This window comes from Microcaecilia unicolor, chromosome 1, assembly GCF_901765095.1.
Source record: "Microcaecilia unicolor chromosome 1, aMicUni1.1, whole genome shotgun sequence".
Lineage (NCBI taxonomy): Eukaryota > Metazoa > Chordata > Amphibia > Gymnophiona > Siphonopidae > Microcaecilia > Microcaecilia unicolor.
In genome coordinates, this window is record NC_044031.1 from 192,851,001 (window position 1) to 192,923,089 (window position 72,089).

At 42.7% G+C, this 72,089-nt stretch overlaps 2 protein-coding genes across 10 annotated transcripts in view; both read right to left on the reverse strand.

Annotated features, from left to right (window-relative positions):
- Positions 1 to 1,635: 1,635 nt before the first annotated feature.
- CRTAP (cartilage associated protein) lies at positions 1,636 to 42,968 on the reverse strand. The gene is made up of 7 exons (XM_030203374.1): positions 42,462 to 42,968; positions 37,198 to 37,347; positions 30,888 to 31,059; positions 25,766 to 25,894; positions 24,433 to 24,578; positions 16,766 to 16,849; positions 1,636 to 2,396 (listed from the first exon to the last, which is right to left on the reverse strand). Exons 1-7 carry the CDS (start codon positions 42,894 to 42,896, stop codon positions 2,343 to 2,345), a joined length of 1,170 nt encoding a protein of 389 aa, XP_030059234.1. The 5' UTR covers positions 42,897 to 42,968; the 3' UTR covers positions 1,636 to 2,342.
- Positions 42,969 to 58,443: 15,475 nt separating this feature from the next.
- The window catches only part of UBP1 (upstream binding protein 1), a 330,162-nt gene continuing 316,516 nt past the window's right edge, over positions 58,444 to 72,089 (reverse strand). For 8 of the 9 annotated variants that reach the window (XM_030203410.1, XM_030203389.1, XM_030203427.1 and 5 more), the window contains 2 exons: positions 69,071 to 69,122; positions 58,444 to 60,584 (listed from right to left, as the gene is read on the reverse strand). In XM_030203410.1, coding sequence (XP_030059270.1) covers positions 60,550 to 60,584; positions 69,071 to 69,122 — 87 coding nt within the window. In that variant the 3' untranslated portion in view covers positions 58,444 to 60,549. The remainder of the gene's footprint in view (positions 60,585 to 69,070; positions 69,123 to 72,089) is intronic. The other variant, XR_003942186.1, reaches the window with a different exon arrangement.

Below are 72,089 nucleotides of genomic sequence, written 5' to 3' on the forward strand. Positions count from 1 at the left end.
CAGGTAGGCATCCACACAGGCAGAGTCTGGGCATGGCATGACCCACACACACATAATATGTGAAGGGGCACTTTCAATATGACATCTTAATCCAATTTTAGATGTTTTGCTAAAAACGTACAAAAATCAAGTAGTGAGAATGTCCATTTTCAAACCAGAAAAACGTCTTTTTTCTTGGAAAATGACTTTCCTAGATGTTGTTGGGCTTAGTACGTCCATCTTTCTGGACCAAAAAAAAAAATTTCCAAGTGAAAAACGCTCAAAATCAAGTCATTGGAACATAGGAGGAGCCAGCTTTCCTAGTAGACTGGTCACACAGGCACGCCAACAGAGCAGTGGGGCACCCTATGGGGCACTACAGAGGACTTCACATTAGAGGTCCCAGGTACACATCTCACCGTTACCTCCTTATATTGTATGTTAAACCCTTCCAAACCGATGAAAAACCTACTGTACCCAACTATGGCTGCAGGTGTCACTTATATGTGGGTACAGTAAGTTGGGGGGGGGGGCTGACAGTTTCCACCACAAGTGTAATAGTTAGAGTGGATTATGGGCCTGGGTCACCTTCTCTACAGTGCACTGCAACAACCAGTAAGCTATTCTAGGGACCTGCCTGCTGCTCTAATAAGACTGGCCATAACATCTGAAGCTGTCATAGAGGCTGGTATGTACTGTTTCATTTACATCTTTGCAGAGTGGGAGGGGGTCAGTAACCACTGAAGGAGTAAGGGGGTGTTATTCTTTTATTCCTGCAGTGGTCATCTGGTCACTTATATCCCTGGACATTTTAATTTGGTTCCATTACAGCATAAAAACCTCCAAGTATTAGGAACGCCCAGATCCCGCCCTTAACATACTCCTGACACGTCCCCTTGTGATTTGAATGGACTTCTGACGGACTTCATAGAAAAACGTCTACAAACTGGCTTTGAAAATACTAATTTGGACATTTTTGTAAGCAAAACATCCAAATGCAGAATTATGCCACATTTTGGATGTTTTTTCTCTTTTGAAATTGAGCCCCATGAACTACTACAAGTTATGCGCGTATCTTCAAAATTGGTTAATTTGAAGCACTATGCTGATTGTCAGTGCTCATACCTAGCCATACAGGCAAATAAATACCTGGCTATACTAGCATTCAACACAGGAAAGTGGGCACCTACATTTCTTTATAGAAAAGGTGCCACAAGATTGACCTCTGGGTGCCTACATATAGGCATCCTGTATAGAAGTGCCTTCCACTTGCTGCAGAAACCAAATCTGCATAGGCCTGAGACATGAAAAGAGTTTCTTGTGGGTGTGGAGGAAGAAGGGAGTGCTTGTTTTTATAAAAATTATACCCACTTTTGTGTCTGGACAGAGGGTAAAAGGGAAGGGAACATGGAAATACTTTTAAACCAAATATAAGGAAATATTTTTTTCACTCAAAGAATAGTTAAGCTCTGGAACTCATTGCTGGAGGATAACAATGGTTAGCATATCTGGGTTTAAAAAAAGTGTACAAGTTCCTGGAGGAAAAGTCCATAATCTGTTATTGAGATGGACATGGGGAAGCCACTGCTTGCTCTGGGATTGGTAGCATAGAATGTTGCTACTAATTGGGTTTCTGCCAGGTACTTGTGACCTGAATTAGCTACTGTTAGAAGCAGAATACTGTGCTAGATGGACCACTGGTCTGACCTCTTATGTTCTTATATTGACATATGGTCTGACCAACTACAAGCTGAATTTCTAGAAGGAAGCAGGAAAAAAAAAAGTAAAAATGGGCCTGATTTTAGCAGCAGTGCTTTAATTTATTCAAATATGCAGTGATGTTGGCTGTTAAGCGGTGACCATGTTACAACCTCCACACGTGGCTTAAGCCAGCTACTTTGCAGGCCTAACTTATGGGTAGAAGTTATAAGCAGAGCAGCTCAGTTTTGATGCTCTACATATAACTTTCTTGTTCATCCCTGTCCTACCTCAAACCCCGCCTCCTGATGTATGCCTACAAGTTTTATGCTTAGAATCTATGATGATGTATAGCATGGGGGCAAATCTGAAACATTAACCACTCTTGTAGGTTTTCTTAAATAATTATAAGGCACAACATTATTTATAAGGTTGTTGGTAGAAAGAAGGTGAACCAGAACCAAAGATGGAAGAAGCAGTGTAGTGTGGAAATGGTCTCTTTCACAGAAGACAAACAGCTACTGCTGCAAGAAAAGTACCTGGAGGTGTTGGCAAACCTCCCTCCTCCCTCTTCCTAAGCTGCCACCACACAGTCGGCAATGCAGAAAGTTTTGGAGAGAGCTTCCATATTCTCCTAGTCTTTTTGTTTCCATTTGTTGTCTTGCTTATCTGTGTCCTTCCATCTCCAGAAGATCATCCAGATATTCCACTACTTCCCCCTACAGGGCAGAAAAAGCAAAAACCCTTCTGGTTAACTTACAGCCAGTCAAGCGTGAAAAACGGTTATTGCAGCCAGGCCTTGAATGATAACTGGAAGCTGAGCTGGAGCCTATAGCACTCTGAACATGGTTGCTGCTGGAAAAATTCAGAAATGTGGATTTAAAAAAAATTATTTACCTTTTCTAAATCAGGTAGAGGAGGCATTTCTTGTCAAGAGGGTTTACAATTTAAGGTCCACATTTACTGATGTGTTAAAATGCGCTAATGGAATTTAACACATTAACACTGGGGTTTACTAAGCTCCTAGCGCAGCTGGCTGTGAGCTACTGCCAACAGTTGGCAACGTCACACAGCTTATTAAACAGACCCCCAAGTAATATGAGCCCCATTCTCGGCATGAATTAATGCACATTAAAGTGTATTTTAACACATTATTATATGTTAGTAACTGATTCCCCAAGTTTGTATCAGTCAGAATCCCAGTTGGCAGTAAATGCACCAATTCACCTGGTTGTCAGGGCCGTGGAGTTGGTACACCAAACCTTCATCTATGACGCCGACTCTGACTCCTCTATTTTTCTACTGTCCGACTCCAACTGATATTAGGCTTTAAAATTTTTGCTCTGGATTTAAAGTATTTATATTTAACAGTACTTTAGATCCAAGACAAAGAGAGAGAGAGAGAGAGAGAGGCAGAAAGATCTTTGTTCTGGATCTAAAGTACTGGTAAATATAACTTTTTTTTTTTTTTTTTTAACTAACTTTATTATAATTTCAAATTTATACAACTTATCCAAGAAGTGTACAAAAACATTAAAAAACAAAAACCCAAATTATTATTTTGAGACATTTGTCTCATTTTAGGTAATAAATCATACATTTTCTAACCCCCATATGGGAAATACATAAATGAAACCAAGATATATATTTAATATAGTTACCAATTAAAGTAATTAACAATCAGAACATTACAAACTCGAGTGACATTCTCAGCCTATCTTACAGCGACCGTATGAACACCTAAACTTTCACAATAACATTCTGAACTTCCTTAGAGCAAACAAAATCCTCAAACTGTTTTGGATCAAAGAACTGGTAATTATTCTGTTGGTATACAAACCGACATACACAAGGAAATTTAAGAGTATAAGTTACCCCTATATTTAAAGCTCTTTGACGCAATGCCAAAAAGGCCTTGCGTCTACTTTGGGTCTCTCTTGCGAGATCCGGAAAAATTCTAACTTTAGATCCAAAAAACAATGAGTCTAAATGTTTGAAAAATAATTTTAAAACCACTTCTCTGTCCATCTCAAGTGCAAATGTTACCACTGCTGTTGTCCTTTGGGTAACCACCTCCAAGGAAGACTCCAAAAAGGACGTCAAGTTCATTCCTCCATCCACAACAGCCTGATTACTTCCAGATTTAGGTGTTAAAGTCTGAAGGTAAATTACCCTTGTTATGGGTGGTAGAGACTCACCCGGCATCCCTAGGACTTCCATCAGATACTTTTTAACCATGTCAATAGCCGAAATAATAGGAGATCTGGGGAAGTTGATAAGCCGCAAATTGAGTCGTCGCTGTTGATTCTCTAAATATTCCATTTTCCGTTTGGTGAAATTACTATCCTTAATTGTAGCTTTATTCAATTTCTCCAGTCTCTGAAATTTTTCTTCAAATTCTTGAGTCATAGACAACTGGTGGGCATTTATCTGCTCTTGGACTGACAGAGCTTCAGCTAATAGCTTAATTTCTCCTACATTTTTAACCAAAACAGCTTGTAGTGAAGAATGCATTGAAAAAGTTAGGTCCCATAGTGACTCCATTGTCACAACGGCTGGTTTTGCAACTAATACACTCAAATCAGGAAGGGGAGCATTGGTTATCTGTTTCAAACCATCACTCAGCACAGAAGAGAAATTTTTAAATCTCTGTCCTACCAGACAACCCTCGCTTCCATCGCGTTCGGTTGGGCTCCCTTCCTTGTGGGTCCTCTCCACTTCGGGCATGGGAACCGCCAAGGCACAACCCTCTTGCTCACTTCCTGGTTGAGGAGGCGCCGTACGGACGTCGGGGCTGAGAGAAGCCCCGTCTACGCTGCTGACCGAGTCGATTGAAGCCGGTCTGATAGCGGGAGATGAAGTCATCCGAGGTCCCAGCGTTACTCCGAAATTCTCCAGCTTCGTCTGCCTCGAGAGGGGGATTTCGGCGGGGGTAACAGGAGCTTCCCTCACCTTTCCTCTCCGCTTCCCCATATCTTGGGTATTCGGATACCACTCGGGATTCTCTGCTGGAGCGTTTCCTGGTAAGTCAGGGGTAACGTCTCACGTCAGCGCCATCTTGGTTTCTACACCGTAAATATAACTTTAAATCCAACACAAAGATAGATAGATAGATAGATAGATAGATAGATAGATAGATAGATAGATAGATAGATAGATAGACAGACAGACAGACGGGAAGGGAAATGGATTGGAACTTGATATACCACCTTTCTGTGGTTTTTGCAACTACATTCAAAGCGGTTTACAAAGTATATACAGGTACTTATTTGTACCTAGGGAAATAGAGGGTTAAGTGACTTGCCTAAAGACACAAGGAGCTGCAGTGGGAATTGAAACCAGCTCCCCAGGATCAAAGTCCACTGTACTAACCAATAAGCTACTCCTCCACTGCAATATATCTATATATAGATATGTATAAAATGATAAATTTACCATACATTACAATGTTGTAAGTTTTTATTTTGAAGCTGGAGATGGAGTCGGAGTCAGTACATTTTACCAACTCTGACTTCACCCAAAATTGCTTCCGACTGGCTCCATAGCTCTGCTGGTTATCCTGTACTTTTACTGGAGGCTAGCCCTCAAAATCAGAGATGGCCTAGCTCCGTTCCCACCATTTTTGTTTCAAGGCACATCATCTCTGTTCCTAGACCACTTCATGGCAAGGGCAAGAATCCAAGGGCCTACACTCTGTTTGGCAAGACCAGGAGATATGGCTAACTGTAATTAGCAGAAAAACCTCTGTGAGAAACTGAGCTGAACATCCCTCATCCTCCCTACTAATTCACTCCTAGCTTATACACATGTGTCTCACCTGTTATAAGGAGTGGAGGAGTAGCCTAGCAGTATGTAACTCTGCTTGAGCTATTACTGAAAAAGGAGCGAGCAAAATCCAAATAAATAAATTCTTAAAGGACAATAGACACTTACTTTTCTTCATAGAATAGCCTCCTATCAGGTGCCCATTTATAGAATTACTCTCTATATGGACCAGTTTCTTTAAAATTCAAATAACCATTTATCCTAAATCAACGGTTCCCAAACTGTGCGCCGTGGTCCCTTGATGCGTCACAGCAAACTCCCTGGGGTGCCGCGGCAAATCCCGACCTCCCTCCTGCCAAACAAAAAAACTAAGCGCAGGGCTGCAGCAGCCTTCAAGCATGTGCTGTCAGTTCTGCCGGTCCTCTGCCCCCGGAACTGGAAGTTGACGTCAGCGGGGGCAGAGGACCAGCAGAGTCAACAGCGCACGCCTGAAGGCTGCTGCTGCCCCGCTCTCGCTTTTTTTTTTTGGTCGCGGCCAACGGGGACACGGAGCAGACGGCCTTCGGGACTTGGTTTTGCTGCCAAGGAGGTTGGAAGAAAACAGGAGAAGGGATGAAGTCAAAACGTTGAAGCCAGATCAGTCTGTTTCCCATCCCATTCAAAACAAAGCAAGCAAACCTATGAGATGCTGCATCCACTTTGTCATTCTTATTGTTAGTAGCATTTTTTATTTAATCTCACTTATATTTTCAAACATGCTGCCTAGTGCAGCATATAGATGCACACAGAGGAAATATAACGACGGAATAACTTTTCATAGGTAGAGTGGTAATTTGCTATAAATCATAACCAGTGTCATTTGAAGGGGCTGGTTATAGGGATACCCTAGCACTGTTATATTTGTAGAGAAAAAAGATGGAAACCGGGGAAGTGGAGAAGGAGGCCGCGAAAAATTACTCGGACGCGAAGGGTGCCGTGAACCAGTTTGGGAACCACTGTCCTAAATAAAAGCTTTTGTAGTTTGATAAAAGTCAGAGTGTAGCCCAATCCAAAACCCTGAGCTTTCCTTGCCAAAGGCGCCATGTCAGGCCCACTATGTATCAGGCTGGATCAACCACACTTACTAACTGGACATAACGTGCAATGCCTCGAATCAAACCTAGGGGTCATATCACTGGGACACTTCCACAGGAAAGTATAAAATGGTACTGTGGGTGCCCATAGACACTGGAAGGACCTAGGAAACCAAAGAAATCTGAAGAAGGTAAGTGACAAAGCGGGTGTGGCAGAACCAGATTTTCATTCTCCAATCCCAGAATCCCTTGTAAAACTGCCACTGAATGTTTAGTTTGCTACAGTTCCCATTTTCATTTACTGTACTCAGCAACCAAGGTACTAGTTAAGGTTTGGGCTGTAGGGACTGGGGCTACCTAGCTGTCTGGGGAACTTTCACAATAATTCTATGAAAAGACTGGAAGCTGCTTTTCTATTATTTTTTTGAAATACTACTACTACTACTTAACATTTCTAGAGCGCTACTAGGGTTACGCAGCGCTGTACAGTTTAACAAAGAAGGACAGTCCCTGCTCGAAGGAGCTTACAATCTAAAGGACGAAATGTCAAGTTGGGGCAGTCAAGATTTCCTGAATAGAGGTATGGTGGTTAGGTGCCGAAGGCGACATTGAAGAGGTGGGCTTTGAGCAAGGATTTGAAGATGGGCAGGGAGGGGGCCTGGCGTATGGGCTCAGGGAGTTTGTTCCAAGCATTTTTTGAAATGCAGTGGATCCACACAGATCTGTGCAAAAGGAAGAAACGGAGTTGTGCAAGGGGAACCAAAAGACTCTGAACCAATACCTGGTCACGTCTGAAGAAGGAGACAGTGTCCAAAGCTACTGTATGACAATGCCAGGGCTCCCCAAACTTTTGAAGAGAAGGAGAACATAGGGCTTTTCAAATGACAGAAAGGGTCGGGGGGGGGGGGGGGGGGAGAGGAGGAAACTTTCTTCATGGGCCACATTCCACTACAGGTAAGAAAAGTGTAGCCCTGAAAAATGAACTTTGTTGGCTGCATCTGCTCTCTGGGCCACAATTTGGGGACCCAGGATTAGTACAATAACAGCAGTTGTATCTTAGAATCCAAACCGCCACCTTAAACGTATTCAAACAAGATTGCTGGCGTTCATCTTCCGACTGGCAAAAAGCCACCGTTTGGACAAGAGGGAAAGGAGGCAGCAGTAGATGAATTTTACACTCTAGAAACCACTGAAAACTAAGGGCATTGACTCTGTTAGGGAGCCTGATGAAAGCATGAAAATGGCTGACACGAGTGCCGCCCTGCATGTCCTCTATCAGAAACATTTCAAAGGAATAGCTTAAGGAGCTAAAACTAAGAATAGATGGGATGGCATCTCAGAATAATTTACACACTAGTGTCAGGCTGTCATCCCTTTGTCTGGAATGCGGGATTAAAACAAGAAGAGTCTTCTGTTTCTGAGGTCAGCAAATACTTCTCTGATGATAATGCCAGAGAGCCTTCTTATCGGCACGTCTCTCGGCAATTTCACACAGATCTGCAGACACCAGGAAGTTGGTGTATATTCACTATTGGTATTAGGTTTCCTTGGATTATGCAGGCTGAAGCCTCTTTGCTCCCCTAAAAATTCTGCACAACTGTCTTGACCTCTGTCCCTCCAATCTCTTCCTCTCTAAATTGACAAGAAAGTTTGCTGAGCCTGTAAATCCTGGACCTACTCAGCAGAGGACTCTTGAGGGGGATCTTGAAGGGGAGATCAGTGACCCACTTTTCCCCTCTATGCTGCATTTCATTTAGGAAAATGTCATTTTTTTGTGTTAAAATGAACATTTAAACTTATTAAACTCATGAGGTGTGAGAATGCTACCTTTAATTTCTTTTTAAGCTAATATCTTGTCTTTGCCTTTTAGATCAGATTTACTATATTCACAAACTGCTAAGGTCAAATGTCACTGTGGTGATATCTGTATCTACTGGTGGTTATGTTAGAAGCCCTAGTAGTGATTTATGTGTGTAAATGATGGGATTTATACATCAAATAGTAAAGATACATCGAAAACTCAATTTTAAAATGCCAGGATTTACATATATAAAGCTGCAATATGTGTATATGGTAAGGGGGCGTGGCTGGGGAGGACCAAAAAATACACATGTACTCCTCATTTCAGAAGGGGAGTGCACGTCTATGCCTACGAACATCAACATTGGAATTCACAACTGCTCCCAGAAATGTATAGTTTTGTGAAAGTGCTCATTTTTGGCATTGTTCTGCTGGAGGGATTAGGGCAGATCGTCTCCTTAATCCCCCAGTGTTTTTTCTTCGCCCCATAATCAAATGTGTTGAATGATTTTTACTTCATTGGGAGTATTTAAACGTGTATGTTTCCGAAATGGCACATATACAGGTCTATTTGTTGGTACTTACACATCTAAGTTCTGAAATACCAGCGTATACGTACCAAAATGTAAATGTGTACGTTGCCACATTCCCTGTGTTGATGTTTTAGACACTGACAACTGTAAAACGGCTGCTCCCACCACATCTAGCCAGCACATCCACGTGCATTCCTGCATGTATTTTACAAAAGGCTTTATTTTGGAAGGTCCTTTTCTACCGGAATTTGACACATCCCAACCTGAACATCTCAATTCCGATTTCTACATTCTGTCTAAAATGGGGCTGATTATGTTTCCACCTAAGGATGTTAATTATGAATATTATTTTCTTTGTACTTGATGTTGGTAACATCACAATGTTTTTTTTTCTTAATTTCAAATGTATCTTTGAATTGGCTTATTTAAATTCTATAAATAAATAATTTTTAGAAAAGCAAACTATTGTTTCTGTTTCTCTCTTTCATACAAGGGGCTACAATAATACCATAATCCACATCTGGGAACTGATATGGCACCCTCTTTCTTTTTCATCACCTACAATCACAGATAGAATACATCATGTAAGATTTTCAGTGGTGTGCTAATACACACAGACACCTCTAATTCAGGCCTGGAAAACGTGTAATCAAAAAATGGATGTAAAGGGTGCAATGACTTGGGGGCAAATCTGGGGAGTGGTGAGGAGGAAATTTGTTTTGAAAATAAGCCCCATCATGGCTTTTGCTCATGAAGTCAGCCAGGGTTAAAAGTGCTACAGAAGGCCCATCCAAATGCTTCTGAAGGGAAGGTATCAAAGTCATCACATTTCATTGCCACACTCAGGCTGAGGACTGTCACTGACAGGGGTGGGCTAGAAGGGAGAGGGTTAAAAATGGGTGGGAAAGGCTCAAAGTGCCTCAGCCCCAGTAAAAGCCTGTTCTGAGTGAACCATAAGTTCAAAGGAGGAGGAAGAGAAGGAAAACAACCAGGCCTAACAACAAAAATAGCCAATGTCATGCTGTGGTGCATGTCCATTCGGGCCACCAGGATTCACTGGCGCAGATATGATGATAGGCTTAATGGACCTTGGTATGATCCCGTATGGCTAATCTACTATTCTCACACTACTCACAAAATTATTACATGAAAACAGTCTAGAGTTATTATCTAGAATCTGGTTTGTTCATCTTTTCTTTCTACAAATCTAAGCAGACCAATGAGGTAACTACATGACTTTATTTACGTCTCCTGTGGACTTGTTAAAACATACCTGCCCTTCACCCCCTCCCCTCCCAAAATAAAACCAGTGGAAGCACAAATAAGTCACCTTCCTTTCATAGTACAGTTGTGTTCTCAGCAGTGGCAGTGTGTGTGTGTGGCTCTCTGCTCCCGTCATTTGAAGTGATGACAGCTTTCACTTCACAGTAACCCCAGCACGAGGGAGAAAAAGGGCTTTTAGCCAGGGAGGAAAAGAAGATTCTTCAGCCTGGACTGCAAGCAAACTAAGCTGAAACCCCACCAAGTTCCCAACATTAGAAACCTTAACCCTTCATTATCTCAAACTTACAACTGTGAGCCCTTCGGGGACAGGAAAATGTCTACTGTACCTGAATGTAACACACTTGAGCTACTACTGTACATATCTTGCCAGGTCATAACCCTGGTGAGTTCAACAGACCTGGGCCAGAGACCACTGATATTTCAACTCACTGGGGATCCTCACAAATGCTGCCAAGGTTGGTTCAGGCCTCCTCTTAACTAAGGATGCACAAGCCATTCAGTGGAAACGCAGAGAAGCTTATGAAACAAACAAAAAAAATCAATTCGATTCCCGGCACAGGCAGCTCCTTGTGACTCTGGGCAACTCACTTAACCCTCCATTGCCTGCCGCATTGAGCCTGCCATGAGTGGGAAAGCGCGGGGTACAAATGTAAATTTAAAAAAAACAAACATTCTTTAAAATATAAACTCTCTCCCCAAAATCTTGCCGATTCCTGACATTAACAAGAACAAGGAAGGCTCTTCTACAAAGACGTATGCAGTGACTTACAGAGAATCCCTGCAATACTTATTACTACTAATCATTTCTATAGTGCTCCTAGATGTACACATTATAGATACAGGTACTCAGTGGCGATCCTAGCCTGCATGACACCCGGGGTGGATCGCCGATGCACCCCCCCCCCCCGGGTGCAGCACGGCCCCCCCTGGCGAAATGACACCTCCCCCCCCCCCCGGCGAAATGACACCCCCCCCCTGTTCCGGGCATAGGCGTAGACTGGGGGGGCGAGGGGGGGCAATGCCCCCCCAAACGACGCGAGGCGCCGCCGCGCCATTAGTTAAAAAAAAAAAAAACATGCAGGCACGCTCCTCTCCATCCGCTTGGCTTCCCTGCCCTATCTGCGTCCCGCCTTCCTCTGACGTCATTTCCTTTCGGGCGGGACGCAGACAGAGAGGGCAGGGAAGCCAAGCGGACGGAGAGGAGCGTGTCCATCTACCTCTCTCTCTTCCTCCCTCCCTCCGGCGCAGGCAGCAGTCTTTTCCAGCGTTCCTGGCAGCGGTAGCGTTGTACACGCTGCCTTTGGCTCTGCCCCGAAGCCTTCTCTTCAAGTTCCTGTTCCCGCATAGGTGGGAACAGGAACTTGAAGAGAAAGCTTCCGGGGCAGACCGAAGGCAGCGTGTACATCGCTACAGCTGCCAGGAACGCTGAAAAAGCTGAAGACTGTTGCCTGCGCCAGAGGGAGGGAGGAAGAGAGGGGGTAAACGGAGTCCCATCTTGGACCTCGCGGGGGGGGGGGGGGGGGGGGAGCAGAGGGAAGATGGATGGGACTGGGAGGGGTGGGAAGCAGAGGGAAGGAGCAGGAGATGAATGGAACTGGGAGGGGTGGGAAGCAGAGGGAAGGAGCAAGAGATGGATGGGACTGCGAGGGGTGGGGAGCAGAGGGATGGACCAGGAGATGGATGGGATTGGGAGAGGTCAGGCACAGCAGAGGGAAGGAGCAGAAGATGGATGGGACGGAGGGATGGTGAGCAGAGGGAAGGAACAGAAGATGGATGGAACTGGGAGGGTTGGGGAGCAGAGGGAAGGAGCAAGAGATGGATGGGACTGGGAGGGTGGGGAGCAGAGGGAAGCCTACTGGAAAGAAGACACTGCATAAAACAGAAGACACTGGGATCAAAGCGAATAGAAAAACTAAATGATCAGACAACAAAGGTAAATAAAAGTATTTTATTCATAATTTATTAATTGAAATGTGTCAGCTTTTTGAAATGTGCATCTGTGATATTTTGCCTGTAAATTTCATTTCCTTCCTCCATATTAGCATATTCATTTGCATATTTATATATGCAAATGATATGCTAATATGCTCTGCCCATTCTTTGCCCCCCCAAATGAAACAGTCAAACTACGCCTATGGTTCCGGGGCAAAGGGAGCTGCAGCGAAGTTAGCGAACTCAGTTGACAGGCGCGCGCCGCGGCACCTCCCAGCAGCGTGCACCCGGGGCGGACCGCCCCCACCCCCCCCCCCCCTTGGTACGCCACTGCAGGTACTTTCTCTATCCCTAGTGGGTTCATAATCTAAGGTTTTTTTTTGGGGGGGGGGGGGGGGTTGTACCTGTGGCAATGGAGGGTTAAGTGTCTTGCCCAGAGTCACAAGGAGCTGCAGTGGGAATTGAACCCAGTTCCCAGGATCAAAGCCCACTGCACTAACCATTAAGGTACTCCTCCCTCATACTTGAACAGACAGTAATTATCAGGTCCTGCCACTACCAGATGTTATGTCTTCCCAAACATGAGAGAGGACTCTTTTTTGGATCCACTGTGTGTACCTGGTGTTCTTCATTTCTTCTGTGGAAAGATCACCTTCTGTGGTTGTTTCACTACCAGATGTTAAAAACAGAGGGGTCAATATTTGAAGGTATTCAAAGATATTCAGGTAGAAGCAGCGCCTACTGGGATAAGTACCAGTGAGAGGGATATTCAGCTGAACTAACCAAATAGTGACACTAAATATTTCCTCTGACTGCCTCGGCATTATCAGGATAGCATCAGTTTGGTCTGTGGGACTGTGGGCTAAACCAGAGGTTATCCTCTTAGTGGCGATATGCGGCCGCAGTATCCAGATAGTGGCTGCTGCTAAATATCTGGATACTGTGTGGTAAATGCCCAGCACCATTCAGAGAGCAGCAATATACAAAGCCACTACCTGGTTAACTATCCAAATAACTTAGGACAGCAAAGAAGCTATTCTAAGTGTATCTGGATGCTGCTGCTGAATATCCAAATTTTTTGGCTCCTGTTGGCCAGTATTAAAAAAAAAAAAAAAAAAAAAAACACTGAGCACCACAGGCTCTATATTAGGGGTGGGGGGTTGCTAAATAACTTGGTGTAGTCACCTTTCTTCTCCATCTTGGCAAGGCTTAAAAGCAAAAATAAAGCATAAGCTACCCAGGTTATTAAGTGTAAGAACATATGTTTTGAGAAATAAGGGGTGGGGGGGACCTGGACCCAGTCATTCAGAAGACTTTTACAACATGACAGAAGTGACCTATGGCCATCCTGCCCAAAGTTACAGGATACTAGAAATGGCCACTTTTACTACCTTCAAAACACACAAGCGGGGCAGAGGAAAGCAGTGCCATCCACTCCTGGGCACTATCCCATACGAAGTCTTACATGAAGAGTTCCCGATGTTAAGCTTGCTCCTCTTTTCCACCATCCTTCAAAAATCTGCAAGCATTTATATTTCTGTTTTCATTCTTACAGTTGTAGGCATCCCTGGTCAAATTGTAAAAAATCCCTACATGAACAGAAACTAAAACAATCTCTACAAAATATAAAAGTTAAACACAACATCTTTCTGCAAGTTTTAATGTAAAACTAAGTATATGCTGGATTTTGAAAATAATAAAAAGTGAATATGGCAGGTTCCAGCTGATTCATTACTACCACTTTCAAATTGTTAGTTAAGTCCCCAAAAAAGATAGATTGACTTGTTAGACCTTCATTAGTCAATTCCGCAAGTGTTCTGTCCACTTTCACGAACCATGGGCTCCTCTCCACAGTTGTCTAAGTATTAGAAAATGAAGATCATTCATTCTTACAAAGCAGGAGGAGGCTATAAAAAAGAGGTCACTAAATCCTTCTAGCTGGTAATTTCAACTGTCAGAAACATTGTTAACAAATGCAAGTTACACGGAACCTATTGATATAAAACCAGAATCTGGAATACCAAAAAAATGCAATAATAGAACTGCCCCAAAACTGGTCAGACTTGCAAAAAACAGAATGAAGATATCACTACAAACAACATCTTGGAAAGTTGAGCTGACCACACGGACCCTTTTACTAAGCCGCGTAAGCGTCTATGCACGCCCAACGCACGCCAAAATGGAGTTACCGCCCGGCTACCGCATGGCTCTTGCGGTAATTTCATTTTTGGCATGCGTCCGAAAAATAATTTTTATTTTCGGACGCGCGTATCTGACACACTCCAAGTGACATTTGACGCACGTAGGTCATTACCACCTGGTTACCGCATGAGACTTTACCACTACGTCAATGGCTAGCGGTAAGGTCTCAGACACAAAATGGACGCGCGCCAATTTTGATTTTGCCGCACGTCCGTTTTTGGCAAAAATTTTAAAAAGGAATTTTTTGCAGGCAAACTGAAAAATGGATCTGCGCGCGCCCAAAACACGTGCCTACACATTTTTCAGCACACCTTAGTAAAAGGACCCCACCCACAGTCAGTAGATGCACACAGGTTCACAATAGAGTGTTGGCTTCCACAACAGTGATCTCCAAGAGAGAGCTATCAGAAGGAAACCTTTTCTAAGACCTCTTTATCACAAAGTATACAAAAGAAAATGGTTTCAAACAAAGCCTTTGAGCAACATATGATACCTTTTCAGGGAAAAGGGTGAAGAGATCTGGACTTAGCTCACACCTTTCTCAGAAGTTCAAGGTAAGGTACAGTAGATATTTCTTGTCCTCAGAAGCCTTACAATCTGAAGTTTGTACCTAAGGCAATGGAATGACTTACTTAAGATCACAAGAAGGGGCACTGGGAACTGAACCTGGCTTCTCTGGTTCTCAGCCCACTGCTCTAACCACTAGACTACCCTGCCAATTGTTCAGCATGGGGGAGAATCTACTATGCTTTGTGCTGTTTGGCAACCAATAGTACCGGAAATATCATGCAGGTGGAAGCAAGAATAGATTCAACTAAATATTAACATATCCTAAAAACTAATGTCCCATAGTGAAAGAAGAAATTGAAGCTGAAGCAATCGTGATGGCCTTTACAGGCCCCAGACTTGATCAGATAGCTGTGGGGAGATCTCAAACACGCAGTGCATGCAAGAAGCGTTTCTGAGCTGGACGATGTCTGCAAGAAAGAATGTGGAAAAGTTCCAAAGACAAGAACAGGAAGACTCTTAGCTACAGAAAAATGTGGCAATTATTATTTCTGCCAAAGATAGTCTTATGAAGTGTACCAAAGTGACATGGAGGCATATTTTCAAAGCACTCAGACTTACAAAGTTACACAGTAACCTATGGAACTCTGTAAGTCTAAGTGCCTTGAAAATGAGCCCCTGAATTTACCAAAGAATACCAAAGAGGGGCATTCTCGATACGATGTCTAAGTCCAATTTTGGACATTTTGCACAAAACATCCAGAATCCAAATAGGAAATGAGGTCATTTTCACAAAAGAAAAACATCTTTTTTTTTTTTCTCGAAAATACCGTTTTGAACAAAGTTTTGTGATTTGGACGTTTTGGGTTTTTTGGTCCATTTTTAAAAAGAAAAAAAAAAAACGAATAGGTGCAAAACATAGAGATTCGTGCCATTGGGATGTAGGAGGAGCCAGCATATTTAGCAGACTGGTCCCCCAGACATCCCAGGAGAGCAATGGGGCACCCTAGAGGGCACTTAATAAAAATGTTCTCAGGTACACATCTCACCTTTGCTTCTTATCTTGACCCCTGAGCCCTCCAAAACACACTCAAAATCCACTGTTCACCACTACAATAGCCCTTATGGGTGAAGATAGCATTTATATGTGGGTACAGTGAGGGGTCACAGTTTCCACCACAAGTGTGACAGGTAGAGGGAGATGGGGACTTGGGTCCTCCACTGTGTACTGAACTGACCACTACACTACTCCAAGGTCCTGCATGCTGCTCTAATAGACCTGACTTTAACATCTGAGGCTGTCATAGAGGCTGGTAAGTCATATTTTTATTCACGCTTTTTGGGGGTGGAAGGGGGTCAGTGACCATTGGTGGGTATTGAGGGGTCACCCCTGATTCTCTCCAGTGATCATCTGGTCATTTAGGGCACTTTTGTTGTGCCTTATTCATTCTGAAAATAGGTCTACACCAAAACGTCTTGGTTTTAGTCCTGGACATTTTTATTTTGTTCCATTATGGATGTAAAACGTTCAAGTGTTTGGCATGCCCTAATCTCACCTTTGAAAAGCCCCCAACATGATCCCTTGTGATTTGAACGAACTTCTGATGGACTTCATAGAAAAACTGATTTGGACGTTGTTGTGAGAAACGTCCAAGTGCTGTTTTATGCCACTTTTTAGATGTTTTTATCTTTCAAAAATGAGCCCGAGTGTACTAAAACATTTCCACCTACCATACTCACTTTTATTTTCAATCTGTAGAAAACAAACAAGCAAACAAATAAAATCACAAGTGAAAAGTAATAATGCATTAAAACTTGCAGAAAGATGTATTTAACTTTGTACTATGCAGGGGTTGTATCAGATTCTGTTTACTTAGAAATTTAATAAAACATACAAGTTGACCTGGGGGGGGGTGCCTATACGTTTTTATTGGCTTCATCCCCTCTCGCCTTTTAATTCATCCAAACTTCCCACTTCTCATTAAAACTGACCTCATCATCGCTCAGGAGATGCTGCTTATAGAACTCATGCAGTTCCTTCTGGAGGGTGGTCACGTTAAAGTACTGAACCGCTTCCTAAGAAAGGAAAAAATAAATAAATGAAAAGCAAACTGCTTAGCAGTTCCTCTGACAATGCAATTTGTATTGTTAAGCATCAAAATACGGGAATACAATGAAAGAAAAAGCAGCATATTATTTCCAGAGAGCCAGTTGTTGAATATGGGACTATGCTCAAAGCCGTTGGGGCCTATTATGGATTGCTCTAGCTGGCTTGCCACTAGGTCACTGAATAATATGAAATTAAATTTTGAGGAGCCTTGGGAATTGCAGAAGTTCCTGGATGTGCAAGAGGCCTTTACTGGTAGGACCTGCTAGGCAATGGTGTTGCTAGTGATGTATGACCAATAATATGCACCGTGGCTGAGGTCCTTTTAGAACTTGAGATACTGCGAGATGTTTTATCCCACTCTAACCTGTGATATAACAGATAGTCGCTCATGGGGAGGAGGCCTCTCTGGAGCTCAAGATATATTTTGGCTGATCCTAACTGCCTTATACTTCGACTTCTGGTGGCCTACAGACAACCTGTGTGGGTTTGGCCATTGACCATCTGTGAGTCTGGTCTCTATGAGAGTCATGAATACCCATCCCAGTGGCCTCTGTATGGTGACTGATGTAACATAGTAAATGACGGCACAAAAAGACCTGCATGGTCCATCCAGTCTGCCCAACAAGATAAACTCATATGTGCTACTTTTTGTGTATACCCTACTTTGATTTGTACCTGTCCTCTTCAGGGCACTGACCGTATAAGTCTGCCCAGCACTATCCCCGCCTTCCAACCACCAGCCCCGCCTCCCACCACCGGCTCTGGCACAGACCATATAAGTCTGCCCAGCACTATCCCCGCCACCGGCTCTGCCACCCAATCTCGGCTAAGCTCCTTAGGATCCATTCCTTCTGAACAGGATGTGGCTGGACCTTCACTAGCCACGTTCTCAGATCTCTTTCGCTAAGGCTTCCCTGTTTTCTGATTTCCTTCTTTCCTTGTCTTTCTTCTATCTATCCTATTTTTTCTTCTTCTGGGGCAAGGATATAATGCTTATGGAATGTATGACTTTGTAGTATAAAGGAGGCAATGTGTTAAGGAGTATGGGCATAAATAATAATAATAATAATACATTCTTGCATACCATCACAAACAGTTTACAACAAATAGCTAAGAAATAGCAGTTAAGTTAAAAACAAGAGGACAAAACAAATAATACTCAATACACTTCTAAAATTCAGATATTACAATAAAACCCATAAATAAATCATCACATTAAAAACACAATACTCCATAAACATCTATAATTTCAGGCATTTCCTAAATTTAAGATCATTTACTTCACATCTAATATCTGGTGGCAGAGAATTCCAGACTAGGAACAACTATATTAAAAAGTTTCTTATGCGAGGAAAACAAACTGGTGGAATAAACAGCTGGGAGGTCAAGTTTGTTAAGATGAATTAGGTTGAATTGAAGTTTCACAAGAGAAGTCAAATATGCCAGGCAATTTCCATGCAATAATTTAAATGCCAAACAAAGAACTTTGAATTTAATTTGGGCCTCTACTGGCAGCCAATGTAATGATTTCAAGAGTGGGGTAACCCTATTGAATTTTGATTTCAACAGTATAATTTTAGTTGCAGTATGTTATAATAACTGTAATCTTGAAAGCAGTGAGTTTGACAACCCTAATACAAACTGCAGTCATCTAGATGAGAAACAACAAATGCATGAACCAGTTTCTGTAGATCATGGACAGAGAAAATGGATCTAATTTGCTGTAAAAACCACACATACTAACTGATGGAACTGAAAGCTACATTCTAACATTAAACCTAACCAAAATTATATTGTTACTGCTGATACTTAATGTTTAACATTATGTTTTTCTCCTTTTACCTTTGTATTTGAAATTTCTTTAAAAAAAATTTTTTTTTAATAAAAATTGAAATAAACAAACAAAAAAGAACCTGATAGAATCTTGACAACATTTTCACGGTGCAGCAAACTTCCTAGCATCGCTTTGTATCAGTTAAAACTGCCCAAGAAATCCAGGAGTGTAAACTTTCCAAATTTTCACCAATATCACAATGCCTTCATTTTGAGTCATGGGTGCCTCTGGTTAATACGAGGACAGTTTGATTATACTGAGATGGCTTCTCTGTGGAAGGTGGCTTGCAGTCCCTCTCTCACTCTCCTGCATGCCTGAAGCCAAACTACCACATGGGTCAAAAGCTGGTCTTCCTCTGCTCCCACAGCATTCTCTGCATTATGCTTATTAGATTCTTGATATACCACCTTTTCTGTGGAGAACAATAGATGATCAGGTACAGACTCAGTGGTGCCAGTCCAAGCTGTTCCCCCTCTGGTATAACCTGGTCTTACTGATTAACAGCAAGCCTATTTACTAGCCATCCTGGGCTAAAAAGGGGAATAACTAGACTATAACATCTTATGAATCAGAAGCATCTCATGCTATGCCCACAGATTCATGACAAATATCAGCTCCTTTTTTCACAGTGTTTTAAATGGGTACATTTGAGGCACTGTATTAAAGTGTGGATGGAGGACTTAAGCAAACTTGCAGACTGTCCCAAAACTGTAAAGGTCTGTTATGCCCCAAATGCCTTGAGTCATGTGGCACCCTGTACAAGGATCTGGTACACAGGAATTCTGTGGACTATAAAGATTTCCATTGCAGGGTACAGAGAACCCTGGAAGGGGTTCTGGGGAGGAGGGATCAGATGTTCTCTATCAACCTTGATTACCTCATTTATATATTTTGTTGCTCACAGAGCTTTAAAACATTAATACAAAATTCTTAAATTCAATACATATATGATAACTTTTTACTTAGTTTAAAACAAAGTTACTTTAATTAACTTTTTGAAAAGCAAGACAAACTGTTAATTTATTTATTTACGCATTCTTGTTTCCACTGTTATCCAGAAAAAAAGTTTTGGATCAAAGCGGCTTACAATTTACATTTTGGTGGAGTTACAACAGTGTTGTGCAATGTGGATAGTTCATGTGGTTATTCATAGAGTTTTTGAAGTGGAAAAGGTAGTGGTAGCTTTTGTGTTCAATTGACGAGTTTTGGTGATATTTATTCATATAGTTTTTGAATAGGTAGATTTGAAAGAAAGGCGACGATATCTTTGTGATTAGGTGTACAATTTTTTGAAGCTACACTCTCGAAGGGCACTTACATTTACATGTGTGTCAGGCGTATAATTTGTAGAATACTGGTGCACGCACACACACACACACACGTAAATGTCAATATGCTGCCTAAGTGCTAATGGAATACCTAAGTGGCATAGCGTGTAAATTCAAGGGAAGCATTCGCAGGAGCTGAGCATAGGTGGGACATAAGCAGGGCTGCAGGGCTCCTATTTACCCATTAACTTACAGAATACTGTAAATTATGTGCATCCGTCTGCATTTAGGTGCCTGCAGTTATACCAGCTATATGTCTGGTATTAATTGTGGGCACAGAAATATTAGGCATGCCGATACCAGGTACCAGAATCTGCCCAACCAGAGGCCATTATAGAAGAGACTTTCACCATGTGACATTGGGGCACTTAAATGGAGACGCTCACTTATATAACTGCCCCCATGGAGGCTGGATTGTCTACTAAAATGTTACCAAAAACAAAAAAAAAACACTTGAAAATATAAAACAGTTTTAGTTTGTCTGCCCCACTGTAATTACTGTCCTTCAAAATGTAATCCATGTTACTTAGAAAATCATGCTACACAACAACCAGTTAAATAGTAACATTTGTCTATTTTCTGACCATTTATATTCTACTTCTAGCAGGCCATAAGTATAAAAACATTACAGAGGTAGTAGTGACATACAGAACAAACATAACCCAGACCAGTCTGAAACATAAACATCTTACTAACCTTGACCAGTTGATGAGGTGAGCTCCAAAACCTCTTAAATATAAAAAGCTGTTTTCTGGATAAATGCAAGTTTTTATTTTCAAAAACTCTAGCCAACATAGCAAATGCTTATATTTTTACGCAAATGCCCCTTGGCCTCCATAGCAACCCCCTTGAAAGGACTGAAAGAAAAAGCCTGTACTCCAAAACTACCTCGCTAGGCTCCAGACAGTATCTCCTCACATCTCTGAAACGCCCCCCTGGTTGTCAAGCGAGTCCCCGAAGCAAACCTATCCTCAGGGAGTCTAGGAACTTTGGATTCACTCAAATCCTTCACCAGCTTCTCCAAATCTTCACATACAGTGGTGGAAATAAGTATTTGATCCCTTGCTGATTTTGTAAGTTTGCCCACTGACAAAGACATGAGCAGCCCATAATTGAAGGGTAGGTTATTGGTAACAGTGAGAGATAGCACATCACAAATTAAATCCGGAAAATCACATTGTGGAAAGTATATGAATTTATTTGCATTCTGCAGAGGGAAATAAGTATTTAATCCCTCTGGCAAACAAGACCTAATACTTGGTGGCAAAACCCTTGTTGGCAAGCACAGCGGTCAGACGTCTTCTGTAGTTGATGATGAGGTTTGCACACATGTCAGGAGGAATTTTGGTCCACTCCTCTTTGCAGATCATCTCTAAATCATTAAGAGTTCTGGGCTGTCGCTTGGCAACTCGCAGCTTCAGCTCCCTCCATAAGTTTTCAATGGGATTAAGGTCTGGTGACTGGCTAGGCCACTCCATGACCCTAATGTGCTTCTTCCTGAGCCACTCCTTTGTTGCCTTGGCTGTATGTTTTGGGTCATTGTCGTGCTGGAAGACCCAGCCACGACCCATTTTTAAGGCCCTGGCGGAGGGAAGGAGGTTGTCACTCAGAATTGTACGGTACATGGCCCCATCCATTCTCCCATTGATGCGGTGAAGTAGTCCTGTGCCCTTAGCAGAGAAACACCCCCAAAACATAACATTTCCACCTCCATGCTTGACAGTGGGGACGGTGTTCTTTGGGTCATAGGCAGCATTTCTCTTCCTCCAAACACGGCGAGTTGAGTTCATGCCAAAGAGCTCAATTTTTGTCTCATCTGACCACAGCACCTTCTCCCAATCACTCTCGGCATCATCCAGGTGTTCACTGGCAAACTTCAGACGGGCCGTCACATGTGCCTTCCGGAGCAGGGGGACCTTGCGGGCACTGCAGGATTGCAATCCGTTATGTCGTAATGTGTTACCAATGGTTTTCGTGGTGACAGTGGTCCCAGCTGCCTTGAGATCATTGACAAGTTCCCCCCTTGTAGTTGTAGGCTGATTTCTAACCTTCCTCATGATCAAGGATACCCCACGAGGTGAGATTTTGCGTGGAGCCCCAGATCTTTGTCGATTGACAGTCATTTTGTACTTCTTCCATTTTCTTACTATGGCACCAACAGTTGTCTCCTTCTCGCCCAGCGTCTTACTGATGGTTTTGTAGCCCATTCCAGCCTTGTGCAGGTGTATGATCTTGTCCCTGACATCCTTAGACAGCTCCTTGCTCTTGGCCATTTTGTAGAGGTTAGAGTCTGACTGATTCACTGAGTCTGTGGATAGGTGTCTTTCATACAGGTGACCATTGCCGACAGCTGTCTGTCATGCAGGTAACGAGTTGATTTGGAGCATCTACCTGGTCTGTAGGGGCCAGATCTCTTACTGGTTGGTGGGGGATCAAATACTTATTTCCCTCTGCAGAATGCAAATAAATTCATATACTTTCCACAATGTGATTTTCCGGATTTAATTTGTGATGTGCTATCTCTCACTGTTACCAATAACCTACCCTTCAATTATGGGCTGCTCATGTCTTTGTCAGTGGGCAAACTTACAAAATCAGCAAGGGATCAAATACTTATTTCCACCACTGTAAAAGTAAATCAGCAGCTGACTCAGACATACCTTTGAAGCCACATCTGCGAACCAATTCCTTAGCCAGTGGAAATGCCTCTCCACCACTGCCAAGGCCAAATTCTTTGCAGAAGCCCTAACCAAATCATACATGGTGTCTGCCAAAAAGGCTATACCTAACTCCAAGTTTATGACATCCTCAGAAACTTATACCATGGCTTTCCCTGGGAAATCCAGAAATCTTTCTGCCCAGTGAAAACACGCTCGAGCCACATAACCTCCACAGATGGCAGCTTGCAATGCTATCTACAAAGTCAGTCTGTTTCAAGTATGAACTCATTTTTGAAACTAACTTCTTCAACTAGTCTCCCATATTAAATAAATCTTGTCCATTTATACCCAAATATCAGAAACAAACCCAATAAAACTAACCAAATGGCCTCAATATACAGTAAGCCCTAAATAAAATTAACCAAATGGCCTCAATATACAGTAAGCCCTAAATAAAATTAAAACAAGTTAGCTCAAAGCAACACCACCTCAGATGACAGTACAAAAAGACCAGTCAGTCCAACCAATCTGCTACAATTATTCCTGTCCACACTGCTAAGACGATATCCCAGCTGCCAATCTTTCTATGTGTAGCCTGTAAGTGGCCTAGTGGTTAGAGCACCGGTCTTGACATCCACAGGTGGCTGGTTCAAATCCCTCTGCTGCTCCCTGTGACCTTGGGCAAGTCACTTAACCCTCCATTGCGTCAGGTACAAACTTAGATTGTGAGCCCTCCTGGGACAGGGAAATACCCAGTGTACCTGAATGTAACTCACCTTGAGCTACTACTGAAAAAAGTGTGATCAAAATCTAAATAAATATTACACCTTACCAACATAGTCTGTCATCTTTCCCTCACTGTACTCTACCCTCCCAGGTAAAGAAGCCTGCAGGAGTCCCTCTTTAGTTCAGCATCCTTCCCTTTCCATCTAATCCAGTCACCAACACCAGTGCAATTGTTACACGAACATCTGACTTCCTAAGTCCCAATGGCTTTTCTGGATAGCAGTACCAGCCTGTTGCACCAACCCAAAGCAGGCTGAAGCATGTTACTAAACATTTATAAAATGACTGATTTTATATACATAAAAAAGAACATTGTGATTTGTTATTCATGTGATTGTTCTCATTATGATTCCTAACCAGAGGCAGGACAGCTCTACCAACACCTGATGACACCCTACCCTGTAGCCTCACAAACTTCAACTGAGTGAAGAATGTAGTGCAAACAGGATTGCTTCGGAAAATATAAGGCATATCAATTTCCTTTCAAAAGGAAAAAAATTATTCCTCTACCATCCTAATTCCAATATATCAGTTCCATGTGTAACAGAATTTCTGCCGTTCCCCCCCCCCCCCATGTTACCATGGATACAGAGGCAGATTTTTTATTTGACACTCTGCTCGTGCCCAGAGTATTCGATTATGGGAACAGTAAAGCGGCACTTTGTGACTGGTTGCATTTACAAGTGTCTCCCTGCTGCTGGACACTCCTTTGTTTTGGTCCCAGAAAATTTCAAAACTGCAGCAGCACACTCTTGGAAGCACATGAAAAGGATTTTAACATGCTTCCTTAGTGCCAACACGAAGAGGTCAAAGGCATACCTACAATCCTTGCTATAATGTTTTCCACAGATCTCCTCTACTACATGGCACATATCTGACACAAATAAAAGAACTCTACTTTCCGTCTCTGTTTATTTTACCCACGGTACCATGCTACCCACCGGCCTGGGCTGGAAATCCTCTTCCATGAGGCCCCACTTCTCCTTGTGGTACTGATAGTAGACCAAGTTCTGCTTCATCACTTGGTCATCTTGGTCAAAGAGGAGGTAGCTGGCAACACAGGGAGCTGCATTCTTCACATCATTCACTGTATTAAACAACAAGGAAAGCAGGAGACAGGGAAGGAAAGGATTAACTGTCCATTACTCTTCAAAGACAATAAACTCAAGACAAACAGGAAAAAATCTTTAGAAGATGTGCACAGAGCAAAAATAACGAATCCACGTCACCCTCACACAAAAACTGATTACACATCTGACAGTTTTACAAAGCTTCCTAGTTAAGATGACAAATGGACTATGTTTCTGATATTTTCAGTTTTCTATCTTGCACTATCTTTATGTGCTATGTGCTTTCCCCTCCCAATTCCCATCACCTCATCTCCACATGGCTCTTCTCCCATAGGTATTTCCCATCCACAAAGGGCCCCATTCTGAGGAGCAACAAATTCTACAGGTATGCAGGAAGTTTATTTGGGGTTTTTGTTTTTAATTTATCAGTATTCTATTTCATATTATCCCATTAATCCAAACAGGTAACATAAAGCACACAATAAAATGCAACATAATCATAAAATACAAAAGACAAAATAAAATGAAAAAAGGTTAAAGATCATGATAAAAATAAATGAAAATTACATATAATTACAACATACAAAACTTAAAACAATCAACCACATCTAATAGAGTCAAACAGTTTAATCATAATACATCTTCAATAATATTCCTTTTGAAATACATTTCAAGTTGCTTTCTAAATGACATTTGTGAGGATATTTGCCATAACTCTAGGGGAAGATCATTCCACAAAGCTGGACCAGCGATGAAGAACATCCCAATAGTCCCTAGGATTGTGTGCTTGGCTTCTGGCAGCTGAAAGGGCATCCCCACATACAACTCTGTTCCTGTCTATTCATGGGCAGAAGAGTGATGCTACTTCCTTCCCTCTCCAACTTCCCTTATCCTTTCAGGGGACAGGGGACGGGTTTCCAATCTAAGTTTGTATCTCAGGCAATCAAGGGTTAAGTGATTCGCCCAAAGCCACAAGGAGTGTCAGCAGGGCTTGAACCCTGGTCTCTCTTGTTCACAATCTGCTGCTTTAACCACTAGGCTACTTCTCCACTCTATGGAATGTTCTGCCCTGACAACAAGTTGTAAATCTACTGAAAACGAAATGAACAAAACCCAGAATCCCTCCCCTATTCACTTCCTCTGCTGTACCCCACAACTGATGCCAAAAGGCCAACATCACTGTAGCTGGGGGACAGATACTTACATTTGTAATAGGCAAACTGCAGGTAATGGTACATGGTTGCCACAAACTTCTCCACCACAAAGCCACCAATGACAGGGGTCAAATCATTTTCGCACTTCAGTTTACACTCAAGGGCTTCAAAGTAGTGATCTGCAACCAAATGCAAATTCTGGCTGTCAAGTTTAGTATTTTTCAATTTCTCTAACCTGACAAAGAGGAACTCATGAGCAGCTGTGAGAACACACTGTAAATTCTGCTAACTAGTTAAAATCACTTACTGTGCAATGAAAATGGACTACTGGTATGTTCTGTCACAAAACTAGCTGCTCTTACCTAAGGTAAAGCTGAGAGGATCAGATGCAGCAACACGGACAGAGGAAATGCAATAATGTTAATGACAGTAGAATAATTTGGGATTATTCATGAAAAATGAGTGAATGTCACAAATGACTGATGGCACTCCACAAGAGCCCAAACAAAAATTCTTGTGCCATTATACACATGTGAAAACAGAAGTCAGTCCACTGGGTGGTGCTGTTGCTTTCCAACAAAATTTGGTTTAACACAACAGTAAACTCTGTACTGATGACGCAGCTGAATTGCATCAAATTGCCCATGTGTGCTCCACTCAGTGAGACTGTGCTCCTCGTGCCAGTGGCCAGCCAGACAGTGGCGTGCGGCTTACAGAAACATAACTCCTTGATGCTGAAAGGCAGGCAGCAGTGAACAGATCAGCGGCAGTGAAGAAGGAAGCTCAGATGTAGGGGGGTGGGGGAGGAAAAAATGCAAGGCTATACAACTTTTCTCAAAATGTCACATTTCTTTTCTATATTGTGCCTTGGAAATAAAACCCAGCAACAACAAATAGTTTTTCTCCCTAAAGCTTCCATTTGCTCACCAAACGTCTTTATGTCTCTAAGTGCTGAGGCAGCAACATGCTCCCTTCTACCACTACACAGGGATGCACACTGGTCCCAGGCACAGCACTTACAAGGGTGGCAAAGACACAGAGTGAGATCAAAGGTTGCCTCTGCATTACAAGCTCATTACAGCCAGTGAAAAGGCAGACCTCTGTACCTCGATTATGGCTATACAGATCTGGATGGGCTAGAGTGGGCTCTGATGGCAACTCCAGTAGTTGGGGAATAAGACCATGCCAGGCAGACTTCTACGGTCTGTGCCCCAAAAATAACAAGGACAGATCACGATCAAGTATGCATACGTTATATCACGTCATACCATATTTTATGTTTTTATCTTGTTGGGCACACTGGATGGACTGTGTAGGTCTTTATCTACTATGCAACTTACCACACTTTTTCCAACACCTATGAACTGTTCTCTAATATTACCCTCCAAACAAAAATAACTCTACCTCAGAGCTACAGCCAAACACCCCAGACATGCTCTAAGAGGGTCAGTTTATAGCAGGTTACCTAGGTTGGAAGCCTGTTTTATAAAGACACGTACTGGCCAATATTAAAAGCGAGTTAACCAGCCAGAAATGGCCGCTGACCGGTTAACTCGCTTGTACGCGACTATCTGGTCATTTTCAGAGACACTTAACAAGTTATTGCCACTGAAAATGACCGGAGAGCACCAAAGTGGAAGCCAGCTACATCAGGGTGTTCCAGAGGCATTTCAAGGGCAAAGTCTGGTTAGCTTCCAATATTCAGAGCTAATCGGCCATATTTAGTGCATAAATAGGACAGTTGTCATAACTTTATGCACTAGCCCATGGCCAGTTAAATCTGAATATTGACTTTACCGGCCATGCAATAATCGACTTTTAAAAGAAAACAGAAATTCAATGGCAAAGCCTGCAAAGGGCCTAGCAACTGAATTTCTGGTTTTCGTGCCAGCGGAGGACAAAAAAACACTGTCCGCTGCCAGCTGAATATCGGGGGTGATAAGTACCTACAGGTCTTTATAAAAAAGCATCACAAAACCAACTGAAATAGCAGCTAAAATACAGCCAAGTATATTTACATCAACTAGTGAATGTAAATGTATGGGGCTTAAGTACGCACATAGGTGTGTGTTTTACAAACTGCGTACACAGTGTGTGACTGCCCAGACTCCTCTCCCAAACACACCCACCCTAGGGTCATGTAAATGTACTTTCTTCTCACTGTGCACATTTTTATAACTTGGATAATTTAATAAGGAGAAATTAGAGCTTACCTGATTTTCATTCCATTAGTCCTTCCCACACTGTTCCAGAATCTGTGGGATAGTTGGGTCCATCAACCAGCAGGTGGAGATAGAGAACTGAAAACTGAGCTTAGACATGTCTCTCCTGGCATCTAGTCCAGCTCCTCAGTACAGTATTTACATAGACAAGCAATAAGGAGAACATACGAACAGCCATACTGGGTCAGACCAACAATCCACTTAGCCCAATATCCTGTTTTCCAACAGTGGCCAATCCATAAGTACATAAGTGTTGCCATATTGGGACAGACTGAAGGTCCATGAAGCCCAGTATCCTGTTTCCAACACTAGCCAATCCAGGTGACAAGTACCTGGAAAGATCCCAAAACAGTATAATACATTTTTTTGTTACATTTGTACCCCGCGCTTTCCCACTCATGGCAGGCTCAATGCGGCTTACATGGGGCAATGGAGGGTTAAGTGACTTGCCCATTTTATGCTGCTTATCCCAGAAATAAGCAGTGAATTTTCCCAAGTCCATTTTAATAATGGCTTATGGACGTTTCTTTTATGAAGCCATCCAACCCTTTTTTTTAAAAGCTAACTGCTTTTACCACATTCTCTGGCAACAAATTTCAGAGCTTAATTACACATAGAGTGAAGAAATATTTTCTCCAATTCGTTTTAAATTTACTACTTTGTAGCTTCATTGCATGCCCCCTAATCCTGGTATTTTTGGAAAGAGTAAACAAGCGATTCATGTCTACCCGTTCCACTCCACTCAGTATTTTATATACCTCTACCATATCTCCCCTCAGCCGTCTTTTCTCCAAGCTGAAGAGCCCAAGCTGTTTCAGCCTTTCCTCATAAGGAAGTCATCCCATCCCCTTTATCATTTTCATTGCTCTTCTCTGTACCTTTTCTAATTCCACTATATCCTTTTTCAGATGTGGTGACCAGAATTGCACACAGTATTCAAGGTGTGGTCGCACCATGCTGCAATACAGAGGTATTATAATATCCTTGTTTTTACTTTCCATTCCTTTTCTAGTAATACCTAACATCCTATTTGCTTTCTTTGCCACCGCAGCACACTGAGCAGAGAGTTTCAAAGTATCGTCAACAATGACTCCTAGATCCTTTTCCTGGTCAGTGACTCCTAACATGGAACCTTACATCATATAGCTATAGTCGGGTTTCTCTTTCCCCATGCATCACTTTGCACTTGCTCACATTAAACATTATCTGCCATTTGGATGCCCAGTCTCTCAGTCTTGTAAGGTCATCTTGCAAATTTTCACAATCCTCTTGCGATTTAACAAATGTAATAAGTACCTGGCAGAAACCCAAACTGCTCCATTACATCTTCCAGGTTTACAGAGATTTGTTTCAGTTTCTCTGAGTCATCAGCACTGAATACTATTTCTAGCACTGATATCTCTACGAGATCTTCCTCACTGAAAAACGAAGCAAAGAATTCATGTAATCTCTCCACTATTGCCTTGCTAGGATGTGAGCAATATGAGCAGAGAAGGGAAAGTCCACGCTCAGAACTAGGGCTGTATCAAATATTCAGCCCCCTAGTGCCACGAATGCATTACTCATATTCGGCCAAATACAAATAATGCATTTGAGGCACTAGGGGGCTGAATATTCAGTACAGCCCTAAACATTAGCCCTCAAACATCCTCCACTCACTCGCATACGCCATGGATGTAGAGCGTTTCCAAACCTGAAGTAAGGTAGCAATGACCCAATCAGAAAAACCTTTTCGTCTCAACTGAGCCCTTTCAATGGCCAAGCTGTACGATCAAAGGGGTGAACATCCTCCACAAGCACCAGATCTTGCTTCAATAGGCAGTAGTAGTAGTAAATTTGCGGGGAACCAGAGACAGGGATTTGAAGACTTCCAGATATGACTCTACAGACTGAAGCCACCTGCAAAGCTCAATTGAGGACCAGTTGACCAACTGGACCAGGAGCAAATCATTTAGAGCCAAAGGGTGAAAAGTGTGTCCAAAGTGTGTCCATTCACCTGCTGGAGATAGAAAATACTGAGGCGCTGGACTGAATGTCAAGACAGATATGTCTGAGTTCAGTTTTCAGTTCTCTATCTCCAGCTGCTGGTTGATGGACACAACTATTCCAAAGTTTCTGGAATAGTGGGAAGCTGCGTAATGGAAGAAGGCTTTTATGCGCATACAATAGGATTTACATGTGAAAAGTCCTTTCTAAAATTACCCCCTAACCCACACATTCTAAATATGGGCCCAAAATTGCTTGCACAAATTTGGGCACCCACCTAAATTGCACACACAACTTAATTGAGTAACAAGCCATTAACCAGCAACAATTGGGCACTAATAACCAATTATTGCAATTAATAGACTCCAATTGGGATTTGAGCACGCATCTTGCTAAGCTCTATTCTAAGATCCGTGCGCAAATCTTAGAGTGCAACTCAAAAGGGGACCTTGGGAGGGGCATGGGCAGGTCAGGGGCACTAAAGTTGCATGCGGTATGATAGATTTTGGTGGATCCATGCCAAACTTATGCGCCAGGATTTACACCAGGCTTGTTAGTATAAATCCTCATGCCCAACGTTTGGCGCAGAAATCGCTCTAAGCACTATTCTATAACCGGCACATGCCGTTTACAGAATAGTGCACCACGCAGATTTTTTTCAGCGCACAAATTTGGACGTCATTTACTGAATCTAGTCCTAAATGTGGAATACCATACCCAAAGCTGACTTGGACCTTAAGATTTTTACTCATACATTTTTTTTTCCTTCTTTGTTTCAATTGTGTTCGTTTAGCCACCAAACTTAAAGCTGTAACAGTGCAGAGCACATGCTAGAACGTTCTGGGCAATGAGACCAGGTCTACATATTGGTCTAAAACAGCAACCTAAAAAACATGAACCTGCAAAGATGTCTGGCTTATGCCTCCCCCTCATATCCCCACCCCCTCAGCTCTGCAGAGCTCACCTGCTACTGACAGGTAGAAATCCTTGAATTCAGTGATCTCTCGGGAGCCGTCGCAGGCTGCCAGGCACTCGTAGAAGGATCGGTAGAACTCAGGGAGTGCCAGCTCCATGTCCGAAACCGAGGTCCTCCAGTTCTCTCCATTGTATGCCCTCACTGCTCGGATGAAGAGATTCTACACATAACAAGCCAAAGGGAACACAGAGGCGGGTAAGCTGAATTGGGCAGGTTAAAAACAACATATTTCCATATGACACCTGTACTCCAAAACAACTAAACATAAACTCTCTTGCTCCCAGCATGAGCTGGTGGTTGGAAACTGTTGTAGAATATGCTATTACTATTACTGAAAGAATGACTTCTGTACAGAGGGACCATATCTACAAAATGGTATTCCAGTGAAGTTTCCTGAATCTGAATGCCATTCAGAAGCTCAAACAGATATTTAATGCTAAGCACAAATCTGACACCCCTGGCTTCTTGGCCCTTCAGTAAGCTGAAACAGTGAGGAAAGTGTTGGTGAGGAAAAAGTCAAAAACTAAAAGAATTCACCTACTCTGGTGCTGGTTATGCTCAGCAGGACTACGAAAACATGGTGATGACAATGGAGTGCTGCTACACAGAAGTGCCACAATGGGCACAAGATTAGCAATATGGCATTCTGGTACAAATTCCATGAGTGGTTCCAGCAAATCAGGCATGATCTTGTGGCACTGAGAAGGAAAATACCAGAGAAGCAAGCAGAAATGAGGGAAGATGTTACAAAAATTGGTAGATGCTTGGAGCAGAATGAGGACTGGTAAGATGAATATGTGGAGACTACAAGATCCTTGGGAAATCGAATCGGTGCACTGAAGAAGGGAAATGCAAAACTGGGGGCAAAGTTGGAAGATCCAGAAAATAGATCCGAGGTGTCAGAATATGTTTTCAAGTATGTAGATTGCCACGAGTAATTTTGAGGGCATGGGAACTGCCCTCAGGCAATATGGGCATTAAGACAGACTGAGCACAGAGATCAGTGGGATCACTGATAAATAAATCAAACCCAGGATATCACTGCATACTTCTATGATTTCTCAACAAAAGAAAAGATCCTTGGACACCTTCACATAACTTTAATAAGGTGGTGGTGTGTGTGGACCTTGCACCATCAAAGTTACACAAAAGAAGAGATATTAAGGATATGACAGGTTGATTGTACTGAAATCTTGGAATCATCAAGATTTTCCAACTACTACATCTATTTTGATGGTTATTTTTACCTTAAAGAAGAAAAATATTGGGTTCGTCGTTCTTTTTTCCACAATAATGAACTTCTTTTCTATGGACAGGGTGCAGCCAGCAGTCCATTTTTGAGAGGCCCAGGGGTGGACTGAGAGTATCACGCATTTCCACTCCCCCCCCCCCTTTGCTGGTGGGGATGTCAAAGCCATGCCAGCTGAAGAGATCAGCTGCTTGAGCCATCTCTTCAGTCTCGTGCTGCTTCAGGAACTAGGAAGTCAGCAACGTGCCTCCAGCCACCAATGCTGGCACTCTTCAAGCATGATCAGTTCATGCACAAACTGAGCATGCTCAGGGAGTGCTAGCATCAGTGGCTAGAGGCACACCACCGACTTCCTCGTTCTTGAAGAAACATGAGGGGGAAGAGATGGCTTAGGCAGATCTCTTCAGATGGCAGGGTTTCAACATCCCCACCAGCCACTGAACAGGTACTGTAGTTTTGGATGAAGTCTGAGCCCAAAGCATCCCCCCACCCCCCCAATAGCTATGCCACTGGTATACATCCAGATTTCTCTAGAGAAACCAAGGATAAAAATAGAGCTTATTTTCTCTTATCTTTCTAAATTGATAGAGGTGGAGATGGAATTTTTTTCCAATGTTTCTGCAAAATGTATCTTGAAATGACCCTAATCAATTTAAGCCCAGTCAGCCAGGTCGATATGATACTCTTAACATGTTAGTCAGTGAGGTTTTGATATATTGAATCTGTTTTTGTTAGGCCGTCAGCCTGTTTCTATTTGAAACAATGTTTTTTTTGTTTGGGTACTGTATTGTAAATGAATATTTATTTTTCTCCCCCCCCCCCCCCCCCCCCCCACCGCCTTTTGGTGGTCTTTAGTATCCAGGATGATATTTTACTTGCTTTTATTTTATGTCTTATGTTTTAGAATTTTGAATTACTTGATCATTTATGGATTATTAGAATGTCATAGTAACATAGTAGATGACAGATAAAGACCTGTACGGTCCATCCAGTCTGCCAACAAGATAAACTCATATATCTTACTTTATATTGTATGCAATTAAAAAATTAAAGAATAACAGACTGATTGTAAGAAAAGAACATCTGCTATAGACAGACTTTCCCAACTGGCTATTATTTACAAGTAAGACCTTCAGAGTCCACAATAGGGAGGAAGAAGGGAACACTCTGCAGGATGTGGGTATTACAAGAGAGCTGAAGCACTGAAGTCCCCTCACTGCAGACTCATCTCGTAGCTGGCTGTGAAGTGCTGAAGGTAGAAAATTTTTATACAGAAAAGCACAACAGGGTAGCACATCTCATTCAACGGAAACTCTATAAGCGTTACAACGTCAATGTACTGGAAAAGCATTAGGATCAAGACCCAAAGAGAATTGTGGAAAACAAAGTGGTGATGATCACCAAGGACATCCCCGTCCAAACTGATAAAAAGCTGGATGGAAGAAAACCGGATATAGTGGTAAAAGAGAAAAACACCAGAACAGCATTGATTATAGAGGTGTTGGTCCCAAATGATTACACGGTGAATCATGTGGAGAGAGGGTGGATCTTCAAGAATCAAGAAAATGTTGCAAAAAGATGCAGAAACATTTCCCATCATTTTGGGTGCCACAGGCTTGATAAAAAAAGGACTTCCAAATGCACCTGAGTAAATTGCCTATGTTACACCTTATGAACTCCAAAAGGAAGCTCTCTTTGGCATGATGCAAGTACTACAGCAAGCATTAGCAGTAAATTTGAGAGACGGAGATCATAGTATACCCTGGCTTAGGAATGAGGTTCACTACTGTCATGGTATGTACAAAACAAACCCATCTGGAGACACTGTCCTCCAGAGAGACTTTATCAAGTGGCAGTGTCTGAATCATGGAGGAAGGCATTTTAGGTATCATTTGTAGAAGTCAGCAAAAAAACTGGAGGAGCACCTCATAAGCAGAAGGTGGAGCAGCACTTTCATGATCACTATTTTTCAGAACATGGTTTCCATAGCAGACCTAAACTCGACTAGAAAGATGATATGACTAATTCTATAGCACTGAAGAGTAAAGTGTTCTAGGGAACTGGTTAGCAGAATAAAGACCTTTTATCTTTATGAACACTATCCACCTTAAATGCATACATTTTCACAACTTTTTTTTTTTTTTTACTCCCCCTGCAATCTAACACAGGACGTTCTAGTAGACTACTGAAGTGGGATGCAGGGCAGGGGAAAATGTGACGTATGAAATAGCTAAGAAGGGAAATGCACAATATTTGTTGGTGGTGTCTTAGGGGCGGAATTCATCAAGTGGCATTACAGCCTTAACTCACGTTAAAAGAATTAGCGTGCTAAATGCTAAAAGCCCATTATATACCTATGGGCTTTTAGCATATAGTGTGTGCTAATTTCCTTAACACGAGTTAAGATGCATTAAGGCCATAACACTGCTTGATGAATTCTCCCCTTAATGTTCTATGACATCCTGGGTGTGGGGTTGGGATGGGACATTATCACCTTAGGTGGGAAGGCCTGTGAGTTGCAGGAAACGCAGGCTAGGATTGGTACGTTTGGGGGGTGGAAAAGAGGTGACAATACAGGAGGGTGGAGATTATGAAGTATGGCACAAAGGTCTTGTTTTGGAGGTCTAGAGATGGAACATGTTAAGTGGTCTGGGCTCTTAGCGAGATGATGATAAAGAAATCATCCTCAACATGACTGGTGATAATTAAAAATAAAGCAGTGTACATGATTATTAAGAGCCTGAATTCGTCCATGAAGTGCCAACTGATGCTTCAAGAAGCTGAATGGCTTGAAGGCCTCAACCTATTAAATATTTTCTTCAATTTATTTTAAATTTACTAATTAGAATAACCTAGTCCAATAAAACCCACTATAACTACTTGAAGGCCAAGCAGGTATATTTTGAATTCAGTAACAAAGCCACTAAATTACTAGCCCAGAAACTGAAGGTGCAGTGAGCCAAAGCTCAGACATTGAGAATGTCCAAGGTAAGATACTAAGCCAATCTACAGAAATTCATGAACATTTGGCAAGGCTGAATGAGGAATTGCCTAGAGTGCAGACCCCAGTGGACGAGAAGAATGTGGATCACTATCTAGCTTCAGTTCCTTTGGCTGCTCTTACCTCAGAAAAAGTGGAGAGATTAGAGGGAGATATTACAGAGAAGGGGCTTTGCACCACCAAACCTCTGAACCCAGACAAGACAGACACTGGAGCTGGATGGCTTCTCTGTGAAATTTTACAAATTATTTGCTGACCTCTTGTTGAAGCAGTTGGTCTCCTTGAATCATTCGGTTCTGCAAGGGGAGAGGTTGGTATGTCCTCCCTGAAGAGAGTAAAGGGCCTATGGTGTATGGATCACAGCAGCAAAATAGACCGAAGATCCTGGCCAAGGTTCCTGTGGACAGGCTGAATGAAGTGCTAGAGCAAATAATACATCAAGACCAATCTGGCTTTATTCTGAGACATGTTTGGAAACTGCTGAATGATACACAGGTAGCACAGAAACAAGACATCCCTCCCTCTTGCTGTCTATAGATGCAGAGAAGGTATATCACAGGGTGGACAAGGGCTTATGTTTATAGCTGTTGAAAAAATGGAGTGGTACTAACAATTGGATATCATTATTTACAGATGACTTTCTAGCTCATTTTCAAAGCACTTAGCCTCCCAAAGTTCCATAGAAACCTATGGAACTTAGCCTCCCAAAGTGCTTTGAAAATATGCCTCTTTATGTATTGCAAATTACCTACCCTCATATCATGGGAACTCAGGTGACATGGAAGGTTGGCGGGGTTCAAAGTAAATACCAGTAGATCTGAAATTCTGAATACACCCCCGGATTCTATATATGGCGCCCAAATTTGGGCATGAAAAACGAGCCATTAACCAGCAATAATTGGATGTTAACCAATTATTGACATTAATTGGCACCAATAGGGATTTGCGTGCGCAGCTGGCTGCGCACTATTCTATAATGCCGAGCACCCAAATTCCATACTGGGCAACTCGAAAGGGGGTACGGCCATGGGAGGGACATGGGCATTCCGAAAAGTTGTGCACGTTGTTACTAAATAATGGGTCTGTGCTCTCAACTTGGGCATCAGCATTGACATCAGATTTCAGCAGGCAAAAGTCTGGTGCCCAAAGTTAGGGTGAAGAAATCGGCACTATGTGCAATTCTATAAAGGGTGCACACCCCCTTTATATAACCGCACTTAGCATCAATCTTTTCTGGCACCCATGTTTCAGCACCATTTATAGAATCCAGCCTGTAGTGCATATGACAGAACAGATGGTACATTTGAAGAGCAGTTTTGCTATCAATTGGCCTAAGAAGAACATTCAGAACCTGGAAATACAAATAATAGCTAATTACACTAAGCTTTATCGACTGAATTACATACCACTGATGAGCAAATTGGGACCGGCACTGGATATGTGGGCTCAGCTAAATCTGTCTTGGTCAGGACAAATAGCATGAATTAAGATGGTGAAACTTATTTGCTTCATTTATTCTTTCCACTCTTTATCGAAACCAGCAGCAGAGCAGACTTTATTTAGAGACCTCCATAACTGAGAATTCAGCTTTACCTGGAAATAAAGACCTCCTAGTGTTGGCTGGGAGGCGTTACACAAATCAGATTCATGGAGATAAAAAGTGTTACCTAGCAGCCCAACTGAGGGATCGAGTGGAGTGGCAGAGGGTAGCATCCATGCAATAGGTACACACTGAGCAGGCCTCCATAGTTGGGCTCTGGCAGCAGCTAGCACATGCTAAACATTAGGAAAAGGGGCTCTTAGGTTTCCATATAAACCGGATGCACTTTTCTTCCTAACACAGGTTTTTCCTATTCTCTGCAAGGAGCAGTGTTCTATTGACTGTATTTTTATGGCATTTGTGCAGTTTATTGTATTATGCAAATCTGTTTATTTTGATTATAATGTGTGTTTATGAACTGCTTCAACAACAGGCATTTAGGTGCGAGTGGTCTGGGAATGCCATCAGATCTAACAAGCCTCCCATCATATTTCCCCAAACTACTCACTTCATATGACTTAGTCTCCAAATCTTTGGCATAGTCCTCAGCGTCAGGCAGGCTTTTGTAATAGGCCATATTCCGCTGCATCATCTCGTCCTCAGGATGCTTCAGCAGGAAGGTGTGAGCAGCTGCAATGGCTTTTGGAAGATTGCCAGACTAAACAGAAAAACAACACACCCACAATCTTTAGAACCACTAATAATAATTAATAACGTAATAGCACAACAGGATTCCGCAGTTACAGAACACTTATTCAACAGCTTTTCCACAGTCATGTGTCACACACTCGGGCAACAGTAGAAACACATCTTTTCTAATGAAGTAGCAACAAGTCTTCAACTGATAAAAAGTACACTTTAAAATTAGAGCTGCAAGGTCACATCCAAAAGTACAAGCAGTGCAAGTAGATGCGTAGTTGTAGAGTAGGTGGGTTCAGGGGATAGGTTTGAGTGGAGCATGGGTGAAGACAACAGGTTAAGGGGCCCTTTTACCAAGCAGCGGTAAAAGTGTTTTTTTTAAAAAGGGGGCAGTAAATGGCCGTGCAGTAATTAGAAAATAACTGTGTGGCCATTCACTGCTGGAGCCCTTACTGCCTCTTAATGCTGGGGACCAACAGAAGACCAGCGTAGGGAGGGGAGTGATGCTGAATCATGGGTGGAGGATAAAGATGCCAAATTGAGCTGAGGACAGGGATTGGGAGTGGAAGAGAGCAGAAGAGATGTTTGAAGTAGACAGGAAACACTGCAGTATGATTTTTTTTAACACAATTAAATTTTTTTAAATTGTAATAATAATTAATGGAAATTTAGGATTATTCTATAAAGTACACCTAGATTTAGACGTACTTTATAGAATATGCCTAGGCGTATTATTTTTCTGCACGGATTTTTATCATGGGTATTTTATAGACCATCTTACCTGAGTACATTTTGAAATGCTTCATTTCTGAAGAATTTTTGAAATCGAATAATCCATAAGGTCAGTACGTCTCTATGTCTTGTTTTCTAATTGATTACCTAACCTATATAATATGTTCTTAAAATATTTTTTAAAAATTATGTATTTTAGAAACAGATCAATCTATTTACGCTTCATGTATTCCACAAGTGTTTCATTTCATTGATGACTTTTACGATGTACTATTGATGTATTCATTTTTATCCATTTATTTACATATGTTTATACATTTTTTTTTAATATGTTTATACTTTTATGTTTAATTTTGGACTATCTAATTTTATCATCTAATTGTAATATAATTATTGTATGTATGTGTTTATTTATTTATTTTTTAGACTCCTGATGCAGGCCTTTTGGGCCAAAACACAACGTTGTGTTGAGTCTTTGATCAATAAATCCATTTTAAGTAAAAGATTGTCCTTCACGTCTCTGGAGTCCATGGCCCTTTTCCCACTTCCTTCTTCTTCATTTTGCGTATTCCCGTGGGATTACAGAGTTCTCAGCATCTGTGGATTCCTTTGGAACGGATTTTTCAGGCGTCATATATAGAATCTAGTCCTTAGCGTGCACTAATCTTTAGTAAAAGAACCCCATAGAAAAAAATAGGAAACGAAATACACCTCAATACTCATACTCCAGTCCCGAGAGGGTAAGAAATGAAATAAGGACATATAGGTTGAAAAAAAAGAAACATTTCCCCAAATAAACTTTTAAGTCAGCAAATTTACAATTACCTAATAACGACGTCTGTCCTGGATTAGAGAACATAGTAAGTGATGGCAGATAAAGACCTGAACGGTCCATCTAGTCTGCCCAACAGTGTTTTATACCATCTATTTTCTACAGAGTTCCTCTGTGGGGTTTTTTACCTGATATACAACAGTAGGAACGTTACCTAAACCAGACAGTAGGCACGTTATCCTCCAAGATTTAAAGGCAGAGTAGTGAAAACCATATGCCAAATGGCAATCAGAGAAGGGTAGGTAGCAGTTTTCATCACAGGCAGTAGGAATGAGAAAAGAAGGCAATCTGTCCACAATATCCACCATGGAACAAAAAACAGACCTTGATGACGAAAATGCAGTCTTTAATGAATCATATTGATACTCCCAGGGCTCACACTGAGATGCCTAACATGGCCATGTTTCGCCAAGATTACAGGCTGTGTCAGGGGCATACAGTACTGTATACTGGCAAAACATGGCCATATCAAGAGCCTTGGGAGCACTAAAGACTGCATTTTCTTCCTCAATGTCTGCTTCTTGTTTTTTTGTTCCAAGATAGTAGGAATGTGCATTAATGAGTGCACATTCAGTTTGTTTGTGTGCCTACAAATTTTAAACATCACACAAATCGTTTGTACATACATATACCTATGAATTAATCTGTGCACAAGTGACTTCTGTGCATAAAAATTATGTACATACATTCCCTAATTCTACACACTTAAACTCCCAAATGTTTGCCTAGCACTCAATTTTCTGTGTGTAATTTACAGAATAAAGTCAGTTGCGTGCACAATTTAATTTAATAATTGGCTGTTAATCTGAACTAATTATTGGATTAAATTGGTGTTAACTGGCACTAATTGGCACCGATTAGAAACTGCACACCCAACTGCCCTTAGTTGCTATTCTAGAATTTACAAACACAAATCCTATTGTGCACAAATTCTAGGGAGCATGGATGTGGGAGGAGCATGAGGTCAGGGGTGTGCTTAGGAGCTAAACACACACTGTCAGATTCTATATAGCGTGCCTAGGGATCCAAGCATATTATATAATTACGCGTGTAACTTAATTGGCTTAAAAAGCTAATCAGCATTGATAACAAGCAACAATGAGCACTAATTGACAATAATTAGAATTTACATGCACAAATCCCTAAGGGCCCTGTTTACTAAGGTGTATGTTTTTAGCACGCCTACACTTAGCGTGCGCGCTAACCATGTAGGCACCTATAGGGAAATTGTAGGCACGCACATGGTTAACGCGCATACATGGTTAATGCGCATTAAAAACGTTAATGTGCCTATAACGCTGCTTAGTAAACATGGCCCTAAGTGTATTCTCTAATGCACTACACCTAAATTCTAACACGTGCAGGCAAAAAGGGGCATGGTTATGGGCAGGGAAATGGGCGCTTCATGGGCGTTCCAAAAATTGTGCGTGCATTTACAGAATATGGCCTGGTGCACATAAATTTACACGCAGGGATTTGCGTCACATTTTAGTTGGTGCAAATGGACGCGCATACTTTTAGGCGCTAGAATATCAATTAAGCGCATTCTATATACCATGCCTAAATTAAGGCGCAGCTTATAGAATAGCTTAGTCAGAACTGTTTACCGCACAGATTCTTTAGGCACCATATACAGAATCTGGCCCACAGCTTATAGAACACAAGGAGTTACATGCCTAACTGCCAACGGCTAGGCGCCAGCACTTACACCAACCTTTGACACAGTGTAAGTGCTCACGTCAAAAGTTAGGTGCAGAACCGCCGCTATAGACTTCGTGCTTAGCATGCATCAGTTTGGTGCTCTTTCTTGAATCTACCCCACAATGTGCACCCAAATATATGAAAATAAATGAAAATCAGAACATTTAATTTAAAATGAGAACAAACCAATTTTTTTTTGGGGGGGGGGGGGGGGGGGCATGCGCATCCCAAATATGCAACCATATTACCATGCTTCAGAGGGGCATCTGCTGCACTGCCCAAACCTTGAAAGCACACTGCTACAGTGCAGCCCAGTCTGGGTTCAACGCACAGCCGCACTGTCTTCCTGGAAGTGTGGTGCTCCAGGAGCCCAAATAAACCTAAAGTGCTGGTCCAGCTTTGATTTCCAAAACATTATGAAAATGTAATGGGTTTGGTTTTGGGGGGGGGGGGGGGGGGTTGAATCATTGACCCTTTTGGGACTTCCCATGAACCCTCTCTTTAAATGAAAACGTACGAACAGAAGGGATACTTCAGAAATAATACCTACACTGAGATGCCTACATGCACTTTGCCTGGCTTTCTATATTACCTGATTGATAACAAGGCTAGTTTATGATCTGACAAAATGTGCTGCACTCCCCATCGAAGCATGTGGGGAGAAGAGAAGCTTCATGCTCTCCAAATTTGCAAGTCATAGATTTGGAAAGCAGCATACTAAAGTATGAAGTTAAAATAAGCCACCACCTAAACAATAAAGGCAGGGCTACCCCCTCAAGACTTCAGTAAAACCCATCCTGTAGTACTCAATAGAGGCACAGGCTGAAATGCTATTTGGGAACTACTGACTAGAAGCTGGTGAACAGAGCCACAGAAATTGCTATGCGGTCCAAAATCTAATCTGACCTGGCTGCAATCCCGATTCCCATGCAGCATTCCACTCTCAAATTCTGGAACACGGCAAAAGCTTCCTTTGAAAACCCACTGCCCTGAAACACAGGTAATCTGAGCTTAATAAGAACCCCATTGTGCTTCACCACTTTTCCGTCAAGGGCACACATGTAAAGACAGCTTGCTTGATACTGGCCTGTTTTAAGATTACATACTAGGTAAGCAACCTGGGAACAGTCTGACAGAACATCTCACTCTTCTATACCTCAAACACAAAAGTCTGGTTTTCTCTTCTAAGCCTGTAACATAAGAACATAAAAAATAGCCATACTGGGCCAGACCAATGAGCCATTTAGCCCAGTACCCTGTTTCCAACAGTGGCCAATCCAGGACACAAAGTTCCTGGCAGAAACCCCAACAGTAGCAAGATTCTATGCTATCAATCCCAGGGCAAGCAGTAGCTTCCCCATATCTATCCCAAAAGCAGATTATGGACTTCTCCTGCAGGAACTTGTCCAAACCTTTTTAAATGCAGATAAGAAAGAATGCCCAACAAACCCTGGCTACAGATTGGAAGGAATTCCACCTAGATGCAGTACCTCTCAGCATCAGCATCCCTGCATGTACCCCAGGTACACCCACTCCTCTCAGAATCCCTCCAGTGTATGGCAGCACTTTCCCCAATCCCCAGTTCAGCCCCCACATGCCCTGGCACCATACTTCAACTCCCTTCTGCTCTGCCTCCTAAAGGCTAGGGCTAGGGAGAGTAGGCATGAGGAGAAAAGCCAAATAATGCAAAAAATATATATATTGATCTTTCATTTATTAAAGGGGGTGGGGGTCATAGGAGCCAGCTCTGTGGGTGCTGTAGCACCCCCAATAGTGTACAAACTCCTTGTCCGACCAGAGGTCATGTGCACTGGGTTCAGCACCCCCAATCATTTTGAACCAAGCATCTAAACTGCTCCGCTACTCGCCTTGAAGTAGGCGTACTGCAGGTACTTGTAGGGCTCCCTGAGGCTGAACTCGTGCAGGGTGGGTCTGGCGGGCTGGCTCTGGCGGAAAGCGGGCAGCCCCTGCTTACAGCGCTTCAGGCACTGCGCCCTCCGCAGCAGCTCACCGAACACCTGCAGCTCCGCCTCCCCCACGTCGTCGTCGTCGCCACCCGCCGCGCTGCAGTTCAGGTGGCAGAAAGCCTCGCTGTCCTGCAGGAGCCGATGCAGCCGCAGGCTCATCTCCAGGTAGCGCACGCTCTCGCCCCACTGCTGCTCCGTGTACTGGTCCAGTCCGTACTTGTAGGCCGACTCGAGGGGCATCAGCTCGTCCCGCGGGAAACTGCGGAAGCTGTAGCGCTCGTACTGAGCCCCGACCCCCGCCGCCAGCAGCAACAGCACCGACACCGCCACCGGCATGGCTCGATCCCACCCGCTTCCCAACCCAAGGCACCACGTAGCCAAAGGGACGGGCAGGGGATGCACTTCCAAACTTGCATTCCGGGAAGGGAGGGAGGGAGGGAAGGAGCAGCGCGAGGCTTCATTCGCTGCCGCTCTGGCCGGGGTCGCTGTTATTGGAGGAAAGTTAGTGGAGGGGGCGGGGGGATGCAGAGACGCGAGAGCCCTGTCATAGGACTCTAGGGGCTGTCAGAACGGGACGGTAGAGCCCCTGTGGAAATCCTACACCTCCAGTTCTGCAAGCAAACACGGCAGAACTTGCCTTGAAAATGGCGGTGCCTTCTGTACAACGGTCCACTAATGAAGAAACAAACAAAAGAGGGAGCACATACTGTAGCTACCACACCAGAACTCACATCCCAATCTCAAACAGCTAGCAGCAAAAGCTAGAAATGCAAACGTCACTACATGTCCTAGAACCCCAGTACACCTGCTATTGAGATGTGTACAGACTAGAAAACAGAACCACGTGGGTTCTTTCCTTGTATGTAAGAACTAGTAAAACAGGCCCGTTTCTGACACAAATGAAACACGCTAGCAAGGTTTTCCTCGGAGTGTGCATGTTAGAGAGAGTGTGAGTGAGTGTGTGTGTGAGTGAGAGTGAGTGAGTGTGTGTCAGAGAGAGAGTGAGTGTGTGTGTGTGTGTGAGAGAGTGAGTATGTGAGTGCATGTGAGAGACAGAGAGTGAGAGTGTGTGGGGAGGCTCCAAGTTCCATGACCCCCTCCCCCCCCCCTCCAAGGTGCAGGCCCCCCTCTCTCTTTCCCCCCCCCCCCTCCTCCCCCCCAAGGTCTTGGCCCCCCCCCTCCCTCCCTCTCCTCCCCAGCGTGTTCCATGCCCCCCTTTCCTCGGAGTGTGTATATTTGAGAGAGAGTGGGTGGGTGAGAGATGGAGTGTGTATGTGTGAGAGAGAGAAGCCTTGAAGCATTCCTGCGCTCTGTAAGGCTCCATCTCCTCAATTGACAACACGTAATTCCAGAACGTTGCAGGAATGCTTCAAGGCTTGAATGATTCACATTCTCGGCTTCAGAATGTTGGAGATGTGTTTTATTATATAGGATATGGGTGTTTATCTTTTTGCTTCTTTTTCAAAAACTTGGCTTATGATAGCAGGGTTCTCAACTCAGTCCTAAGTACCAACGCAACCAATCAGGTTTTGAAGACATTATATACATGATAAGCATGCAGTGAAATTAGTACATGCAAATTTATCTCATGCATACTTAGTGTAAGTATCCTGAAAACCTGACTGGGTGGATCCTGAGAAGTGGGTTAAGAAGCACTGTAATACAGAAAAAAAAACAACAAACATGCAAATTGTACGCCTCCACCACCCTTTCTGTGAAATAATACTTCCTTAGGTTACTCCTAAGCCTATTCTCTTAACTTTGTCATGTGCCCCCTCATTCCAGAGCTCTCCTTCATTTGAAAAAGGCTCTCTTCTTGTATATAAATGCCCTTGAGATATTTAAACGTTTCTATCATGTCACCTCTCTCCCAGCGTATACATGTTTAGGTTCATAAGCCTATCCCTATGATTTTTGCATTCAAGACCGCTTACTAATTTCGTAGCCACCCTCTGGACCGACTCCATCCTGTTTATATCTTTCCGCAGGTGCAGTCTCCAGAACTGTACACAGTACTCCAAATGAGGCCTCACCAGAGACTTATACAACGGCACTATCACCTCCTTTTTCCTGCTGGTCATGCCTCTTTTATGCACCCAAGCATCCTTTTGGCTTTGGCTGTCACTTTTTCTACCTGTTTCAGCAAAGCCTTTGATACAGTCCCTCATAGAAGACTTGTGAATAAACTGAGAGGGCTGAACTTAGGACCAAAAGTGGTGAACTGGATAGGAAATTGGTTGACCGACAGGTGGCAGAGAGTGGTGGTAAAATGAATCCGCTCGGAGGAAAAGGAAGGTGAGCAGTGGAGTTCCTCAGGGGTCAGTGCTGGGTCCAATTCTGTTTAATATATTTGTGAGAGATATTGCTGAAGGGTTGGAAGGAAAGGTTTGCCTTTTTGCGGATAACACAAAGATAGCCAATAGAGTGGATACCCTAGAGGGAGCTGAAACAATGAGAAGGGATCTCCAAATGTTAGAAGGATAGTTGAGGGTCTGACGAAGCCCGATGAAATCAATGGGCGAAACGGGACCTGTTGGTTGAAACCGTTGAGAGACAAAGACTTTATAAGTGCATTGTATATGCTTTATTTATGAAGCTGATAGAATCTATTATTTAAGCTATACTCATCGTTAAAAATATATAAAGAGAGACACACTGAATTATAAAGAGAAAGAGATAGTGTCTGGACACTATCTAGGTCTACCTTAGCCAGTAAGAGTCAGCATTTAAAAAACAAAAATACTGTCTACTACTGAGCAGAAGATCTTTACTGAATAAACTCTTCTCTAACAATCAAATGACAGTAACTCCAAGACTGATGACCAATCTTTAAATATACAGCATAGAAGAGGGACTGAATCCCTTTTTCCACTCTTTTCTGAACCACCATATTTTGAAAGTTTGACTCTCTGCTGCGTAAAAGTTGGCTCCTCCTCTAGAAGCCCAGACTCTCCTGTATCATGTATAAGTTTGGTGGCTTTTATCATTTGATTCCTTCCCATCACATAGCACATCCTCCCATTCCTTCACTTTTAAATGCCAGAGCACTGCACACAAACAAACTCTCACTACTGTCCTCTACCTATCACAAAGGACGTCAAGGAAAGAAAGAGCTTTTCTTCAGCTCTCAATCCAAACAAGAGTAGGCAAATGAACACATGTAGCAAAGGCTCAACTATATTTTCCAAAAGCCATATAAAACTTGGCACATTTCCTGATAGGAAGTGTTTTACTACCAAAAGTCTCAGCTTCCCCTGGTGCCTTTATATTATTTTGCACTGTTCAGGAAGAAATGCATTTCTTTCTATTTCTCTGGTATTGTCGTATGTGGCATCTTAGGGTTTCATTTGTGTGCATTTGTACTTTAAGGGCCCCGTTTACTAAGGTGTGCTAGTGTTTTTAGCACGTGCTAAAAATTAGCACTTGCTAACGGTGTAGACGTCCATAGGAATATTATGGGCGTCAACATTGTTAGCATGCGCTAATGCATAGTGCACGCTAAAAATGGTAACGCGCCTCTTACGTGGCTTAATAAATGGGGCGCTTTGTGGTCCTATATTTGAAGAGGGTTTATCTGTTTTCTACATGTCTTATCAAGGTCAGGTGTTCTGGTGCGGATGGATGTCGAGCAGCATCAGTTGGTGTCATCACCCCAAGTAAGAAAATATTTTTCTGCTCTTCTTCAGCTTTTTTGAACCCAAGAGAGCACCAACGTAAAAAATTGTCAAAGACCACTGCTTTATATCATTGCTTGTCCCTGGTTCTGGTATATCCCTTTTCAACCCATGTCAACTGGCACTTCCTTAGCATCCCACAGATCAGTCCAGAGACTTGTGGGTTATGACCCTCTGCGAGCAGGTGGAGATAGAGAGAACTTCAGAGGTTTACAATATGTGGTCATATGTAGCCACCTTAACCTCAGTATTTTCTGTCTAGCAGGTGGATGGTCATAACCGTGCAGCTCTGGATTGCTTAGCTCCTGGCTTGGTCCCCCAGATCTGGTTGAGCATTTGGGGTTGAGGTGGCCCAGGTTTAGGGTCTAGGTGTACACCTGGTGGCACCAGGTCCCTCCCATCCTCTCTCATTGGTCCCCTCCTAGTCTGCCTTGAGGTACCTTGACTGAGATATGCTCCGGCTCCCTCTCCTGCCTCATATTAAAAATGTATTTAAAAAGAGCATCTCACAGCCTGCTCACAGTAGCGCAGTGGGCTTGTGCCAGTTTATAGTCCTGGCTGTGGATTAAACTTGCCTCCAGTAACAGATTCCCAAAGGGGGTTCAGTATTTTTGTGATGTGGCGCCAGCGGGGCCTCATCAGCATGGCTCCTGGCGTGGGAAATGGGGAGTGGCATTGGACGTTTGTTCCTACTGTTCCCACGCAGGCCTGCTGACTGCTGCATCACTGGATGCTACTGGGTGGCCTGAAACTGGGGAGTATAATGTTCTCCTAACCCATTCTGGTGGGTGCGGCATTTTCTTTGGCATTTGCACTTGCAGGCACCATTTTTCCACCAGATGGTGAGGCTGAGGTGCCAGCGCTCCATGAAGAGTCCAGTGTGACTGTGATGCCAGCGGTTTTGAGTGCTGTTTATTCTGAAGCTGTGGCTGGGGGAGCACAGGTAGATTCTCCCCCCCCCACCCCTCCTCTTTTTGTTCCAGATTTGGTACCTTTGCAGAGTACAGCTTTTCTGATGAAGAGGCCTGAGGGACTCATAGAGCCCTTCCTATCAGAAGACTCCAGTGGAGTCCTCAGGACTCTTGTAGCTTCCCAAGCAGCCACAGCACTGGGGGTCGGAGGTCCAGCAGGACCATGAGACTGGTCTGTGGCTTCTCGAAGCTTAATGACTGCAGTTTGGCAGGTAATGATTATACTGTGAGTGTATTATTGAGGATAATGACTGCACTTCTCTTGCAGTTGAGCACTAAGAATATTTATCTTGATTTACTTCTGCTTGGTACCCTCCTCGAAGGGGTTTATGGTGTGTGTGCAACATAAAAGGGAGAAAGGAATCAGGATTAGGGAAAGTCCTATTCTAGGTTTTTCCCTCTTATCCTTTCTCAGAGCATGGCAGTACACATGGTGATTAGTTTAGCCAGGTTTAGTACTGTTGACTCCATTTTTCCGAGAGAAATGTTACATTTTGAGTTAATTTCTGAGGATAGCGAACTCCTCCCAGGTTTCTCTTGGTCTCCATGGTAATCCCGCACCCTCTGTGATGACAAGGTGGCATTTTCTCCGGGTGCAGTGTTTACATTAAAATAGTTTTATTCTAGAAGGTGGCTGGTTTTCAAGCTGAAGGTCATAGGTTCAAGGCTGGTTTATCCATCATATTAGAAGCTGTGGACTCGGCTCTGTTATGAGGCATATTTGATTTTATTCTTTCTTACTTACTGCTTGCCATGCCAAGCAGTTCATTGCATGACTGGAACAGTTATCACTACACTGCTGTACTAAAGCTAGCTTTCCTCTCTCATGTTGCACACTGATACTAGCCAAACTATTGCATACGCAGCATCACCAGTGGCTCTAATGGCTTCTATTGCATTTTTACAACTTTTCATTGTATGGGACAGCTAGTGTTTATTACTGAGCTACTTCAGTGTAGAGGTAACGTAATAGTTTAAGCCAGGGGTAGGCAACTTCGGTCCTCGAGAGCAGCAGGCAGTTCAGGTTCTCAGGATATCCACAATGAATATGCAGGAGATAGATTTGCATACCATGGAGGCAGTGTATGCAAATCAAGTTCATGCAAATTCATTGTGGATACCCTGAAAACCTGACCTGCCTGCTGCTCTCGAGGACCGGAGTTGCCTACCCCTGGTTTAAGCATTCTGCTGAGAGTTAGCACAGAGATCTACAGGTTGCTGGGTCATGTCCTGCTGCAGCTTGCTATCTGTAGTGCACAATGATGCAAACAGCCATATTCCACTACACCATCTAGCTCTGGTTCTCAGTCACACTTGTTAGCTCCAATATGCAGCCAGTTCTAGTGCACAGCCACACCAGCCAATTCCTAACCCTCTCTGCAAGAAGTTAGCTTTGGCTCAGGCATTGGATAGCTGATGTGGATTCCAAGTCACATTTAGCAACCTACCTTTTAGAAGTAATCTTGTGCTTGTAGAAGATCTAGGGAAGTTGGGTAATGACCTGAGAGACTTCCAAGTCTCACAGCTTCCCAAAGGATGAGTCTACAGATTCTTTTAAATCCTCTCAGTTTAGTCGTAGATTTAGTGAGGCCACAGGCTCCAGATCAGTAAAACCACTTTCAGGGTTTTTACTTCCACTACGACAAGCCGCCTTGCATGCTGGCAGAATGATCTGGGCTTCAACTCCAGGTATACCTATGCCTACTGCATCTCCCAAAGATGGGCTCTCTGTTCACTCCTCGGGTTTCATAATGGCAGGGACTCCTTTACGGGTTTCATGAGGAGTGGACCAGGATTGCCTCAGACCAATGTGGCTGGGATTTTCTTATGCAGGGTTACAAACTGGAGTTCTCCCATTCCACTGCAGATTTTTCTTGGATTCTCCATGCAAGCTCAAGCCCAAATATCAGGCAGTTCATACCATCTTGCAACGTTTCTTCATTTAGGAAAGGTCAAAACTGTCCCTAGTTGCAATTGGGGGAATGGGAAGTTGTTAGCTTTGCACTTCTAGCCAGGGAGCTTCCTTCCACCTGAGTTTGGATGTCATAATAGTCTAGAGCGTTTAAGGTTCAACTTTTCACAATGGGAACTTTGCAGTGTGTAAATTTCAGTCTAGCAGGGAGAGTTTCTAACCTCCCTGGATCTCAAGGAAGCGTACTTTCATATTCCCAGTGCACTTTCCCACCAAAGAACATTTTCAATTTATTTCCATGTCTTTTAGCCTTTCCACATCACCAAGGACATTTTTTCAAGGTCATGGAGATAGTGGCAGCTTTCCTTCATGAGGATGGATTGCAGGTTCATACATACCTCGTGAGTGGCTGATTTGCGACTATCAAGACTTGCAAATTTCATCCAAAATAGCTACTATTCTTCAGTCCTTATTTCACCAAGAGTCAGTTGCTTCCAACACAAACCTTGGTATATCTGGAAATGATAATCCACATAGGCTTGGGAAGTCCTTTCTTCCTTTTGCTCCTCAGCAACAGATGCCAGCCCAAGTCAGGTCCTACTTTCCCTACCAGGTTTGGGGGGTTCTGGAAATACAGTGGTGGAAATAAGTATTTGATCCCTTGCTGATTTTGTAAGTTTGCCCACTGACAAAGACATGAGCAGCCCATAATTGAAGGGTAGGTTATTGGTAACAGTGAGAGATAGCACATCACAAATTAAATCCGGAAAATCACATTGTGGAAAGTATATGAATTTATTTGCATTCTGCAGAGGGAAATAAGTATTTAATCCGACTGGCAAACAAGACCTAATACTTGGTGGCAAAACCCTTGTTGGCAAGCACAGCGGTCAGACGTCTTCTGTAGTTGATGATGAGGTTTGCACACGTCAGGAGGAATTTTGGTCCACTCCTCTTTGCAGATCATCTCTAAATCATTAAGAGTTCTGGGCTGTCGCTTGGCAACTCGCAGCTTCAGCTCCCTCCATAAGTTTTCAATGGGATTAAGGTCTGGTGACTGGCTAGGCCACTCCATGACCCTAATGTGCTTCTTCCTGAGCCACTCCTTTGTTGCCTTGGCTGTATGTTTTGGGTCATTGTCGTGCTGGAAGACCCAGCCACGACCCATTTTTAAGGCCCTGGCGGAGGGAAGGAGGTTGTCACTCAGAATTGTACGGTACATGGCCCCATCCATTCTCCCATTGATGCGGTGAAGTAGTCCTGTGCCCTTAGCAGAGAAACACCCCCAAAACATAACATTTCCACCTCCATGCTTGACAGTGGGGACGGTGTTCTTTGGGTCATAGGCAGCATTTCTCTTCCTCCAAACACGGCGAGTTGAGTTCATGCCAAAGAGCTCAATTTTTGTCTCATCTGACCACAGCACCTTCTCCCAATCACTCTCGGCATCATCCAGGTGTTCACTGGCAAACTTCAGACGGGCCGTCACATGTGCCTTCCGGAGCAGGGGGACCTTGCGGGCACTGCAGGATTGCAATCCGTTATGTCGTAATGTGTTACCAATGGTTTTCGTGGTGACAGTGGTCCCAGCTGCCTTGAGATCATTGACAAGTTCCCCCCTTGTAGTTGTAGGCTGATTTCTAACCTTCCTCATGATCAAGGATACCCCACGAGGTGAGATTTTGCGTGGAGGCCCAGATCTTTGTCGATTGACAGTCATTTTGTACTTCTTCCATTTTCTTACTATGGCACCAACAGTTGTCTCCTTCTCGCCCAGCGTCTTACTGATGGTTTTGTAGCCCATTCCAGCCTTGTGCAGGTGTATGATCTTGTCCCTGACATCCTTAGACAGCTCCTTGCTCTTGGCCATTTTGTAGAGGTTAGAGTCTGACTGATTCACTGAGTCTGTGGACAGGTGTCTTTCATACAGGTGACCATTGCCGACAGCTGTCTGTCATGCAGGTAACGAGTTGATTTGGAGCATCTACCTGGTCTGTAGGGGCCAGATCTCTTACTGGTTGGTGGGGGATCAAATACTTATTTCCCTCTGCAGAATGCAAATAAATTCATATACTTTCCACAATGTGATTTTCCGGATTTAATTTGTGATGTGCTATCTCTCACTGTTACCAATAACCTACCCTTCAATTATGGGCTGCTCATGTCTTTGTCAGTGGGCAAACTTACAAAATCAGCAAGGGATCAAATACTTATTTCCACCACTGTAGGTTCAAGTTCTTGGCACAATGGTCTCTTCTTGGACATTCTCCCATGGGCCAGAGTCCGCATCAGACCACTTCTGGGCTCCTTCTCAGCTTTGGTCTTCATATTTCTTGTTCCCTGCAAGCCAACATTCTCAATGGGTGAATTCAAATCAGACGTTTTCTCTCTCTGGAGGTGGCTATCTGCAGCTCGTAGGCTGCTAGGACGTACCTTAGCTGGCTGCAACAGATTTCAGATCCCTTCCAGAAGATGGACAGTTGACCACCTCCTCAATTGCCCACTGTGGAGTCGAGGCTGGCTTATTTGACAGATTTCTTGTATGATTTGTTTTGGGCGTTGACTAAGCAGATGACTTCCTCAGAACTCCCAACTTTGTCCTTTCGAGATCCTCTGGAGTTCTCCTGAAGGGATGACAGGGCGCACAGTCCTGTCTTTTCTTCATAAGGTGGTTTAACCTGTCATCCCATTCAACCTTTGTCTCTTACCGCTTCTTTGACATTCGCCATGTACTCCTATACTATTTGGAAGTGACCAGTGAGTTACATCGGTCAAATCTTTGCTTCATGCTTTGCTCGGGACCTCAGGAAGGTAATGCAGCTCCCAAAGCAATGCTGGCTTGCTAGTTTTTGATTACCAGATGCAGGTGTAGCAAGGCAATGTCTGGGGTGACCCACTAAGCAGAAATGACTTCCTGCATCGTTTCAAGCACTGGAAAAGACTGACGCGGTCTTCTAGTACTTGCCATTTCAAGGTTAGCAAATGCAGTTGTAGCAGGATCAGAAGACATATTCAGAACCTGGAGAGCCTTGGGTATACAGAAAGGCGACTCCTCCTCCACATGAAACATCCACACTGTGGTGGGATCGTTGGATTCCTGACCCGCTGAGCAGAAATGACTCCCGGCGTAGCCTCATACTGTCCTCTTGCTGGTCACAAGGAAGGGGATCTGGTTTCGAGAGCCGTGATGGCCGTTGGTTGAGGGAGGCAATTTCTTCAGCTGGTCTCTCTATGGGACAGTCTCCGCTGTTGCAGGTGGCATCACGTTCTTCCAGAGCACAGGCACAGGTGGCTTCCTTCTCCAAGTCCCATCTAGCTTCCATGGCTTGGTCCTTTGTCCCTTCCGTTGCTTGGCATTTCAGGCTTGATGTGGCAATGCTAGGCATTCCAGGCTTGACATTGCAGCGCCTGTAGCCACAGCCTGTAGAGCATCACTCCGTCTGCTGAGGTTGTAGTGCTTCGCCCCACAAGGACTACTTTGGTACATCCCACAAGTCTCTGGATTGATTTGTGGAACACTATGGAAGGTAAAAATAGTCCTTACCTGAAAAATTTTCTTTCCATTAGTCCCCATCAATCCAGAGGCCTGCACTTTGTTATTCGTGGTTGAGTGTTTCTTTCTTCCAGTTGCTTCCGTTTAATCGGGTTCCTTCGTTTGATTTTGGCTACAAAAAAAAAAAAGGAGGAAATTTTCTGTGTTACCCTCCTGCAGGAGCAGTTGAGGAGCCTACATGGGCTTACTGTTGGATTTCTTCTTTCCTCCACTGCTTTGGTATTGACAATACTGAGGTTAAGGTGGCTGCACGGGACCACATATAGTAAACCTCTGAAGTTATCTATGTCTCCCACCTGCTGGCAGAGGGACATAACCCACAGTCTCTGGATTTGATCTGTTGGGAAAAATGTAAAGAAAAATTATCAGGTAAGGACTAATTTTACTTTCCTTCACCTGGTCAGAATTTCATTGCAAACATTTTCAGCTGTTCTCTACATGCTGCCATCTGGTCTCTCACATGAGGGGCCCAGACTTCCTTCCTTGCTGTTGTACTCCTGGTAGACTCGTACAAAGTTCAACTGCAACCCGTACTTGCTGCCTCTCCCCTAAAGTATGCACTCTATGCCTCTTATTTTTCAGCGTAAAAGTTAATTCAATGTAGCAAAATGTCTTATGAAAAATAGCATCCTCTATACATGGCTTTTTCCTTTGGGTTTATCTCCACTTGTGTCGAGGCAGAAATATTAGCAAAAATCTCAACCCTCAAGCCATATAATTCTGAAGTCCCCACTTGTTTCACAGCCTGCAATATTTGCTCTAACTGTATATCACAAATAGGTCAATATATCTCATAGCTTATTTGGCTATTGGGGGCCCACAGCGGGTTTCTTTTTTAGCATAATGACACCTGAACGTTTGTTGTTGATTACTAATTTATTATTGTAGAATTCATAGGACCTCACCCTGAAGTAGCACATTGTAAAAAAGTGGTTCATGTTGGAAGTGGCAGTTCCATTCTGGAATCAAATGGAATTAAATATATAATTGGTTTTTCTTTTGAAGTTAATTATGTCAAGTACATAAATAAAGTTTTTTTTGCTGCTACAGAAGAAAAATTGTTTAGTTGGGAAAATACATTTTTTGAAAAAAAAAAAAAAAAAAGACACAAAGATTTAAAAATATTCCATATCACAGCTTTTTTTTTTTTTTTTTTAAACAGACTGATGAGAAGGGAGATCAGCTGCGGTGCCTTGAAATGAGTCGCTAGAGTTTTTAGCTGTTGGCCTTTAATTTAAAGGGTGTTGAGTATTGTTTTGACTTGATGATTGTAAGACCCTCACCCAATCTGGAAATAACTTTGGGCTGGCAACATAAACTGACAGCACACAACACCAATTCCACCTGTTTTTTCCTCTGTGGTGATCTCTAGGATCCCCCTGATTCTTAAATTATATTAATAAGCCTTGTTCTCAGAATTCTCCAGTTTGTTCAACATATCCTCGATCAGTCCATCTACAGTAACTCTTGCACAACTGATGTAGCCCTATATGCACATCATGCTCAATTGAAAGTCCTGCAATCAATCACTGCCCCATCTCCTCCACACTCATTTTTAAGCTTCTTAGCCCCATCTGTATGTTCTTTACTATTACCTAAAGCCACTTTAAATTTCTTCCATTCATAAATGCATTTCTTGCCTGGTGATAGCTCCTTTCTGCCCAGGCAAGACACAAAATTATTACCACACAGATCTTGTAAAATACAGGACTTCACTAAAACCCAATGTGGCCACGTTTCACCCTTAGGCTGCATCAGGGGTAGTTCATCATAAACTAAAAACAATAAGAAAAACTGAAAAACAACATAGAAATTATAAAACCATTAAAAAAAACATATTAACCCAGCAATGCTTGGGGTGAGCAATTTATTTTTTTTATTGTTCACATTTGACCTTTCTTAGGATATGTCATCCCCATTTCTCTTGGCATCCAAACACATGCACTCACCCACCATAAATAGATAACTTTCTTACCTCACATCCATGCTTTCTCTCTGATAGTGTACAGAATTCGTCATATATAAAATCTCTTAAGTAATCAGGCCCTTTACCTGATTTATTCTTTTAGATCTAGTACTGTCTATTTCTGGGGCTAGACTAACATTGTCCAATTCTCCAGGTATCATCTCAGCTGTAATACTTACAGTATCTGATATTTTCCTCCAGATGTCCTTGATTTTCTTCAGTTATAAACCAGGGCGTAGCTACAGGGGGCCACAGGGGCCCCACAATTATGTCCGGGCCCCTGGTTTGGCTGGTGGGGGTCCCCAACCCCCACCCATCCGAAGCCTTCTTCAGCACCATCTCCGGCGCAGCCGCATTCCTGCCCTGCTCTTCTTGCTCCTCCTGTCCTGTGCCTAACGCTCCTTTAAGTGAACTGAGGAAGCGTCAGCGTGCACAGGACAGGAGGAACAAGAGCAGGGCAGGAACGTGGCTGCGTCGGAGACGGCACTGAAGGAAGGCTTCGGCTGCAGGGGTTGGGGACCCCCGCAAGCAAAGGTATTTGCAAGGCGAGGGGAGAGTGAGAAGGCGCAAGGTGGTGGCAGCAAGGGGAGGTGAAGCAGAAAGCAAGGTGTGGCGGCACTCAAAATGTGCCCCCAACCTCGGGCTCTGGCCCCCTCCCACCGTAAGGGTTGTTATAACCAATCTGGCTTATCCATTCTGCCATCCATGCCCTCTACTCTCCCTATCACTCCCTTAGAGATCCTATGTACTTATCCAAAGCTCTCTTGATTCAGATGTCTACCTCCTATTTGGCTGGAGGACTTAAATCAAAGGTCAGCCTAGTGGGGGGTGTGGAGAGAATTAAACACTAAACTAAGACTACAATTGGTATCTGTGCTCTAAACTGATGTTATGCCAAGCTCTAAAATGCACTAAAACACTGAACAAGACTGAAACACTGTTTATATAAAATTGTAAGAGACAAAATTTATTTTAGCAAAACCAATGACAGTTCTGCATAGATGACTTATAAACTGAGTCCCCTCAGTATGGACCCCATAAATGACTGAGTTAGGAATTGAATGAAGGCAACAGAAGTAGTGGTAATGGAGCTCATTCTGAGGCAAATGGAGCTCACTGTGAAGAAAAAGATGCTATAAGTGGGTATGCCACAAGTTGGTTCTTTTTACATTTCGTTAAGCGATATCGTAGAAGGGCTGACTTGTTAAGGTATGCCTCTTTGCAGATACCCTGGAAAGCATGAGTAACATTATGAGAGACCTAGCAAAGCTTGAAAAATGGTCTAGCATTTAGCAGCTAAGATTAAATGGCAAAAAATAAAATAAAATACAACGTCGCTATTTGAGGCTATAAAAAAAAAAAAACACATTAAGGCACATATTAGATCCTGTAAAGCATTGGCTAAAACTAAAGCCTGCTTCCAAGCATGCCACCTCCAAAACTTCATCTGACGAACCTGCCAGGGAGACAAAAAGGTAACTGCTGTGTCCATATCAAACATACTATTGCAACATAACCCTGCAGAGGGTTGCCTGCAGTGCCAGCACTGATACCTCAAAATCCTGCGGGATTTTAAAAACTGCTGCTCCTTCAACCAGATGGCCATCTTCTTGATCAGAGCAGAGACTAAGGCATCCACATCGGGCAGACAAATTCTCTCCTCTATTAGGTATAGCCTGGCTACAGACTGCCTACTTTCAGCCCCGCATTCAGGGTATTCCACTCCACAGTGATCATATCCTTAATCATTCTTCGAATAAGAAACACTTTAGGCTGGCTTACAACTCCCCTCATTTATCATCTGAGTTCAAGCAGTGGTGAAGATTATTTAAAAGATTACACATGATTTAAATTGACTTTGCTAAATAAGTAATTTAACAAAAAAATACAATGACGTTACCTATTCAGCCCCAAGTTTAGTCTTTTTTCCAAATGTGAAGGTAAGTTTCCCTCACCTCAGGAAAGGGGAGTCAAAAAGGTAAACAAACTTGAAGACATGATTTTAGGCTCGTCTTGATTTAGAGAAATTGTTGTAAGCTCAGTTAGATTATACAGTATTTCAAGGACCAGGATAGGCCTTTTAGATTGGCCCGGGTTAAGATTTCTCGTTGGTCTCCTCCAGAAGCTTGGACAAGATTATTCTACATTTAAATCATTGGTGTTGTGGGATCTGGAAGCCTAGAGCAATGCTCTAGGGGTTTTAAGATTAGTCTTTCTAAAGATGAGAAGCTGGGCATTAAACCTCTCTCTCAAGAACCCTCTATGTTATTTGTAGTGCTGACAAAGGGGGAGCGATTGTAGCTTTGGATAAACATGATTACATTCCAGAAGCTGTTTAATAAATCCTCCTCCTTTTTTTTTTTCTTCTTCCCTCCCTTTCTTCTTCCTTTTTCTTCTATATGCCCACTGTTAATGTACCTGAAGATTTGCAGTTTGCTATAGTTTGCATTGTTTAAACATTGTTTTCTCGTTGTCACATGTTGTTATCTCTCTTTATAACAAAACCAATAAAATATTTAAACACTATTCAAGAAAGCTGGACAGCAATTATTTATTATTCATTCATGACATTTATACCCATTAGCCCGAACAGAGGATACTGACACTTAGAGGAAACTTTTTCTGACCATATAGCTTCACTGATAGCAGATACCAGCCATATGGTTTTTGTCCGTGGTTTAACCAAAACTGAATATCGTTTTTTGAAATTTTAATCTTTTTAAAGATTCATATTTTCTGCACTTTATCTATAAGTACATAAAAATTTGTGTAATCCTCCTAATGTACTACTGTGTCTTCAAGAAAAATTCTCTATTGGAACACATTTGCAAATATTTGGACATATTTTTGAAATCGCTTGCAATGATAGCCAGATGTAATTGAAGGATTTTATTTATTTATTTATTGCATTTGTATCCCACATTTTCCCACCTATTTGCGGGTGCAGTGTGGGCTTACAATATGTTGGGATATGGGATATGACCCATTTTTTTAATCTACTAAATGATTTATAATTCCTGGATAAATTAATGTTTCCTATACACTAGTATTCCTCAACAGATAGTGAGAAGGGCTTTGAGGAGGGATCCTCGTCCCCAGTTAGTACCAATTCCTTTTTGAATCGTCTAATTGAAATTTTGATTTTGCCGCACATCTATTTTCAGCAAAATGTTTTTTAAAAAACCTTTTTTTACAGGCGTGCTGAAAAATGCATTGGCACGCGCCCAAAACCTGCGTCTACACTACCGTAAGCGATTTTTCAGTGCACCTTAGTGGACCCCTTTGATGGAGTTAGTGAAATTTCTAAGTTCAGTAATGCAGAAAATGGATAGCTACAGAGCAGTATCTGGATTTCAAGATTAATAAAATAAGTTTTAAATACTCAACATAAACATTAACAGAAGCACTACACAGGGAAATTAAATACTCCTTTAAAGAAAGCCAAAATATATATCTGGGAGATCAAAATTTAAAAACAAACGAGCTAAAGAGCAAAATTAAAAAACTAAAAACTTTCCATGTACATCCTTAATTTTGACAGTTTAAGAAAGCAGTAATAAATATGGGAAGGCAGTTATGAAATTTTAGATGGCAGAAAACTTCAACTGTAAAATCAAGTATTAAGTATGACTGAAAAAATCTGATTTCTCAAACATTTTAAAGCTTTATCTGATGGCAGCTATCAATATTACAAACTCTGCACACACACACATCCTGTTGGCTTGAACCACTCAGATTTCTAACAGTAATTTTATTTTTCTAAATCTAAGTGCTTACCAGTAAATTAAGAGAAACATGTTTACAAAATGATTGAAAAATGTTTATTGTACTTAGAAATGCTTAAATCCCAGTTCTTTAAATACATAGAGAAGCAATTTTTGCTGGCACCTAAAATTAATCTGAATTTCAAATCAGATGAGATAAATCTGTATAGTTCTCAAACTGTCCAAAATGTTATCTGTGGTAACATTTACAATGATTTTCCAATCAAGGGCTTTCTCCACAACTAAAACAGTCCGATATGGAAACCATGGTGAGCATTTAATTAAGGAGCCTGCCGAGGTTAAAAAAAAAACAAAAAACAAAAACAAAACAGTAAGATCAATGTGTACAAAATAAAATAAGTTTCCCACCTGAGTTATATGAAAAACAGTTCTGTCATGACAAACTAAAATTTTTGTGAATTTGTTTTAAAAAAAGGGCAGGCAAAGATGGTGGGAAGAAGCAATTGTTTTCTAGGACTTAAAGCAAAAACATACAGAATGAGGACTGCATCCCCACATACACTTCATCTGTTACTAAATACTTCAGCCATCTGCAAGCTAGTCAGTGAATAAAAACAAACCAGCCTTTCCGTGTAGTGGTTTAAAATTGCACAATCCAGCATTATAATCCTAACACATCCCTTCTAGATAACTTTAATGGATATTAAACAGTTATTGATACTACATACAACATCAGAAGTGGACATGGATGCCAGATTCTAGAACTACATTGAGACCTGCCAAACAAGAGCATCTGTCCACAACTGAGTGGCTTCAGCTAACCTAGCAAAGAGCCTCAAGTACAGGTGTTACCGCATAACACAGCAGAATCAGAAACCAAACTAAATCTGTGTGTTAACTACAGGATCTTTAGTACAACAGAAGATGTACTGGGCAAGTCACTTAACCCTCCATTGCCGCATGTAAGCTGCATTGAGCCTGCCATGAGTGGGAAAGCGCGGGGTATAAATGTAACAAAAAAAAACAAAAAACAAAAACACAATGAGAATTTTGTGAAGGTGCAAAGAAGTACTAGGTGAAGGAACAAAATCTAGATCCTCCATTTGAAAACTGTTCTTTCATCAGCATAGAGAATTATTTAGTCTTCCAAATGAGACACCATCAAAAGAACTTACTAGCGTCAATGGGTTAAAGAGTGAATATAAAAAGCATATTTAATGAAAAAAAAAAAAATAAAAAGGAATACTTGCCAACTATATAGATTTGACAACTGCAAAACATTTAACTGCTGCTAAAATAAACAGTTTAATTAATGCTGGTACAGCTTGGTGCTGTCACAAATTAAGCTGAATTTGAAGACCATCAGTTTAGGAAGGGGAAGAAAAAGTTTAACCTGCACTGGTATTCCACATGACATGCTAGAAACAAATATTAAAAGAATAAATAGATTTTTCTGAAATTTGTTTCACAAAACAAGAAAAAAAAATTATCTATATTCAACAAGATATTAATTGCTCCAGGGTACTGTATTAGACAGTATAATTTGCTTTATGCACATATTGCATATTTTCATTAACTGAATACCTTGTTCAGTTCGTCCTTTAGCTTTCTTACACAAATTGTTCTATACTCTGCTTTATAAGGGAAACTGCTGTCATATCATCCAGTTTTTCATAACACCTGGCCACCACAGAAACTGCTCCTTTCCACACACAAAAGGAGTTCCACTAATATCAAAAATAAGGAACTGCATGAGCTACAAGCACTTACAAACAAGCTGGCACAGAAAGGTATATGCCCTCCAACAGGTAAACATTCATTACTAAACTGGATATAGTATAACTGCGGAGCACAAGTGCTTCTAGAAACCATATCTACTGGCCATTGTTTGCCTTGTTTAAAAGGAAGGGCGAGCACCTTTGCCTGCTTTTATGTTGTCCATGCCTGTTTGCAAGCTGTCACAGCTTGATAACTCTTATGAGTTGCTTAGCTATGGCAATGGTCATCAGGTTCACCTCTCAAACAGCTCTTAGAAAAGTCATTTTGTTTTCAATATGAAACATTCTCTTTTTAACACGGTGAAGTTAGGATCTTGAAGTTATGCTGTTCACGGATAGTCTTCTCCAAGTCATCATGAGCTTAATTTCATTTTGCATTGGAGCCACAATCCAACATTCATGTATCACCATTACTTCATAATTATATGGAGCCCTTCACCAGTCTCTGCCAAGAAAGAATTAAAAAAAAAAAAAAGTCAGACAGAAATCTACACAGACGAGAACACATTCCCCAGATTATAAAGCAAGACACAATGACTGCTCCACAACTCTAGGCAGATCTGAATTGTAGGGCCATATTCTAATCCTAAAAAAATTGCTGCCAGAAGATATGGTACAGTTGAGTTTAAGAAAAGCTTTTAACAAATTTCTGGAAGACAAAACACATTTATTAACCAGACAGGCTCTGATGTCTCCATCTCTTACTTATGGAAGAACTCAATATTTTTTATTTATTTAGATTTTGCTCACTCCTTTTTCAGTAGTAGCTCAAGGTGAGTTACATTCAGGTACACTGGATATTTCTCTGTCCCAGGAGGGCTCACAATCTAAGTTTGCACCTGAGGCAATGGAGGGTTAAGTGACTTGCCCAAGATCACAAGGAGCAGCAGTGGGATTTGAACCGGCCACCTCTGGATTGCAAGACCGGTGCTCTAACCACTAGGCCACTCCTCCACTCGGAAGAGCATTTCTATTTGAAGTTGCTACACATTTCCAAGGAATGAAGGCCACTCTCCCAGATAAGAGGCTGGGCTCATGTCCAACTCAGCACTGCACACCTTGCATTTTAATACTTGTGGTTGCCGAATCATTATCTATACAAACATTTTAAAATCTTCCCCCTCTTTAAAAAAAACCCACACACAGCAATCTCAAGAAGGCAAACCCCTCTAAAAGAAACAGGTAGACAGTTCAAGCAGCAGAGCACACAGGGCTTCTTTTACAAAGCCGCACTAGCAAGTCCCGTGCGCCAAATGAGAGGAAAACCATAGGAATTGAATAGGTTTCCTCTCATTTGCCGCACCAGGAATCGGTAGCCCGGCTTTGTAAAAGAAGCCCATAGTTAGCCAGTAAAGGCTGTCACTATATCAAACACTTCTCTTACTGGACATTTACACCACCTTCCCATAGCGTGCTTGGGTCTAACACCACAATGCACGCCCTTTAAATCACTTGTTTACTGGCTAATTGCACAGATGTAAACTTCAAAAGCAAAAATTCTCTTCTTCATGCTGTTGAACCAGAATAGTGGACCTGAGAATAGATTACCACACACATCAGACTAAGCAGGTCTTATTTTATGATTACCATATATACACACACACATATATATACACACACACACATATATATATATATATATACATATATATATATATATATATACATACATATATATATATATATACATACATATATATATATACATATACATACATACATACACACACGCACGAAGTAAAAATTCTTATGAGCAGCATACCAAACTTTTACCCAAAACAAACTGCTACCAGAAAAATTCCCAACACCCTGACTTCTGGGGCAGGATACTGGACTGGTCTACCAGATTTCAAGCAAAGGAAATTAACAGAAGACTAAATTTCACCTAGGAAGCTACTGTCCAGCTAGACAAGTCAAAACCAGCAGTATGTACCACAGCTCTAGACATACAGGCAGGAGGAACAGAAGGCCCCCTCAGCAACTGCCTGCCAAAGAGACTGTCGCCTTTAGTCCACAGATCATGCATGTAATACTTTATAAAGAATGGAGGGAATACCAAGTTGCTACACAGCAAATATCCTCCAGAGATGCTGCCCAAAACTCCGTCCAGTTAATAAGAGCTCAGAGATGGGATGGAACTTATTTCCCTTAATATAGGCTACCTGTACATCTTTGATCTTTCACATAACTGATGCTCTGGATGCCACTTCTCCTTTGTGCAGCTCATGAAACCAAACAGGTGGTCTTGATCTACTAAATTCACTGGTGACTGCAAGGTTAATTCCACAAAAATCTGTGCAAGTCTAGCTTATGGAGCGTGCAATCAGCACCTGCCCTGGAACGTCTTCAAGGAGAGATATTTCAAGGACATCAGCTGGCACGCAAGACCAAATTAAGGCCTCATTGCAGTAAGAACATCCAAAGCAGGGGACAGAGATGCTTCACCTCATACAAAAAAGTGGACCACATCAGATAGGGCTGCCAAGCAGCAACTCCCAACTGGAGCTAAACACCACCTAAGGGTGGTCACCTCAACCTCTACTGAATTAAGAACTAGGCCCCAACTGAATATCTTTGAGAAATAAAAGGATCCACACTAATTCAGCAATAAACCAGTGGTTAGGGTGGTGGACTTTGGTCCTGGGGAACTGAGTTCGATTCCCACTTCAGGCACAGGCAGCTCCTTGTGACTCTGGGCAAGTCACTTAACCCTCCATTGCCCCATGTAAGCCGCATTGAGCCTGCCAAGAGTGGGAAAGCGCGGGGTACAAATGTAACTAAAATAAAAATGCCTCAAAGATACTCTAGACTGACACAGAAGAGGAGGGCTTCTGAGCTTTCAACAGGGTTTCCACCAAAGCCACCAGATAACCCTTGCGTTTCAAGCACTGCCTCTCAAGGGCCAAGCCATATGCCAAATTGGTTTTCCATGATAACCAGTCCTTGCCTCAGCAGATCCCAGTCCCATGAATAGACAATCAAGTCCACAAATCCATTGTCCTATCTGAAACCACCGAGATGGTTAAAAACCATTGTGCAATCCTTTGACGTACACAACCAACAAGGGCCCAGGGAGTAAATACATAAATGGGATCCTGCCTAAGCCACGCCTAAACTAGCGTGTATCCCTGATGAGCCCACCGTAGGATATGTAGCTTAAAAAAACACTGACATTTCAAATTGACCAGGGTAGCCATTATGTTGGATTGTGATGACCCTAGCAATCCACAATGAGCTGGGAAGGCTGCACTCAGGGCTCACTTCCCTAGGTCTGATGATATTAAGGTTATATTTGGAAAAAATGTCCCCCCCCCACCCCCACCACCATTTCATAGAGAGGAATATTAAGAGGTTAAATGTTAGTATAGTAAATAAGATGGAAAATGACTAAATGCTATCTTTACCAGATGCAGGAAACTTTTATTAGACATAAGCATGCTTGGAAGATAACAGGACAGTGAATGCGATGCATGCAGATGTCTGAGCATACTGATGATGCATGGAATAATCTATGATAGTTCCTATAAATGTTAGATTTTTACTGGAACCAGTAGCAGTTTGGAACATACCCCAAACCCCTGAACTTGCAGATTTAAGCAGAATATAATCTAACCAATGATTTTTTCAAAGTTTGTGCCCCATGATTTGTGATGTAACCAGTTAATTTATGACCATGAATTCTTAATGAAAGAGCAGAGAACCTGATGGATTTTGAGACAGTTTTGGGTGAACTCACTGTCGTTAAGTGGGACCCACACTCTCTCCCGAAAGCCTCTGATGTGTGTGTGTGTGTCTATATATATATATATTTTTTTTTTAATTGGTGGTATGTGTGTGGATTTCTTTCCTTTGGCCTCCTAGAGACTGAAGTAAAGAGCCGGGTATTTAACCTGCCTTGATGGGGTCCCTTAGGCAATCAGGTCCAGGTCCCAACTGAGGCAGTCTGCCTGCACACTGTCCACACTCCTTTGTCCAGAGCTGAAAGTGCCGTGAGATGGTGTTCTACCCAAATGCACAGCCAGTGGATCTCCTGGGCCACTGCATTTTCTTGCCTTCCCCCCTCCCCTCCGATTGACACATTGTCTGAAAGCCTTTCCATGAGAAAGGGAAGGAAGCCCTGCATTGCCAGCCAAATTGTCCTTGCCTCCATCTCTGAGGAAACTGGCTCTGACAGTGGGATCTCTAACCCCCTCTAATTCCATCTACTCCAGGACAGCTAGGAAGACCTCACCAAGAGATGAGCTGGGTGATCCCATGATCCAAGCTCCCCTCTCAAGAGCCAATGAAGAGACACAGACCTCAAAATTCTGGGACCTGGAACTCTACCTTCGATTGCAGAGGATCCTTTTCTGATTCTGTAGCTTAACCCATCTTCTCCAGAATCAGGCACATTGCCTCCTTTGGTGAGGAACCAAACCCCCAGGAACTCCAGCTCTTGTGCCGGGAGAAGATGACTTTTCATAAATGATCACCCAACCAGCTGGATGATTTCAGCGTAGACCAAGAATTCTCTTCCAACTTGGTCATTTAGAAAGAGATGCACCTGCACTCCCCTCCTTGCGAAGGAAGACCTTGACCACTACCCTGTTCTTAGCAAAGGTCCAGGTTGCTGTGGTCAGCCCAAAAGGTAGGACCATGAACCAACAATGCTAGCCCAGCACCTGAACCATAGATACTGCATGTGTGCTTGGCAGATAGGGATCTGAAAGTAGGCTTCAGTAAGATCCATGGATGTCAGAAAATTCCCTGGCCAAACGGAAACTATTACTGGCCGAAAAGTCTCAAGGAGGCATGGACCCCCTTGAAATCCAACATAGGCCAAAACAATTCACCTTTCTTTGGGACCATAAAGATGATGAAATAGTACCCATGAAACTCCTCTGAAGGCAAGGCTTCCACTGCCCGTCACTTGAGGGGGGAGCCGCAGGAGGACACTACATAGGAATCTGAAATGTTTTCTGCAAACTCTAATCAGTAGCGCCACCTCCAGCTCCAAGGTGATGAGGGTCCAACTCCTGGACAGAAAAGTTGAGCTGGCCTTCATCTGCACCAGTTCAGGAGAGACCCAGTGATCTCATTAGGCCCCTTTTGGGGCAGAGAAAGAAACTGATAAACCCAAGGTCCCTCTTTTCCTGGGCCTGCTTTGCACCTCAAAAGAGCTGACCCTTCTGGCTCTTGGTGGTGGATTCCCTTACTCCCGATTTTCTCCAGAAGCAAAAGCAGCTCCAGTCCCAGTTTTCTGAAGCCCTGGCCATATCACAGACCGGCCTCAGGTAGGTGCTGGGATCTTGGCTCCCCCAAGTCTTTCATCAGTTTTTCAGATCCTTGTCAAACAAGCAGCCCTTAAAAGGAAGTTGCTAAGGTCAACCTTAGAAGCAGAGCGTGCTGCCCAGTGCTGAAGCCAGAGACCCCAGGGTGTGACCACAGTAGAGGTTACTGAACTGGAGAACATCTCAATTCAATCAAAAAGGCAGCTGGGAGCTGTTGAACCTACTTGGATCGCTTCAGCTAAATAACCCCACATATGGCCACCTGTATCTCAAGGTCGGTGGATACCAAGAGCTGCTTTAACAGTGACTCTACTTAACATTTTCTAAAGCGCTACTAGGGTTACGCAGCGCTGTACAATTTAACATGGAAGGACAGTCCCTGCTCAAGGAGCTTACAATCTAAAAGACAGGTGTACAATCTAAAGACAAGTGTACAATCTAAAAGATAAGTGTAGAGTCAATCTGATAGGGCATACTATATTTCTCGAAAGGTTAGGTGCCGAAAGCAGCATTGAAGAGGTGAGTTTTAAGCAGAGATTTGAAGATGGGTAGGGAGGGGGCTTGGCGTAGGGGTTGAGGAAGATTGTTCCAGGCATAGGGTGAGGCAAGGCAGAATGAGCGGAGCCTGGAGTTGGCAGTGGTGGAGAAGGGTACTGAAAGGAGGGATTTGTCCTGTGAGCAGAGGTTAAGGGCGGGAACATAGGAGGAGATGAGAGTAGAGAGGTAGTGAGGAGCCGCAGACCGGGTGCATTTGTAGGTATCTTTCTGTCATTGGTGGGGAGGGGAGTCTGGAGGGCTAACTGCCCTCCACTGGAAAAAAAAAAAACCCAAAAAACATTCATCTGCTAAATATTAAATCTAATCTGCTGAAATATTTTTGATGTCCTTTTCTTCCAGCCATTTATACGCTGGCTACAATGCAAATTGAATTTCAGATTTATTTATTTTTAGGTTTCACTAGTTTTCAATAGCTAGGGCTTAAAGTAGCCCATGAGGAGGAGATCATCTCCCCCCTCCCAGTCTCTTCTCAAGGGACTGAAAAACTGCAGCCACCCGGTAAATCAAGGCAGGAATCTCATCCCATCAGATGCACACCACAGGGGATTCCCTATTTTCTCCCAAGGGGAGCTCCCCGGACTCCAAGGGGTTGGTATGCACAAGGAACAGAGGCCCCAGTGCCTCACCCACTGATCCCAGGTCACCACAGGAAGAAAGGGCTAGGTTCTCTTCAGAAACACCAGGGGGAGCAAGTATTTGGCAACCCAGAACCCCGATCTCTTTACACCACTCTGAGAAGAACACTGGTCCACAAGAGCTGTGCCCATGAACTGACAAGCTGCTAGGGCCCTGCAAACCACCTCTGAGATGGCTGCTACTAGTTGGGGCCTAAATTCCCAAGCTCCCAGGGACCCTGTACGACAATCCAGGATGGGGACAAGGAAGAATCAACCCAGAATCAACCCACGCTCCCCTGGATTGGACCCACTGCTGCTGCTCCACCCCACAGGAGACTGGCAGCCCAAATCAAACATGGCTGCTGCTCCAGACAAAACCTGTGGTAAACCTGCTCAGGCCTGAATACACCTCTGCTGTGCTGCCGACTCTTGTTGCTTCATAGAACATTTTTAAATCAATCCTGATAGCACCGCTCCACAATTGAGGCACATGGAGCTGACAGCTGCATAACCCGCAGCACCCAGTGGGCATACCATCTTCCCCTGATGACCACATTCACCAGCACCCCTTCCTGAAAGGTCAAAGGCCCCTGAAACACTTATCTCCAGAGTCCTGCTTCTGCTTTTATTTTTGTTCAAAACTTTCAAGGCTTAACAGCCATCCTCCTTTCTCTCCTCCCTCTATACTTACTAGCTTATATTTTGAGGCTCCAGCTGTGGGGGTGGGAGGGCAAGACCACCCCATAAATGGCCTATACCCCTGCTGGCAAGAGTGCTACTGGATCTGCACCAGCTGCTCAAGGAGTGCAAGCCTGAGGGCAAGGGCTGTGAGACCAGGAAGCTAAAAATGACCCTGACTCAACCAGATAAGGATACATGGACCTATCCCCAAGTGGTTAGATGGACTTCAGACACACGAACAGGATTCAAGTTGTGTGACCTGAGCATGAGGGAATCAGGCTGCACCAGAATACAAACAAAAAAACAAACAAACAAACAGCTGTACCAGTGCAACCTGCATCTGCTGGAGATAAAGAAATATGGACTCTCTCCAGGCTGCACTTCTCTTTATAAGAAGTGAAGTCACTGGAAACTCATGTTTCTCTAACTCCATCTGGTAGTTTGGGGGCATGACCCGCTGGTTTGGACTGGTCTACCTGGACAATAAGGGTTTTTTTTTTTTTGTATGTTATGTCATTGAAGGGCCCTTTTACTAAGCCACATAGGCGCCTACAGTCGCCCAACGCATGTCAATTTTGAGTTACTGCCCAGCTACCACATGGCCCTTGTGGTAATTTCATTTGCGTGTCTACTACACGCGTCAGAAAATAATTTTTATTTTCTGGCACATGGCAGAACTGGGCAGTAATAGACAGTCTACATGCATAGACAATTACCACACCGGTTAACGCGCGAGGACCTTACTGCAAGTCAATGGGTAACGTGCGAGACCTTACTGCTAATCAATGGCTGGCTGTAAGGTCTCAGACCCAAAATAGACACATGCCAATTTTTATTTTGCTGCACGTCCATTTTCGTCAAAAATTTTTAAAAAAGGCTTTACAGGTGCGCTGAAAAATGGATCTGCGCGCACCCAAAACACACACCTACACTAACACAGCCCATTTTTCAGCGCACCTTAGTAAAAGGGCCCCCGAGGTACTGTATTTTTTTTTCTTATCCATCCTGGGTTTCATTTTTTTTTTTTTTTAATTAACAAAAAATAAAATAAAGTAAGGCCTTAAATGTCAATCTGAGGTAACTTTTATTTGCAGTACAGCACTTGTTCTACTAGCTACAGTTTCAAACGCACCAGAAAAATCCCAGAACTGGTATTTGAAGTGGAAGGTGTAAACCAGAACATAGACATTTTGCACTACAAAGAGAAGCTGGCCACAAAAGCAAGCAGTACCAGCTAAAAGCCAATGCACACTATCCAAAAACCCTCAATCTATGGCCCCACCAACATATATGAGATATCTGTGTTTATTAAATGTGTACACCACCTAATATATTAAAAATGAAAAGCTAAAAATAATTTAAATACACAACACTATACTCCATAATTTGACTACCAAGAAAGGAACAATAGTGAACCTGAGTTTAAAAAAAAAAAACCACTACTGCTTAATATTGAATTAGCATTTTTTTTAAATATCTGTAATTTTAATATCAAATACAACAGAATTTGTTCACTGGACGAGTACTCGGAACAAGTGTCCTGCACCATCAAAACCTGCTTGGAATTAAGTAAATAACAATGCTAAAGTGTGAGCTGGAGCCGCAGCACCGAAATCCCAAACCAGATCCTCGTTCATCAGGCACCCCCTGCTGTATAGAATGGATGAAGGGAGCACAAGAAGTGGCTTACTTCCTACCAGTCCACTGATATGCCTGGGCATACTGTTTGGAGGTGAGGTACAAAAGGACTGTGCAGGGAAGAAGGAATATCTTCGATATTACCACTTTTCAAGACAGACACCTACCTTTTACTGCGGCGATCAAGAAACAACTCTCATCTTGAAAGTTCTGAACCATCTAAGAAAAAACAAAAAAACAACAAGTTTGTATTTAGAGCTCCAACCCATAGTTATTCCTGGCAGAACACAGCATGCAAAACTAAGTTCTACAAAATGTTACAATGTGGAGGTATAATTTGAAGAAGGCATCTGCTGGGTGCACTGGTAGGATTGTTCTCCACACCTTCCCCCCTCCCCTCATGCCAGACAAAATCTCAGACTGGCAGGAGGTGAATATGGCAAACTGAACTTACAATGGTACATAACATGTCTGGTATCTCTCTATACCTCTCTCACACCATACTCTCCACCTTCCAAAACCTCATCTCAAAATAATTGCCTGTTGTGTCATCATTCCACACTACGTGTTATGATTTTATCCGCTCTAAAATTTTCAATGTATCAGGTTCTACCCTTTGGAATGCACTTTCTTCCAGTCTTTGTTTAGAAAAATCCCACCGATATTGTTATTGTGATCTGCATTGAACCTGTTGGGTATATGTGGAATACAAGAATAAATGCTTACGTTTAAATCTGACCTTAAAACTTTTTTTTTTTAATTTATGAGTATTTAACATTTACTATCCAAGCAATACACTTGTACAGAAAAGTTAACTTCCAAAAATAAATGTAAAAAAACAAGGGGGGGGGGGAGGTAAAGAGCAACAAATATATATTAGAAGTCATAAGTCCACATTTTAAAATCCAAGACTACGAATAATGGAGAAACTAAATTTAAAGGAAAAATAAAATAAGGCAAAAGATCTGACCAGGTAACAGGAATCTCAAAATTACACTAAAGAGAGCCAATCACAAGGGCATAAACATAACTAACTTCCTGTGATATGTTTAGTTGCAAAAAAAGCTGCAAGATGAAAAGGTTCAAAAGAGACATATTTGATCAACTGATACCTGACTACACATTTACAAGGATAAGGTAAGAAAAAGGTAGCCCTTATCTGAAAGGTAGCCTTTATCTGAAGGGCTCCAGGCTTCAGCAGTAAAAACTGCTGACGCCGTTTCTGAGTGTCTCTAGAGACATAAGGGAAAATCTGAGTCCCAAAAAGTCTTTTCTTTATTCTTGAAATACATTTGCAATAGCCAGTTCTTATCCAGGGTCAAAACCACAATAGCCACCAAGGTTGATACAACGGCTAATTCTGTATCTATACCACAGACACATCCAACGGCAGATCCTACTGATCTGCATTCTTTTGCGTAGCCACAAATTTAGAAGGCAAATAATATACGAGAAATGAGTGGAATATATTTCTTCAGCAACCCCCAAAATTTTCCTCAATCTCTCTCTCAAGCACACCTCGAGGAGTAACTGCAAAAACCTTAGGGAAGTTCAGGAACTAAATTATTACTCCTAATGGAGTTTTCAAATGACTCAGCTTTCCTCCTCAAGCTAGATAAATCTTTCACTATATTTGTTTGAAGAGACTTAACTGCCTCCAATTCCTTTTCCTGTTTATGCACTTTTTCAGACAATATTTTCAACCCAGTGCTAGTTTCCCATATATTCCTTTCCAAAATAGCCAGTCCCCGGTCCAATTTTGAATCTGGGGGCACAAAGCTTTAGAGAAAAAAAAGGGCACTGGGAAATGGACTGGATCTCATGTATCCAGATTGTCCTTGTCATTTCTGGAGTCCGTGGTCCATTTTCCACAACCCCTTTTTTTCTCTCCGTGGGATTTCAGAATTCTCTGCCTAGGCGGTTTTCTGCTGAAATTTGCGGCACAAAGCTTTACCCAGATCCGCAACTAAGGACCAAAGAATGTCTAAAGTCACTTTAGGAGGCTTCACAAATAAGATTCTGTTCTCATAGCAACCTCCCCAGAGATAGAAACTACAGCCATCTCAGCTCCTGCTGGTAAACCCAACGCCTTTGGAGCTTTCACTCCACCCTCTGGGTGATCCAGAGCCTTTTGCCGCTCGCTTTCCATGACACTTCCTGGACGCAGAACAAGTGGGGAGCTGCTTCCTCACGGCTAAGAAGAAGCTCTCAGGTCGGGGCCGAGTGTCACCTCCAGCCCAAGGAACGCTCTGGAGTCTCCATTTACCCCATGCTGCTCCAGAAGGCTACCCACCAGCCTAATAGGCGTCCTGGTTCTCTAAACAAATGATGCGCAGACAACAGAATATGGTATCTTAACATCCTTTTCAGGATTTTCTGAAGAAAATAGACAAGCACTACTACTAGTAGTGTGAAGGCTTTTTGGTCAAACTCCCTGATTTTGGAAGCCCAGGACCTTGTTTTTTTTGCGCATTCAGTTTATTGGTCAGGGCCCAGGTGCTAACAGCAGTTATACCATTCGCTACAGACTGAGTTGGAATCTTGTTTGATGCTGTTTACTGGTAATAGAAGCAGAATGTCATCCGGCTATAGGATAATAGTAGTTTATTTAAGTACCAGGTGTATTGAGGCAAGGGATGACAAAGAGGTTGAACAGGATTGGTGAGAGGGGAGATCCTTGCGGACCTCAGCAGTTAGTAGACCAGTAGTTGGAAAGTTGGTTGTTTTGCTTGACAGAATAGCTTCAATTTGAAAGGAATTCAGTGAACCATTTGAGCACAGTTCTTGTTATTCCTATCTGATCCAGACGTTCGAGTAGCAATGTGTGGTTAACCAAATCGAAAGCCGCCGATATAGTGATTGGAGAAAGAATTACTTGCTCAGCTTTTGCATAGTGTTGCTTAACATATGTATTAGAACTAGCAGTAATGTTTCCGTTCTACGTGACGATCTGGATCCAATTGTGACCAGGTGTAAAATAGAAAACTTTTCCAGATAAAAAAAAAAAAAAAAAAAAAAAAAAAAAAAAAAAAGATTTGGTTACTAATGCTTTAGTAAAAAGGGGTATGCTCGCAACTGGACAGTAGTTTGCAGGCAATGTTACGTCTAGCCCAGATCTCTTCAGTAGTGGAGTGAGAACAATCTTGCCCATATCAGGACGAAGAGCCAGTTTTTAAAGCTCATTGA

Bases quoted from the DNA above. Each gene is read 5' to 3' on its own strand.
- CRTAP (XM_030203374.1), bottom strand. From the start codon at position 42,896: ATGCCGGTGGCGGTGTCGGTGCTGTTGCTGCTGGCGGCGGGGGTCGGG. The intron at 37,348-42,461 runs GCGAGTAGCGGA...TTTTCTGTTTAG, and splicing joins TGCAGTACGCCTACTTCAAG to TCTGGCAATCTTCCAAAAGC. The intron at 24,579-25,765 runs GTAAGTATCTGT...TGTTTAATACAG, and splicing joins GCAGTTTGCCTATTACAAAT to TGAATGATGTGAAGAATGCA.